Source organism: Dendropsophus ebraccatus, chromosome 8 (genome assembly GCF_027789765.1).
Source record: "Dendropsophus ebraccatus isolate aDenEbr1 chromosome 8, aDenEbr1.pat, whole genome shotgun sequence".
NCBI classification, from domain to species: Eukaryota; Metazoa; Chordata; class Amphibia; order Anura; family Hylidae; genus Dendropsophus; species Dendropsophus ebraccatus.
Window position 1 is genome coordinate 112,973,225 of NC_091461.1, and position 72,089 is coordinate 113,045,313.

The 72,089-nt window shown below is 44.3% G+C and overlaps 1 protein-coding gene and 1 long non-coding RNA gene across 3 annotated transcripts; both read right to left on the minus strand.

Annotated features, from left to right (window-relative positions):
* Positions 1-17,493: 17,493 nt before the first annotated feature.
* On the minus strand, positions 17,494-22,629 carry LOC138798839 (uncharacterized). Its single transcript, XR_011364183.1, has 3 exons — positions 22,292-22,629; positions 17,956-18,081; positions 17,494-17,797 (listed from the first exon to the last, which is right to left on the minus strand). It is a non-coding gene; the product is annotated as an uncharacterized lncRNA (long non-coding RNA).
* Positions 22,630-28,071: 5,442 nt separating this feature from the next.
* On the minus strand, positions 28,072-53,413 carry LOC138799819 (CD48 antigen-like). 2 transcript variants are annotated; one of them, XM_069981470.1, is made up of 7 exons: positions 53,139-53,413; positions 52,449-52,614; positions 40,312-40,620; positions 34,422-34,727; positions 33,921-34,028; positions 31,050-31,126; positions 28,072-29,415 (listed from the first exon to the last, which is right to left on the minus strand). In XM_069981470.1, the coding sequence occupies exons 2-7, from the start codon at positions 52,489-52,491 to the stop codon at positions 29,338-29,340; spliced, it is 921 nt and encodes a 306-aa protein (XP_069837571.1). In that variant the 5' UTR covers positions 52,492-52,614; positions 53,139-53,413; the 3' UTR covers positions 28,072-29,337. The 2 variants fall into 2 exon arrangements, with proteins under 2 accessions (XP_069837571.1, XP_069837570.1); XM_069981469.1 differs by lacking the exon at positions 52,449-52,614.
* Between the last annotated feature and the right edge of the window lie 18,676 nt (positions 53,414-72,089).

Below are 72,089 nucleotides of genomic sequence, written 5' to 3' on the forward strand. Positions count from 1 at the left end.
ACCTGGTTCGGCATTAGATGGATATATTCTGGCCTGGATGGGAAATCAAAGGCAAGTAGACGGCACTCCAATCAAGTGAATAGGTGCAAGTTTATTCACCCGTGTACATACAGCGACGTTTCGACTCAAGCATGAGTCTTTTCAAGGTGAATAAACTTGCACCTATTCACTTGATTGGAGTGCCTTCTACTTGCCTTTGATTTTCTATACTGTGGAGTCAGGAATCAACTACCAAGGTCTTGCACCCACCAGCTGGAAGCCAATCAACTCTAAGTCAGCACACTGCGGTTCAGCTATCACCTTTTTCTGGACTGGATGGGTATAGTTTGGGCTAGGCTTTGTTACACCCTGTGGCGGTCTTTGGCACCAAGCACCCCAAGCGATCGCTTGGGGCCCCTGACATCCAGGGGGGCCCCCATGCCCTGCTCTTGTGCTCAAGACCGCTGGACAGGGCCGCTGCCCCACTCGCTGCTGCCATCTGAACTGTAACTATGAGCACTCATAATAAGCGCTTATAGTTACATACAGCAGCACTGACAGGGCGGGAGACATTGGCTCCCTTCCTGTCAGTCACTCCTGTGGCCGCAGGAAGGGTTTTCCCTGCGGTCACAAGTGGCAGCTTTGTCCTTGTGGTGCCGGCGCTCCAGTGACATCACTGGAGCATCGGCTCCAGTGACATCACTGGAGCATCGGCACCAGGACAAGGGGAGTGCAGCCTCTTGTGATCACAGGGAAAACCCTTCCTGCGGCCACAAGAGTTAAGAGAAGAGGAGACGCCTGGACCCAGGTGAGTATAAGTGTTTGTTTTATTGTGTTATATACTATATGGGAGGGGGAGCACACAGGGGTCTGTTTTTACTGGGGGAGCGCACATCGGGGGTCTATATAAATGGGGGGAGCACACAGGGGGGCTATATAACATGGGGAGCACACAGGGGGGCTATAGACTACTGGGGCTTCACAGAGGGGTCTATATACTACTGGGGGCAGCACACAGGGGGTCTATATACTACTTGTGGCAGCAGAATGGGGTCTATATACAACTTGGAGAGCACACAGGAGGTCTATATATAACTGGGGGAGCACACAGGGGTCTGTATACTACTGGAACAGCACACAAGGGGTCTATATAATACTGGTGGGGCACACAGGGGGTCTATATACTACTGCTGGAACCACACAGGGGGTTTATATTCTACTGGAGGAGCACACAGGGGTCTATATCCAAGTGGGGGAGCACACGGGTCTATATCGAAGTGGGGGAGCACACAGGGGGGCTAAATACCCCTTAGGAAGCACACAGGGGGCCTATATACTAGTGGGGGAGGGAGCACACAGGGGGTATATACAACTGGGGGCAGCACACAGGGGGTCTATATACAACTGGGGCAGCTCACAGGAAGTCTATATACTTCTGGGGGAGCACACAGGGGGCTATATATAACTGGGGGAACACACAGGGGTCTATATACTACTGGGGGAAGCAAACAAGGGGAATATATTACTGGGGGCAGGACACAAGGGGTATATATTATTAGGGGCAGCACACAAGGAGTATATAATACTGGCGGTAGCGCACAAGGGGTATATACTACTGGGTCCAACACACAGCGGTCTATTGTTTTGGAACGCGTGTCGAGGGGGGGGCCCCCAGACATAACTTCGCTTGGGGCCCCAGAAATGCCAAGACCGCCCCTGGTTACACCCCAGGGTATAGTTTGGCTTAGGCTATTTTACACACCAGGAATAGTTTGGCCTAGGCTATGTTTTACCCCGGGGTATAGTTTGGCTTAGGCTATGATACACATAGGCTTAGGCTATGTTACACCCCAGGGTATAGTTTGGCCTAGGCTATGTTTTACCCCGGGGTATAGTTTGGCTTAGGCTATGATACACATCGGGAATAGTTTGGCTTAGGCTATGTTACACCCCGGGGTATAGTTTGGCCTAAACTATTTTACACCCCGGGGAATAGTTTGGTGTAGACTATTTTACACCTTGGGTTTGGTACGTTCTAGGCTATTTTACACCCCGGGGAATAGTTTGGTGTAGGCTATTTTACACCCCTGGGTTTGGTTCGTTCTAGGCTATTTTACAACCAGGGGTATACTCTGGCCTAGGCCAAACTATAGCTGGATAATCTGGATGTGGGTTACTCTGGCCTGCCACACCGGGCTAAAGAAGTTATATATATAAACACTAAACTGTTGACAAAATGGAAGAAGGGTGAGAACAGAGGTTAAAAGATGGGAAACTAGTAGACACGGAGGTAACATATCAACAACAATATCCTCAGGAATGTAAATGGATGCAGAAAACAGTGAGAATTGACAATGGGACATGTAGTGTTATACATCCAGTGACCACTAGGTGGCAGCAAAGACCAAGAAGACAAACTGTTTAAAAACTATCCAATAAATCAGAAAGATTCACGGAAAGAGAGGAAATCCATCACTTAGATCAGACTACAGAGGCAAGGATAGAGCAAGCTGCCACTGGTATAGAGTATAACAAGGCAACTAAGGGGATGAGGTATATGTTAGGGGGGAACTGGTTCCAGACATCACAGATGTTATAAAGTTTTTGAGAGCACCCACAATGCTGATAGACCACTCTCCTGCTCTGGACAGTTCCTGTCACGGACAGAGGTGGCAGCAGAGAGCACTGTGTCAGACTGGAAAGAATACACAACTTTCTGCAGGACATACAGCAGCTGATAAGTACTGGAAGACTTGATTATTATTTTTTTTAAATAGAATTTATTTAAAAATATATAATTTTCAATCTGGGTCTAGATTCGTCCCATAGAAAGGGGGAATTATAATGCCAGTCTCATTGTGTGGTTCCTATGTCAGCAGGATGACACTGATGATGAGAGACGGACAGATGTGTTTTCCTCTAACCTGACACAATCACATAAGGACATCTCAGTAGGATACAATATACCTGTATGGGTAAAGAGGCCCCGGGGGGTACAGATACCCAATATAATACATAGAACAAACCCATTAGTTTCAGAATTATTGATAAATTGTAGAGACATTTCACATAAAATTACCTTTCCTTTTTTCTTATTTTCTTTATTTCTCAAATTACAGTTTTTAAAGTAAAAACCAAACAGGAATCATTATCATGACCACCAAAGCCAGGAGGAACAGTATATAATTGTGACGTTCTTTACCTGTAATGGATAAGTAAAGGTATTATAACGTATAATAACCAGAAAAAGTGATGGCCGGACAGGTGAGATGGGACTTATTGTGTACATTGAACTGAATGATAAATCTGTATGCAGTAAGCTCTACAGCTCCCCCTAGTGGTGATTTCTAGCAGCCAGAATTATAATATTTACTGTCTATGCCGGATATTCGGAGCTCTGGCAAAAAAAGAGCTCTAAGCATTTTAAACATATATGGTGAAGCGTTCCTTTCATTTCCCAGACCCCAGGATCCCCGTACACACCAGGTATATACATCATCTCTTTCTTACCACCTTCTCTTTGGTTTGAAGTGACAAGATGGAGGCAGATGTGTTGTACTGTATAGGAGACGTTCTTCTGGTCGGCCGTGTTCTGGACTATACACAGGTATTCTGTATTCCTGGAGTCTTTCCTCAGTGATATCTGGATGGTGCTCCCATTATACAGATGATACTCAGAGCCCCCCTGTCTGTATTTCCAGGTATAGGATAAGTCTGATGTAATTGATGGGACAGAACAATGGAGAGTAACATTACACCGCTCTGTGGTGTCCTCCATCACCTCAATCTGTATAACCGGAGGGGGAACAGGATCTGTAACCAGAATATGGGAAATCTCTGCTTATATTTATTACACCATAAAAGAATAAATAGTGTTAATCACATTTTCTTTACTGAAATATTTCCCAGTTTTACAGGAAAACATTTTAAGGGACATTTATGAAGCCTGCGTCCTGGGCGTACGTCAGGGAGATGGTGCAGATTTGCCCCTTCTCCCTGGCGTACGTCTGCCGTATCCCCCATCTGATGCCTGATTTATCATTGCTCGCAAGGTGTAAATCATGATACAAATGTACACCTGCTGGAAGCGTCTGTCTCTGTTTCAATTTCCCGCTGTTTGCAGGTCCCTAAAGCTCCAGTTGGTGGCTTCATTTTTTCTTTACTTCCTGGTTTGGGGTTTCCCATGATGCACTTTGTTTCCTGTGATGTCTAACTGACTCTGTAAAACTGTTAGATGGCTTACATCTTATTTAGCCAATCAGAGCTGAGCAACCTGAGTCATCTGACAAACGGAGGCTGGACTAACAGGGCTTAGACCCGCCTCCCTCTTGATGATGTCATTTTCACAAAATGGCTTCCACAGAGCAGCCTGGGGTCAACAGTCACTAAGTAAGAATGAGTTTACTCACCTCCTTGTGGGGGATTGAGGGGGTAAAAGATAGGGAAGGGGGGCAGATAGGTAATTGAAGAATATTACAAAGTTATATAACGTTGTAATGTGTTTCAATTACTAAGAAAAATCTTTCCGCTGGAGTACCCCTTTAATGCTAGGCCCCTAAGTTGTACATCATTCTCCTCTGACTGCCTGTGACTGCACATCTCCAAGCTTCTCTAGAGAAGGTTCTGTCTCTTTAAGAACTACTAACCAATAAGCTGAAAAATCAACAGTGAAGTAACACAATATAACTAATCCCCTTCCTGACATAACATAATAAATAATCATATTCGGGATCGTAGCGTGCAAAGTTGTCTGATCTATTAAGATAGAACTATATTGATCTCGCATGGTGAACATCATAAACACAAAAGAGGAGAAAACGCCAGGATTGCTGATTTTTGTTGTCACATTATATATCAGAAAAAGATTTATAAGAAGCGATTGAAAATTCTCATTCACACCAATGAAAACTAGAGATCGCGGTGCTAAAAAATGACCCCCAAACAGATCTGTTAGTGGGAAAATAAAACGGTTCTAGGAGTCACACTAGGGCCACCTTAATCATGAAATCGTAGATCCCACAGAGGATTAGAAGAGTTGTCTAAGAAAAGTTCTCTGAAAAAATAAAAGGAGAGCTCTGATTGGCTGCAGCGAGTAACAAAGAAAGTTCTAGCGCTAGACAGTTTCCATACACGTCCCCCCTAATTTTATTGCTATTAATAACCATGTGACGTAACTAAAACAATATGGGGGAGATTTATCAAACATGGTGTAAAGTGAAACTGGCTCCGTTGCCCCTAGCAACCAATCAGATTCCACCTCTCATTTTCCTTTCAAAAAATCTGTAAGTGTAGTAGTGACTGATGTACTGTACCCCAGGACTGCCGTCTATCTCTACCTCACCCCATTGTTGATATCTGTGCTATCTGTGACCTATATAACCTACCATATACTGTCAGGTTATAGGATATCTCATACACCTTCCTATCTGTATTATATATATTTGCAGTGTATATGCCGCCATCTTCCTTCCTCAGGTTATTAATCCTCAGTGTTGCTCCATTGTCCGGTGTCTCCAGTCTCTTCATAAACTTATCATTTCTTATCTTCAGCCGATTATTTGTGTATACAGCCAAAATGAAGGTCTGGTAAGTCCAGTAGATCTCTAGTCCTGACCCTTCTGGAGTCACAGGAAGAGACAGATCCACAGACTGGGTTATTATTCCATGTACCGGGAGAGGGATATCAGGATTACCTGTGAACATAAGACAATCAGGTTGGTCAGTGCTTATCCCCTTCAGGACATGGTCTATTTATACCTCCAAGGTCTCTATACACTTTATACTGATGTCAGCCAAACCCACCAACATTATAAAGTGTATGGAGTCCCCACCGACAGAGATAAATCACTCCACTCCATAATGAAGGATGCTGACCCCTGACCCCCCCCCCAAAAAAAAAAAAAAAATTAAATTCTAGTTCCACAATACAATATATGGTAAAATGAAGGTGTTGTTAGAAATTACAACTTGTCCTGTAGTGAAAAGACTGAGCTTTCTCCTCCTTTCAAATCCATTCCTGGCTTTGGCTTCAATAATCTGTCAGATAAATCTCTCTGTGTAAACGCACCATAAGTAATGTTGAGAACCAGTCAGTATATCCCCAACCTGGAATGGCTGATAACAAGGAGAAATAGACTGAATTCATCTCCTGAGCCCATAACAATAAGACATAAGAGATAGAGTACAGGCACTCACCTTCTGAGATGATGGATGTTACTGCCAGCAGGATAGTCACAGTCTCTATACGTCCCAGCATAGTGACTGTGTACAGTCTGTGTAAGTCTGTGACAGTCAGCGACCAGAATGAGCAGTGATCCCTCTGTATAGTGAGGGGAGCAGACACACCGCCACATGGTGCTCGGCCACTAGACTATTGTGGTGGGGACTTCCTCTTCACACCTTACACCTCTCAGAATATATTATCTGTCATAGACAATGACGGCCTGCAGGATAACCAGTTCACACTGTAATTGTCCACCAGCCCACCAGGACAAGGGATTTCCCTCTTTAGCTCCCGAAATGGTCCCAACCTCAGCCTCCCCTGAGTATGAGCAGAGCGCTCTAATCTTCCCGCTTGTCGGGCATATAATGTTTTCAATAATTTCTCAGACCCTTTGACTTTTTCACATTGTGTTAGAATGTTAGAAAACTTTACTTATTATAAAAAAAAATTTAAAAATAAAATCTTGACAGCATAATGCTACATCTATGTATCAGTCCCAAAAAGTAATGTGCCGTGTATAATAAGATAACACATGGACAGCCTTCCACCACCACAAAAAAAAGATCAGCAAATGTGGACATAGACAGCATCACCCTAGAAATCCCAGTGTTTTGGAGCTAGAATTTGCCCTCAAAAGAGAATAAAATTGTGTTTAAAGAACGAACATGAGGCTGGATTGTTGGAAAGGAAACAGCTTTATTTTACAGCATAAGAATTCTCAGTATATGTGGGATCTGTGGTGACATCCGGCATACAGTCATCTCACAGGTCACCAATCAGATAGATAATGTCCCAGCTCTACAGGGAGACGACTTCTGGTTGTGGGCGAGGTTCTTCCTCTTGGCCATCTGTGACTTCTATGAGAATCATGAGAATATATACACTGTTAGGACTCACTTAGATGGTCATAGTTGGAGTTTTAAGAATATATATACAGTGGTACCTTGGTTTAAGAGTAACTTGGTTTAAGAGCGTTTTGGTTTAAGAGCTCACAGTTTTTCAAAATTGTGACTTGGTTTAAGAGCATTGCTTTGGTTTAAGAGCTCCCTGTACTGGGTGGGAGCGCGAGTGGAGGAGGGGCATGGTCTGCATAGCGGGGTCTACAGCACTGTACTCTGACCCAGGAAGTCTCCCTCACCTTCCAAATCATAGCAGATCCACTTCAGGCTGGGGCTTACGTCAGGGGACAGGACTGTGTGGGTAATCTCTCCATAGCTGTAACCCCTCTCTCCCCGGACAGAGAGTGCTGCCTGTATGTGCCCACATCTGCCCTGCTCATTCCTTCATGCTCCCTGCAGTCTCTCTCAGCTCTTGTGTTTCCCATCCGCTCCATTACTGTACAGTAGTTTATGATATCACATATTCTGCTGTTTCTTAATCTTTGTTTCATCTGTTTTACATGTAATTCAGAAAAATAAATCATTATTTTTGGGGTGTGGAACCAATTGTCTGCACTTCTATGATTTCTTATGGGAAAATTTGCTTTGGTTTAAGAGCAGATTTGGATTACAAGCACGGTCCCGGAACGAATTATGGTCGTAATCCAAGGCACCACTGTATATTCTTAAAAATTCAGTCTACATTTTCAAAGTTTTTTTATTTTATTATTTTTTTTTACTAATTACTAATTATTTTATTCTATTTTTATTTACTATGTGATATTTCTTACATATGTGATATACAGTATTGCAGTGTACTGTCATTCTATCTCCTATTATAACATGCCTATGACAGGCTGTGGGAGGAGTACCTTCATGGCAGCCATGGTGGCCTTCGGAGGATGCCTGGCTGCCATTACAATGAATCAACAACCCTATCATTGTGAAGAGGAAGGGAAATCATAGACGTGACCAAAGTGGTACCTGTTATTTCACCACCTAGATGCCTCAGCAGCCAATGACTGCGGCAATCAGGCCCGCTTCTGCCATGAGGCAGAGTGAGGCTTCCACCTCAGGCGGCAGCTCCTGTCATCCTGCAGGGGGCGGCAGAATCTTCTCTGCCACTGTCATTTTAGTGAAGTTTAACTAAAGTTTTACTGGATGGATGACCTCTGACCTCCCTCTCCTGCCGGGATCTCTGTGACTGCACCACCTCTGTAAGTATACAGCACACTATCACTGATATGAGGTGTAGTGTGATGTTCTGCAGCAGCTGAGGTGTAGTGTGATGTTCTGCAGCGGCTGAGGTGTATGATGAGGTTCTGCAGCAGCTGAGGTGTAGTGTGATGTTCTGCAGCAGCTGAGGTGTAGTGTGATGTTCTGCAGCAGCTGAGGTGTATGATGAGGTTCTGCAGCAGCTGAGGTGTATGATGAGGTTCTGCAGCAGCTGAGGTGTATGATGAGGTTCTGCAGCAGCTGAGGTTTATGATGAGATTCTGCAGAACATCATAATACATAATGAGAAAATAATTAGTTTACTAATAGCTGAGGTATCGACGTGAGAATACGTGAGAAAAGTTCCTACACAAATTATACTAGTATCGGGGGAGGGGGGGCGCCATTTTAATTTTCGCCTCAGGCAGCAAAAAAGCTAGAATCGGCCCTGGCGGCAATGACACAGGCACTGAAGGTAACTTCAATGACGGTCACTGATGGTGTTAGTGAGTGACCAGGTAAATGTTTGATGATGTGAACTGATAGGATTATAGATTACTATGATGTATTCAGTTCAAGGCTATGTTCACACTACGTAAGTCTCTGGACGTAGCGCGTTCCGTGAATAAGCGGCCGGAGACTTCCGTAGTTTGCGTACAATGGAAAGTATACGATGTACGACTGCACAGTTCACACTATGTACGAACTTACGCCGGATCGTAGGCGGCGCCGTAAAAAATGAATTAGACCATTGTTTGCGGACGAAAATGCTGTAACTTACGCCCGTAGCGTAACATGCGGTCCCATACGTAGTGGTGATTTCTTCATTTTGCAGCTTTTTGTGCCGATCCAAAAGGCTTTGTGGGGTGTCCGGGGCTAGGCGAAGATTTCCAAGTAAAATACCGCTGTCAGATCGCTACGTAGGGCGCTCGGGAAGCGTAAGTAGACTTCAGGCGTAAGTTCGCGGTCCGTACGTAGCCGGCCGCAAGTAGCGTAAATCTCCGTCCGGAGTTTACCGTGTATATGTCCGGCCGCGAAAATGTGGCCGGACATATACGTAGTGTGAACCTAGCCCCCATCTGTAGATCCGTGGCAGACTGACTCGCATCCTTAACCCCTTAAGGACAGAGCCTGAAATGGCCTTAATGACAGAGACAAATTTTATGAATATGACCTGTGTCACTTTAGTCATTAATACCTTCGGGATGCTTTTACCTATCCGGCTGATTCTGAGATTGTTTTCTCGTGACATATTGTTCTTTACATTTCTGAAAAATTGGAGTCGATACTCATAACAAATCTTTATGAAAAACCCCCAAATAACGTGAAAAAAAATGAAAAAATGCATTATTCCAACTTTGAAACTTTTTTGCTTATACAGAAAGTGGTTATACCACATAAATTATATATTAAATAGCATTAGCAACATGTCTACTTTATGTTGGCGGCATTTATTAAACTGTCTTTCATTTTTTTTAGACAATAGAAAGCTTAAAACATTAGCAGCAAATTTCCAAATTTTCAGTAAAATTTCAAAATCAGATATTTTTAGGGACCTGTTCAGGTTTCTAAGGCTGGGTTCACACTATGTATATTTGAGGCTGTATTTGGTCCTCATGTCAGGTCCTCATAGCAACCAAAACCAGGAGTGGATTGAAAACACAGAAAGGCTCTGTTCACACACTGGTGAAATTGAGTGGATGGCCGTCATATAACGGTAAATAACTTCCATTATTTCAATATAACGGCCGTTGTTTTAAAATAACAGCAAATATTTGCCATTAAATGACGTCCATCCACTCAATTACAACATTATGTGAACAGAGCCTTTCTGTGTTTTCAATCCACTCCTGGTTTTGGTTGCTATACAGCTTCAAGTGTATTTGAGGGGCCTGTATGTTAGAAAGCCCCACAAAGCACCCCCCACACTCTGCAAAAGCATATCCAGAAAGTTTTTTAACCCTTTAGGGGAGTCAAAGAAATAAAAGCTAAGTGTGTAAGAAATTTGAAAATTTTAATTTTCTTTGCAGAGATTTTATTGTAATCCAAATTTTTTCATAATTATAAACCTATTACCAGAGAAATGCACCCCAATATTGATTGCTCTGTTTCTGCAGTTTATAGAAATACCCCATATGTGGCCCTATTGCGCTATTTGACGCAACCACAAGCCTCAGATATAAGGGAGCGCCTAGTGAATTTCAACGCCTCCGTTATATTTGGTCATTTTTGACTGTACCACTTCAGGTTGGCAGAGGCTCTGGGGTGCCAAAACCTAAACAACACCCCTAAAGGGACACCATTTAGAAAACTACACCCCTCAAGGAATGTAACAAGGGGTGCGGTGAGCATCTGGACCCCACAGGTGCTTCACAGATTTTCCGAACAATATGGCGTGAAAAAAGAAAAATGTATTTTTTACACTAAAATGTTGTTCTAGCCTTCAATTTTTCATTTTCTTAAAGGGATAAGAGGAAAAAAAAGACATAAAATGTGTAGCGCAGTTTCTCCCAAGTACGGAAATACCCAACATGTGGCGATAAAGCGCCAAGGGGGCGCAGGACGAGCCTCCAAAGGGAAGAAGCGCCAAATGGCTTTTGGAAGCTGAATTTCACTGGAATGGATTTCAAGGGCCATGTCGCATTTACAGAGCCCTCGTGCTGCCAAGACACTGGAAACCCTCCACAAGTTACCCCATTCTGGAAACTACACCCCTCAAGGAATCTAACAAGGGGTGCAGTGAGCATATGGACCCCACTGGTGACGGGCACAAATGTGGAACAATGTGACGTGAAAGGGAATATTTTTATTTTTTCACTTTCATGGCACAAATGTGCCCGTCATCAATGGGTCCATATCCTCACTGCACCCCTTGTTAGATTCCTTGAGGGGTGTAGTTTCCAGAATGGGGTCTTGTGGGGGGTTTCCAGTGTTTTGGCAGCACGAGGGCTCTGTAAATGCGACATGGCGTTCATCATCCATTCTAGCCAAATCCAACCTCCAAAATCCAAATGGCGCTCCTTCCCTTCGGAGGCTTGCCCTGCACCCACATGGCGCTTTATGTCCACATGTGGGGTATTTACGGACTCGGGGGAAATTGCTCTACACATATTGTGTGTTTTTTTTTTTCTCTTTTAACCCCTTGTGAAAATGATAAATTCAAGGCTAAACCAACATTATAGTGTAAAAAATGTAATATTTCATTTTCACGCCACATTGTTCCACATTTGTGCCCGTCACCAGTGGGGTCCATATGCTCACTACACCCCTTGTTACATTCCTTGAGGGGTGTAGTTTCCATAATGGGGTCACTTGTGGGGGGTTTCAACTGTCTTGGCAACACAGGGGCCTTTTGAATGCAACATGGCCCCTCAAAATCCATTCCATCCAAATCCAGCCTTCAAAAACCAAATGGCGCTCCTTCCCTTCGGAGGCTTACCCTGCACCCGCATGGCGCTTTATGTCCACATGTGGGGTATTTCCGTACTCAGGGGAAATTGCGCTACACATTTAGTGTTTTTTTTATCTTTTAGCCCCTTGTGAAAATGAAAAAATCATGACAAGATTAATGATTTAGAGTAAAAATTTTACAAAAATTACACTAAATGTTGGTCTAGCCTTGATTTTTTCCATTTCCACAAGGGGTTCAAAAAGAAACGTGTAGGGTAGTTTCCCCTGAGTACGAAAATACCCCACATGTGGGCATAATGTGCCATATGGGCACAGGGCAAGCCACCAAAGGGTCAGAGCGCCATTTAGAGGCTGGAATGGAGGATGGAGGCCATGTCGCAATTACAAAGCTCCTGTGCTGCCAGGACAGTAGAAACCCCCCACAAGTGACCCCATTCTGGAAACTACACCCCATAAGGAATCTAACAAGGGGTGCAGTGAGCATATGGACCCCACTGGTGACGGGCACTTACGTAGAACATGTGCAGAGAAAATAAAGAATACCATTTTTTTCATTTTCACGTCCCAAATGTAGCCGTCACCAGGGGGCCATATACCCGCTGCCCCCCTTGTTAGATTCCTTATGGGGTGTTGTTTCCAGAATGGGGTCACTTGTGGGGGGTTTCTACTGTCCTGGCAGCACAGAGGCTTTGTAATTGCATCATGGCAAGTCTCTAATGGGAATGGCGGCCATACCTATTTAGCTGGGGAAAAGGGACAATTCTAATTTATTTGGGGGTATTAGGCCAATTATTGGTTTATAAGGTTGAAAATGACAGGTGTCCATCAAACTCAACCTGTGTTGATCCAGAGGAAGGCAAAAAACCCTCGTGAGGCAGACGACAGTAGCCTCATCACAGGGGAAAAATTCCTTCCCGACTCCATATTGGCGATCAGAATAATCCCTGGATCAACGTGACCCCTGAAATAGCAATATGGGACAGAATTTAGATAATGTAGAACCCCAATGACGTGTGGTACGCCTTGAAGCGATCCAGTATGCAGAGGCCGGAGTGATCAGGACAGGTGTCACACTGGAAAATGGCGTCCTTCCTGATCCCCCTGTTACACCACACTCTGCACTTCTTCTGGGGTCTCCTGTTTTCCAGTGTGGGGGACGTCACCTGGAAAATGTTGTCCTGGTGCGATACGGGGTCCTTTATATCCAGAAGCGCTGGGTCCGCTCCATGGCTGCTAAATATTAGGGTGCTATTACTACTTCTGATATGTTCGGATCGTGCCGCAAGCTACAGTAGCTCTGGCAGCGAGGGACCAGAAGAGGGGGTGCTGGTATAAAAGTTATGCCCGTACAGGTGGTAACCTTTATCCAGCAGTGGGAAGATCAGTTCCCGGACGATCTTCCCACTTGTTCCGAGGATGGGGGGGAGGGGGCATCTGAGGCTGGATTCGGGTGTCCCTTCCTACATACACTCTAAGGGTACGTGCACACTGCGGAATCGCGACAGATAACCCTTCGTGCATTCCACAGCTGGTACCCACCGGCGGACTGATGCAGGCGCACGTCTCCATCCGTGTCATAGACTCCATTCTATGCACGGGCGGATACCGCTCTCTGTCCAACGTGTTCATTCTTTGGATGGACGATGGAATCCGCCCATGCATAGATTGGAGTCTATGACACGGGTGGAGACACGCGCCCGCATTAATCCGCTGGCGGGTGCCAGCTGCGGAATGCACAAAGGGTTATCCTTCGCCATTCCGCAGTGGGCACGTACCCTATATCTGTAAGTGTACCCTGAGGTACTCTCACAGAGATTGTAGAATTTTATACCGTCATCTCTTATTGGGACAGTACTGGCGGAAAAGACGTGTCTGAGGGGCAGCGCGTACGCTACGCTACCCCCGGACACGTCACTGGATGATGAGGATGAATGGAGGAAAGAAGGATCCCCCCATTCATCCTCACTAGCTGTTTCGGTGTCGGAGGCAATAATAACGTATCCCTCTGACGCAGAAAACACCCTGGGGCCATCTTTATACGGGGATTGGTATATGGGGTATGTAGTGGTGTAGTGTCAAACTTTATTCAATGTAGTGTGGTGTAATGTAGTGTTTTTTACGTGTTTTTTTACAGTAAGTATAAAAAAAAAACCTACGCCAACAAAGGAGTTGCTGATCAACACTCAGCGGCTATAGGGTGCGGAAAATAGAAAAAAAGAATTGGGGAAAAAAAAAAAACTTTTTCTACATTCTGAACATCCCTGTAGCTGCTGATAAGTGTATTACACATATCAGCAGCTAGAGGGCAGCAGAGCGCAAAATCCGGAAAAAGACGAGGCTGGAGCCGAATATAGCCGACGGGGACCGCCGGAAATAGCCGAAGACCCGACGGAAAGACGGAGGACGCCGCGAACCCGGAAGACGCCGATCAGGACCCGGGACAGGTGAGTAATGTACAAATACCTGCTCTGGACCCCTCAGCTACCTAGCTGAGGGGTCCAGAGCAGGTATTTACTATTTTTGTGGACTCTGATCGCCGTGCCACCGGCCCGATCGCCGTGAACGGCCGGCCGGTACCGGCTGGCCGTTCACGGCGATCGGGCCGGTGGCACCGTGACCACCATTACTTTTTACAGTAATGGCGGTCGGTGCCGTCCTCGGACAGCACCGACCGCCATTTTTTCCGGGTCATCAGGTCATTGATCAGCCAATAGCGGCGATCGTAAACACGGGGAGTGTTAACCACCCCCCGTGCCGAGAAGCTAAGATGGCCTGCTATGATTTATAGCAGGCCATCTTCCTCGATCGCTGTGTGCGAACACACAGCGATCGGGGAAACATCGGGGGTAAATTTACTCCCTGATGCGTTAAGTGCCAGGGCGCGAGGGCGTAAATTTACGCCCGATGTCGTTAAGGGGTTAAGGTGTTAGGGCCTCTCTTTAGCGGCTCAGGAGTCAGGTGGAAGTTGCAGGCCAGTTATGGTGGACTTTTTAACTAATAGAGGATGTTAAAGAGGTTATCCAGTGCTACAAAAATATGGCAATTTTTGCACCACTCTTGTCTCCAGTTTGGGTTCTGGGTTTAAAACTCAGTTCCATCACTTCACCTGACTCCTGAGATTTAAATAAAGCTGTGGCCATCTTAACTCCAAAAAGTGTGTTTTGTGCCTTCATTTCATAGTCTGTGTTTATTAATGGTGGAGTGGTTTCAAGGGAAAGCGAGGGTCCATCCCATATCCGAAAGTCATGTAAATTGCAGATGACATATTCCCTTTTAACTCTGCTACCCGACTAATCCACCTCTCCCCTCACTCCACCTCTCCCCTCACTCCTCCTCTGCCCCTCCCATCTGCCAATCCCTTCACTGGCTTTCTATTGACCAACAAATCCACCTTAAATTGTTAAAGGGGTACTCTGGCGGCGGGGGAAATTTTTTTCTGAGACCGGGCTGAGGGAAACGGCGTCCGCTCACCTCCTCGGTTCCATCGGTGGGTCCCGCATCGCGGTGCTCCGGTCCCAGGACGTCTCAGGTCCGCTCAGCCAGTCAGTGACGGAGGCGGGATCGGTTTCAAGTCCGCTCAGATCCCGCCTCTGTCACTGACTAGCTGAGCGGACCTAAGACGTCAAGTCTCGGGCCCGCGTCAGACACCAAGAAGTGGCCGGGAACCAGGGACTGGAGCGCTGCTATGCGGGACCTGCCGATGGAACCGGGGAGGTGAGTGGACGTCGTTTCCCTCAGCCACCTCATCGCCGTTCCCAGGAAAAAAATGCCCCCCCGCCGGAGTACCCCTTTAAACATGCTGTATAATGCAATTGAAGATCTGTCCCCTCCATACATCTCTGACTCGATATGCTGATACTGTCCCTTATGCAAACTCCTATCCTCATAAGACCCCCATCTGTGCTCTGCCTTGTCCGCACTTCAGTTTAGGCTACAACCTACAATAACTTTGAACCACGCTGTGACTGCCCTTTACCTTCTGTCTCCTTCCTCTTACCTTGTAGGCTGTAAGTTCTTTTGGACAGTTCTCACTCCCTATGTTCTTAATTTTATGCTATATTCTGTATGTTATCCCCTTATCATGCTTATTTATGCTATATTCTGTATGTTATCCCCTTATCATGCTTATTTATGCTATATTCTGTGTGTTATCCCTTTATCATGTGTACAGCGCTCTGGAATCACCTTTAAACATACAGTAAATAAAAATAAATTTAAAAAAAACAGATCGGTGTAATGCTACTCTCCATTGTTCTGTCCCATCAGTTACATTAGATTTCTCCTATACTAGGAAATGTAGACGGGCAGTCTCTGAGTATCACCTGTATGATAATGTAAGCACCACCCGGATATTACAAGCAACAGGAAATGGAATCCTTGCATACAGTCCAGAGTCCAGAAGACCAGGGGAACAGCTGCAAGATGTTTGTACAGCTGCAGGTGAGAGTTACAGAGGAGTGGAGGATACGTGTACTTGTCTGCTCTACCAGACTGTGCAGGGGTGCCGCAAAGTATGGCAGATCTCCCAGCAGAACAGCATCTACCCCCAGCTTCTCAGTGCATTGCTGGCAGCCACCACTAGAGGGAGCTTTCTGTCTATAAACCAGTGGGATCAAACCTGATACCCTCTAGCTGTTGCAAAACAACAATACCCATCATGCCTGGACAGCTAAAGCTTTGGGTCGCAGGTCGGCACCTGTGTTGTAAACTAACATTGCTCCCATTGACTGTAATGCAGGTAACCAGAAATTATAACATAAAGCATCACCGTTATATAGGGTTCTCAACTAATCTACAGTCATAAGCATTCTAGTGGCACCACTGATTGGAGGACGGTCCTGACTGACACGCTGCTCTTTCCATTGCTGTAACTACTTGTTCCTATCTAATAGATGGAACAATAATATTAGATATTAGCATCCTGAATGCTTATAATGATCATGAGTTACTTCCTGTATTATACTCCAGAGCTGCACTCACTATTCTGCTGGTGAGGTCCCTGTGTACATACATTACATTACTGATCCTGTACTGATCCTGATTTACATCCTGTATTATACTCCAGAGCTGCACTCACTATTGCCAACTACTGTCTTGTATAGTATCCCAGTTACTTGCGCGTTGCATTCAGAGGTAGAAGAAGAAGACAGCCCTGTGTGGATAGGGTTTAGTCGGAGTTCTACAGCCCCTCTCTCACAGTGCTGTAGCTGGACATGGCTAGAGTATCAGGATATTAAAGACAGATAATAGTCCTGCACATAGCCCTGGCCGCCTGGCCAGGCCCAGGAGGAATACTCTCAGGCTCTGTATTGTTGCTTCTCATACACACTCCACACTAAACTAAACTGACAACTAACTGACTTAGTCTCATCCCCACTATATAACTTTCGCCTTTTGGGGGGATCTGATTAGGCAAGAGGCATAATAACCCTCTGTAATAGGGCACTAGCCCCTGAGGTAGCTGGCTAAGCAATTGGTTAAGTGGCAGGAAATACACATTATCAATAGAGAATACAGTTAACCCTTACATACTTTTGACCTTCAGCTGTACAGATAGTACAGTGACATCTGGTGGCGTAAGTCGCATACTACAGACTTCAGTCTGGTAACATACACATACACCAACCTATACATGCCGAAACAAAACAGTGCACCCCACTCTGGGACACTGCACAAATACTTACCTAGTGAATTATTGTGTCGGCAGGCAGGTAGCCAATTATTTTCTATCATGCAGCTCTGTTGGCTCCACACTTGTTCTTGATGGAAAAAAATGCCAATGCTTTAATTAGGTTGATTTGGTGTATAACATACATTACATTACATATCCTGTACTGATCCTGAGTTACATCTGCATGCACATATCACAGTTTGCAGTTATTATGCCGAGGGCCATCAGGGATTTGTAATTTTAAACATTAGAAAGCCTGGGTCACAGTAGCTGGAGCGGGATCACTGGTTACGGGGGCACTTTCCTGGCACATGTGGCACTGATAATAGGGGGCTGCACGGATGTTTGGGTGATCGTACTTCCTTGTAGTCCGAATCCAGCCCCCAGATGATGGTACCTTGCGGTGCCCTTGGTGTTACACTGGTGGAGGACAAGGAGAGACATAACAGATAACTTTACTTTGTTCCCTATAAATCATTCACATACATGGATGTACAGCTCTGAAATATATTACAGTTCCATTTCAGTCAAGATGGCAGCAGATGGTGCAGGTTGTAGAGAGTGTCTGGAGCTAGTACCTGAGATCTTCACATCACTGAGGAGACTAAGAGAAATCACACCGATTGGCTCCAACAGGTAGAAGTGGCCGGAACCTGAGCGAAGGTCCAATAAGGTCACAAACTGTGGAGAGCTCCTCCAAATTTCTACAAGAACAGTACAAGAAAGTAATATGACTATAATCAGTAAGAACACTTCAGCATAATCAGGATAACTTAAAATGTCACTGTCGTTAATATATATATATATATATATATTTTTTTTTTTTTTATTTATTTATTTTTTTTTGCAGAAATCAATAGTTCAGGCGATTTTAAGAAACTTTGTAATTGGGTTTATTAGCCGAAAAATGCATTTTTATCATGAAAAAGCAGTTTGAAGCTCTCCCCCCTGTCTTCATTGTTCTCTATGAAGAGGGGAGGGATGGAGGCAGATGAGGCACCAAAACAGGACAACAAAGAGTTAATTTACAGCTACATCACCAGGTTCTCTTCTCTGATGTCTCTGACCTCTGAATAGAGGCTTTCAGCGGCTCCCTGCTGTGTAATCCTTTGTTCTCTGCTCTCTGCTGCCGACTAAGCTCCCTCCTCCCTCTCCCCTCTCCATAGAAGAGACAGGATCCAATAGTCGAGATTTCCTCATCTTCCTCTACACAGAAGAATTTGCCCTTTCTGCCTTTGACTCCTTATTTCCTGCTCTTTCACCCTGTGGAGATGCCCTTTAAGTAGAACAGTTATTTCCTGTTCCATAACAATTTTCTCACAAAGGCCACCAGTCAGCAGATCTCTTTTATCTCTCATCATAGAGCCAGTGCTTGCTGTACTGTAATATATCTCCCTATAATAGTTTACGGACGGAAAAGTAGGAACATGGTTTTATTTTCAAAAATAAAGATATATACCCACTGTACCATCTTACCCCATGATTCTGATGGCCAGGGGGCATGGCTGATACTGATATGTAAAAAGAGCCATTTTCTGGGAATTCCCATGTATACAGACGGTGGGGGCTTAACATGACCCCAGTCTGGCATTCATTAGTATTGCAAACCTGGAATCCAACTATACTGTACACTTAAAGTGACACTGTCACCCCCTATTTGCATTTTGACTGCTCTCCATAGGTGTAGAGGGTAAATGTTACAGCTTTCATTACTTATTTTATATCACACCTCATGGTGCTTGTTCTGGTAAAAGTCGTTTTTATCACCTGTGGATTGGTATATGTGGGCGGGGCTTTACAGCTTTTGTGCCACATCGCTCCGCTCCTAGTGCCACTTAGCCCGGCCCATCTGTGACATCATCGCTGCATATGCCCTGCCCCCTCCGCAGCCATTGGAAGGGCCAGCCTAGGGGAGGGACGATGTGGCACAAGGGCCACGAGGCCCCACCCACATATACCAATCCACAGGTTATAAAAACGACTTTTTACCATGAGGTATAATATAAAATAAGTAATAAAAGCTGTAACATTTACCCTTTACACCTGTGAAGAGCAGTCAAAGTGCAAATAGGGGGTGACAGTGTCAATTTAAATATTTTACTGTTGGGGCATCTAGCAAATTCTTTTCACCCAATTGTGGGACTTTTAACACTTTTGTGATGCTCTCTCTATACCGGGAGGAATAACTTGGTCCCTCTTGTGAAACTGTCTTGCTCTAATCAAATAAAAGTTACATTTCTCTGTCCACCTAAAGTGTCCAGTGCCGGTGGTCGCACATGCTCAGTAGCTCATTCAGCAAAGTGATTCCTGGGGATGGCCTGAGGATGTTTTTTGTATAAACAAAGCAAAGTGAAAGCACAGGGATTATTATACAGAGTTGTGTTTCCTATACTGTTGTTTATTGGACACAAGGTGGACTATCTGAGCCGGATTCAGAAGAACACCAGAAGCGCCATAACAAGCATGAAACAATAATTTACATATAGGAGCCATATTTTTGATCAGTCCAATAGAAAATATAGATGAATATAGAATCTCCTTAAAGTAAACCAATGACTAGGAATTGCTTTCTAAAGCTACTAGCAACGGCTGACAGATGGGAGAAGACGCTTCCTTAGGCTATGTTCCCACAACGTACTGATAAGTGCTAACAACTTAACAATTTATTGTTTATAATCATTAATTCCGGCCAATGTTTGTACGTCCTGAGAACATAGCCCTACCCTGTGTTCTATTTGGTCCTTTGGTCTTTTATTTGGGCGCGCAAGGCAGGAGGAGAGCCAGAAACTAGTCATCTGGGCTGTGACTAGTCACGGTTCTCTGTCTGTCAGCGCGGTAATTGACAGGAGGCCATACTGGCCACTTTTCCAGTCAATCGCCGCCTCAGAGCAAACTGACAGACAGAGAACTGTGACTAGTTACAGCCGAGATGACTAGTTCCTGGCTCTCCTCCTGCCTCGAATGCATGAATATAAGAACGAATTCCTGCAGCTAAAGTTACCACAGACCACATAGAACACAGGGTACGGCAGCGGTTTACCTCATCTATCAGCAGCTGCTAGTAGCTTTAGAAGGCAATTCCTAGTGATCGGTTCCCAATGTATCGATGTGGGTCTACTTTCCATCCAAAAAATTGACATGTTAATTCTATGGGTGGATTCCACTTGAGGAAACCAATAGAAGTAATCAGGGCTTTGAATTGCTGATCAGATTCCGCACAAATGTGTCAACATACCCTTAGGAAGTTGCTTAGTTTGTGTGCAGGTATGCTTAGCTTTGTTGCAAGTGTGACTGTGTTAGGTTCTGATCAGTCTCTGGGTCCTAGAGACTGGTTATTGTTTCTGCTGGAGATAGTGTATAGTCTAGGGTTGTCACAGGGATATATCAGGGACAGTGACATCTAGTGGTGTCTAATTAGAGTTTGGTTTAGATTAATTAGGTTTGAGTTTAGCGGACAATCTAGGGAAAGATTGGGGACAATGCTTGAATTTGTTCCCATTTTGTCATCTTCTGCTTTGCTTGTGCCATCATCCAGTCCACATCATCTCCAGCTTTGCTCATCTAATGGTGAACTGCTAGTCTTTGTTACCTTCCACATGTTCTTGTGACTGCCCTTTTTTGTTCTTTTATTTGCCTCTATTATAATTCCTGGGGGTGTCTGAGTACTGAGAGGACCCCAGAAACATGATTGCTATAGATCAGGGGTGGGGAACCTCCGGCCCGCAGGCCGCATCCGGCCCCTGACACCTCCGGATGTGGCCCGCGGCTCCCCTGTGACATGCGCCGCTCTGGAGGAGAAGGAGCCGACACACACGGCATCCTCCTGTGTCTGTGACAGCTGCCAGGAGGATGCTGTGAGTGCCGGCTCCTTCCCCTCAGAGCGGTGCACATCTTCTGACTCCTGCCCTCCTGTGACGTGCGCCGCGCTGGTGAGGCAGGAGCTGGCACAGACACAGGAAGATGTGTTGTATGCCGGCTCCTCCCTCACCAGCGCGGCGCAGAGCGGCGCACGTCTTCTGACTCCTGCGGGCGGCGCACGATGACGTCATTTCATCGCGCGCCGCCTGCAGGAGAAGACCGGCACAGAAGAGAGGAGGGAGAAGAGGACCTGGACAGCGTGGGAGCGGAGGAAAGGTGAGTGGGATGTTTATTTTTTTCATTTGGGGCAGACACTGGGGGTTAACTAGGCCACCAGGGACATGACTGGGGGGGGGGGGGGGGGTTAACTAGGCTACCAGGGACATGACTGGAGGGTTAACTAGGCCACCAGGGACATGACTGGGGGGGTTAACTAGGCCACCAGGGACATGACTGAGGGGTTAACTAGGCCACCAGGGACATGACTGAGGAGTTAACTAGGCCACCAGGGACATGACTGAGGAGTTAACTAGGCCACCAGGGACATGACTGAGGAGTTAACTAGGCTACCAGGGACATGACTGGGGGGGTTAACTAGGCCACCAGGGACATGGCTGGGGGGTTAACTAGGCTATCAGGGGCATCACTAAGGATTCAAATCAGGTACAAGGGGCATCACAGAGGGTTAACTACAATAGCAGGGGCATTAGGGGAACAATACTTTGCCTTGTTCGGGTGCTGCAAACCCCCGCTACTAACTGCCGCGCACGGTATAACATTGAGTGCGGCCCTCGAATGATTTTATTAAGGCCCGACCGCCCCTCGACATGGAAAAGGTTCCCCACCCCTGCTATAGATGAAGCTCAGTTCTGCCACCTAGTTGGTACATTAGGATCAGGGCAGTTTCTAAGTAATTTGGGCAACAGGGTGAACCCCTTTTTGTCAACATTCGGGGTACTAGGAAGAAGCAGTGTGTGTATTACGGCATAGAGCAGTGTTGCACCCCTGACAAATGATGTTCTTCTGCATACAAAAACATGTAATTCAGTAACTCACAGGTGACGTCTTCTTGGATCTTTTCCTCTCCATCCGGCCTGTCCACCATGATGATTTCTTGCAGTTACAATTCATCTCTCTTTAGAACCTGCCAGACAAACATCTCAGGCTCCGTACTTCCAGCATCTTCCTTCCCCTTTTCCCACCTATAGGCTCCCAAACTGTGGTAATTCTGCTGTTTGGTGACCTCCATTACACTGACATACAGGATGCTGAGAGAGCTGGGTGACCTCCATTACACTGACATACAGGATGCTGGAAAGGCTGGGTCACCTCCATTATACACTGACATACAGGATGCTGGGAGAGCTGTGTGACCTCCATTACACACTGACATACAGGATACTGGGAAAGCTGGGTGACCTCCATTACACTGACATAGAGGATGCTGGAAAAGCTGGGTGACCTCCATTACACTGACATACAGGATGCTGGGAAAGCTGGGTGACCTCCATTACACTGACATACAGGATGCTGGGAGACCTCCACTACACTGACATACAGGATGCTGGATGCTGGGAGAACTCCATTGCACTGACATACAGGATACTGGGAAAGCTATGTGACCTCCACTACACTGACATACAGGATGCTGGGAAAGCTGTGTGATCCCGCTGTGTCAAAGGATCCTGGTATGTGTACTACTGAGCACAACAGAACGGGAGAGAGGCAGGACGAGAGAGCACTGAGCAGAGACCGAATGCCTTGCACGCAGTGCTCTCTCGTCCTGCCTCTCTCCTGTTCTGATGTGCTCAGTAGTACACATACCAGGATCCTTTGACACAGCGGGACAGGAGAGCACTGCGCATGCGCCAAATGCCTGACTCGAAGTGGATGCCGGGAAGGAGCAGTGGACGCACTGCTGATCACATGCCTCTCCTGGGCCGAACTTCCGGGGGATGGAGGAGGAGCGCAGCGGGGACGCTCAGACCGTAATGAATGGCCGGAGGACCTTGCCTAAAGGGGAATAGAATCCCTGAAGGCACCATAGGTCTAAGTATTGGCCCTTTCGGTAATAATGTATTAGAAGTGGCCAACCCCTTTAAGGTTTGGCACTGCGTGTCTGTTATGTTTGTGTTTTATAAGTTCACAAATAGAAGCTGAGGCCAATTCACCACTCAGTAAATTAAAGAGGACCTGTCACCCCGCGCCGGGGTGACAGGCTCCAGACCCCCAGATAGATCCCCTTATAGTTACCTCATGTCGCTGAGTCCCGCTGCCGGAGCCGGTCCCGAGACGGCTCCATTCATTCTCTATGGACGCCGGACCCATCTCCACAGCGCGCCGGCTTCGGTCCGGGATATCTCTGTCCCGGGACCGGCTACGGCAGCAGGACTCAGCGACATGAGGTAACTATAAGGGGATCTATCTGGGGGTCGGGAGCCTGTCACCCCGGCGCGGGGGGTGACAGGTCTCCTTTAAGGTTCTGTGTGTCTCTGTGTTTCTTTTTAGTAGGAGGGTGTTGCTGACAAGTTTCCTCCTGTACCAACGCTGGACCTGCCTCGACCTGTAACTGTGTATTATTTAAACTACAAACATGGAGGAGGAATGTGCACGCAAGCTGCTGTATACAGTATAACAACCTGAAGCTATCAGACCCAGATGATATGACATCAGAGGACAAGACACAAAAGAAGTATTCATATGGAACCATAAACCTAGGGCGATAACATCAACGGCGCTTACTAGGGTACACACCTGCCTCAAAAGCCCTTATATGTTCTATCAGACTATGGTAGATAAGAAGGCCAGCTGCTTGTATGGCTCATAAAATAATTATAACAGGAACACAGCTTACAATATAACCATAAAGAACAGTACAGAAAGCCAAACACAAAATATACATAACATCGATATTCATAAGAACAGGGAGTTATAAAGAATAACTAAGGTTCGGTTCACACCTGCGTTTGTCTCATTCGTTACTTCTTAGGAGTCCTTCCGTGGTCCATAGAACTACATGTCTATAAACATATTGGCACTTTTTCTGGTGTTTTTTCCCCAATCACATTGCGCAGGGAATAAAATGGACAGAATACACTAGCAAAAAAATGGACTAGTAAAATGGACAGAATACACTAGCAAAAAAATCGGCTACAGTAATTTGCGCTAACATAAGAAACACCTGAAAAGGCTGTGAGAAAAAAACACCAAAAAGCAGAAAAAAAAAAACTGATAGTGATTATTATTCCTTCAGTGCTAGTGGCATAGACAGCTTCCCCTGGGGTATTGTCAGTGAATTTACACTGCCTGAACTCTTTGTTCTCTTCGTACAGTATGGCTGTAGCTTAAAGGCCTATTACACGCGCTCGTTTGCTCCTCGTTCCCCGCTCGCTGCCAGGGGGGGGCTGGGGGGGGGGGGGGGGGGGGGCTGCGGGGGGGGGGGGGGGGGCTGCCCGGGTGATCGCTGATCGTCCGGGCAGCCCATAGGATATAGCAGCGTCTGCTGCCGACGCTCCTATTCAACGGAACGACGGCAGCAGATCGTTGCTATATCAGTTGCTTGTTTTTCAACATGTTGAAAAACAAGCGACTGCAAAAATCAGCTGACATGAACGATGTCGGCTGATCGTTGCACTCTATTCCAGGGGACGATTATTGTCCGTAGCGACAGATATCGGGCGAATACGGACGATAATCGTTCCGTGGAATAGGGCCTTTACACAGTGGAGTATAAAATGTAACCTGCCCCCACCCCTGACGCAGGACCCAAGAGTGATGAGTTTGCTTGCATCAGTATGCCCTCTGTGCATTCCCTATATAGCCCCCTTTAATAGATAGCCCCCTGTGTAGTGGCTCCCCTCATCCTCCAGCATAACTCCCCTCAACCTCCAGCATCACCCCCTCATCCTCCAGCATAACTTCCCTCATCCTCCATCATCACCCCCCACTCCAGAATGATTCCTCCTCATCCTCCAGCATAACTTCCCTCATCCTCCAGCATCACCCCCACTCCAGAATCATTCTTCCTCATGCTCCAGCATAACTCCCCTCATCCTCCAGCATCACCCCTCATCCTCCAGAATCACTCCCCTCATCCTCCAGCATAACTCCCCTCATCCTCCAGCATCACCCCCTCATCCTCCAGTATAACTCCCCTCATCCTCCAGCATCACCCCCTTATCCTCCAGCACCACCCCCTCATCCTCCAGCACCACCCCCTCATCCTCCATCATCACCCCCTTATCCTCCAGCACCACCCCCTCATCTTCCAGCACCACCCCCTCATCCTCCAGCATAACTCCCCTCATCCTCCAGCACCACCCCCTATTCCTCCATCATCACCCCCCACTCCAGAATGATTCCTCCTCATCCTCCAGCATCACCCCCTCATCCTCCAGAATCACTCCCCTCATCCTCCAGCATAACTCCCCTCATCCTCCAGAATCACTCCACTCATCCTCCAGCATAACTCCCCTCATCCTCCAGAATCACTCCCCTCATCCTCCAGCATAACTCCCCTCATCCTCCAGAATCACTCCCCTCATCCTCCAGCATAACTCCCCTCATCCTCCAGAATCACTCCCCTAATCCTCCAGCATAACTCCCCTCATCCTCCAGCATAACTCCCCTCATCCTCCAGCATAACTCCCCTCATCCTCCAGCATAACTCCCCTCATCCTCCAGCATAACTCCCCTCATCCTCCAGAATCACTCCCCTCTTCAAGTGTCAGACTTGTGTAAAATGATTCTTCAGTCTGACTTCTGACTATGTCCTAATATGGACACTGTACGCCTGAGAGTTATTAAAGATATGCAGACTTCTTTACACTGCCCTACAGGCTGACAATGGTCTAGTTATGTCATTGTTATGTGTCAACATAGAACATGACTATAATAGGAGAGACTGTGTTTTGTATACATTCATGTCTGCTTACTAATAATACACAGAACCTGACTTCACATATAAACCTGAACCATCTCATCATATACAAGAACATGAGGTGAGAATGGAGCTCCACTGAACAGGAATTGCTAAATCTCTGCATAGGTGGTTCTGCTTTTAGAAGGAGGAGTATTTGCCTAGTGTATTGCTATGAGTAGGGGGTGGGGTTTAGGAATAGATATAACTTCCTGTCTTGTCTCTCCCTTCCTCAAGAAGATCTGGAGAAAAATATTTCCCTCCCGTCCTTCCTTTTTTATTCTTTACTTTACAACCGATTTCCTTTTTGGTAGTGTAATAATGCATGTATTATTGTAAATATGATCTGTTTGTGCATGGTACCATATGCAAAGACAATATTGATTTTATTTTCATTTAATTAGTTATAGTTCAGCATTAACCCTCCAAGCCCAAGGGAAGGACAATCCTTTAGCCACGGTTCCCTTGAGGTTTCCTCCACAGTGGTGTTTTTCCTCTCCTGAGTGATGGAGGATGACTATAAGTCAAGGTTTAGCTTTGCTTTCCACAATTTTCATAGTTTTGCCTGGACCTGTAGTTTATGGCATTGGATAAAGTGTGCAAAAATGTGTAAAATATTAAAAAATTAATTAAAAAAATTAATAAATCCAAATGACCTAGCACTTCACCTGACTCCTGTGATTGTTATAGTCCTGTGATTTAAATAATTATTTCATAGTCTGTGTTTATTGTTGTTGGAGTTGTTTCAAGGGGAAACGAGGGTCCATCCTATATCCAAAAGTCATGTATAGTCATAGTCTAGGCTAGCTTATCAATAGCAGTGCCAGATACATAGTGTATCCTCCCCTGCACTATGATATCACAGGAGCGCTGCTTTGCTGGAAAAGGGACCTGAGATCCTTTGTTGTCAGAATCATAGGGGGGCCCAGACGTCAGATCCTTAAGGGTCATTGATGGCATTGGGTACCTTACATTATGTCACATTATAATATGAGACTGTCCCTTTAAGTTTAGAACTAATGTACAGCAGGTGATACGTAAAGTTCTAGATGAGAGTCCATTAAGATTCATGAATACTGCAAGATCCCATCAGTCTGACATACTGTATATAGAGAAGATACCGGGAGCCATTATTAAATCATTAACCTTCTAGGGGCAATCCTCAAGATGATTATGCTTCCACCTCAGGAGGGGATACCAGAAATAGTTATTCCTTCAAAATAGGAGCTTGACCTTATATTGTGCTTCTACCCAGATGCCATAACTAAGATGGCTGACCTCCTTCGCCAAGGGATTATATTTAAAGCATTCCTGTGATTAAAAAAAACAAACTTTTAGCATGTCATAAAGATGTCAAAAGTTTTCATTGGTTGGGGTCTGTGGGGTCTGGGAGAAGTGTGAAGCTGAGCGCTTCTCTCCATGGCTCATTGCTCTCCCTATCTCACTGCAGGGACGGGCTCCATAGACTTACTATAGAATATGTTTCCAGCAGTGAGACAGGGAGAGCAATTTCCAAATATTAGCAATGCTTTTAGATGGTCATAGCTGAGATGGATACCTCTTCACATTAGAGGGTTTTTAACTTAGATGGCATCCTCCACATGGATGGGGGTCACAGCGGAAGTGGTTAGCCTTTAATACTGGGGGCCTTACCTGATACCCCCACAAAGAGGACCATTAGGGTACCCCTCCATGCCAGGGGCTATACATTATATTGTTTACCTTCCACCTAATATGCCATAATAGAGATGGTTGATTTCCTTTATCAGAGGCCATACTTACCCCTCCACACACCAGGGGCATTATCTAATAGAGTGACCCCAAAACCTAACCTGAAATTGTTACCCCTTCAAATCAGGGACATATGTGAAAAAAAGGTAACAAAATGTCATAAAAGAATAGAAAAACAAAACACAGATTTTAAAAATTAATATTTATTTAAAATAACAACAAAAAAATAACAGAAAATAACAATGTAACATAAAACTTATGTTATATCTGTCAAAGTATACCACATCACTTAGGATGGCCGGTGTGCGCAGTATATAAATATATTCATATAAATAATGGCAGTGGAATTGGCTTAATACATTTTGCACACATTAAGGCTACATTCACACAACGTAACTTTTCTATTAATCATGGCCGTTGTTGCTGATTTGCAACACGGCCGTGATTAATAGAAAAGTTATGTTGCACTGCAGTCAGAGGGAATCCCAGCTGAAGTGTATGTCCCTTCTCCCTGGCGTAGACCTGCCATACAACCCGCTCGCCCGATGGGTGGGCTGAGAGAGCTTGGGAGGGGGGGGGGGCGTGACAAGGTGAGGAGGAATGGTGGCCTCCTCCCGGAGCTCATTTATCATGACTTACACCTGCTCGCAGATGTAAATCATGATCCAAATCTACAACTGCTGGAAGCAGGTGCAGATTTAGTACACCGGGTGCTTGACCTGCCAGATTCACTAAGAGGCGTGCGCCTCTTAGTGAATCCTGCAAGGGAAAAGGGTGTGGGGCCTAATATAAGACCGGCGTACTTGTACGCCGGTCTTCATAAATCCCCCCCATAGTATGCACTCTGGCCGGGGTCCCTAGTGGCCGCGGTAAAAACTAACATGTCAGTTTTGTGCGGCCGCTATTCAGACCTGTCAGTTTTGTGCGGCCACCATTCAGACCTGTCAGTTCACACAATGGAGAGCCGGTGTCTCATGTAGTGTGAACCCGGGCTAAAAATGTATATAAATTATATGGTCATCTTTATGTAACAAAACATGGTGCCTACATAAAGTATAATCTATCCAGAAATGTTTGACCACCACAATGTAAAATAATTACCTCAAAATTTGCCTGGTTCTCAAGGTATTAAGGGAGCACTCCAAAAATAATGTATGCTGTGTCATACCCCACCCCCTCGGGTCTTGCACTCAGCATAACACAGTGTATTAGTTCTACCTGGAGTGTTCCTTTAAGAAGCACATTTTTCTGATGCAATTTTCAAGCCTGAACCCCCGTTCTTGTCCCTTCAGGATTATGCTACACTGAGAGGGAGGCAGCTTTCTTTCTTTTGGCGCTGACAATGTTATAGTCACTCCAGGTGATACCGCACCCAAAGGCAGGAGTAGGGTTTTCATAGGACCACCTACTACTCCAATGGAGACAGTTCCTAGAGGACATAATGTCAGCATAATTACACGGCATGGTGCACCAGTGTGCTGTATACAATTGCTCCATTTTGTTCTATTTCCTTATCCTCAGGTTCAGCTCTCTGATAAAAGGAATACAAAGGAGTTATAGGGGTTGCCTATGGGGGTTTATATTTATAGATTTAGCCAAGTATATGTCACAGTGCTGTTAGCTCCCTCTAGAGGTAACTGCAGGCAGCCAGAATGTTATCATTTAACTAAGAAATGGGGTCCAATCTTCACCTGCTGCAAAACTACAATTCCCATCATGCTGGGCAGTCAAAGCTGTTGAGGTATCACGGCAGCTTCATAGATGGAGGGTGTCGAATGACACTCAATGTTAATGATTGATATATTTTTTGCAGAAATCAATAGTCCAGGCGATTTTAAGAAACTTTGTAATTAGGTTTATTAGGCAAATATGCCATTATCTGCATGTAAAAAGCCTTTCCCCGGGTCCCCCCTCCTTCCTCTCTCTCATCCACTGCTTATCATGAGGAAATCTCGACTCTTTTACATTAGTCAAGCTCTCTCTGTTCTATGAAGAGGGGAGGGGGGAGGAGGGAGATTAGTCGGCAGCAGAGAGCAGAGAACAAAGGATTACACAGAAGGAACTGTGTGAAAGCTGCTATTCAGAGAGGTCAGTGCTGACTTCAGAGGAGATAGCTCGGTGATGTAGCTGTAAATTAGCTCTTTGTTCTCCTGTTTTAGTGCCTCATCTCCCTCCACCCCTCCCCATAGAGAACAATGAAGACAGGGCGGAGAGCGTCAAACTGCTTTTTCATAATAAAAATGCATTTTCGCCTAATAAACCCAATTACAAAATCACCTGTACTGTTGATTTCTGCAGAAAAAAATTAAACGACATTGACACTTTAAGTGCTGTGATAAATAGCAAATGTGGCACTTGAGGTAACTGAATAATCTGTATAACTTTGAGACCAGTTTATTTTCCCCTCCTGAATCCCTATTTAGAAAGTAACAGGTACACCTCAAATGGCTTTTCCGGGTAACATATACTGATGTCCTATCAGTGCTGGAAGCAGTTGTCTCCGATCACCCTGTAGTGGTGGTGAAACATAACTGCAGCTCAGTTCCTCGTCAAGTAAATAGCAGCCAAGCTGCAGTAACCAGGTTCGGCCACTACACAATGAACAGAGACAATTGCTTTGGACCTTGAACTCAGTGTGGTGTGGGTGCTGATCAGCTGATCAGCGGGGGTGGTAGGTGGCAGCATCCCACTGATCAGTGACTGATGAACGATCCTTCAGGAGCTCATCAGTATAATTTATCTAGAAAACTTCTTTAAGGGTGCCTTCACACATTGCGTATTCGCAGCGGTTTTCTCACTGCGAATTCGGAGCGAAATACTTGCCCATGCATTTAAATGGGCTGACATACTCGCAGCGGGATGACAATCACCATTAACCCCCGCGGCCCGGAGCATACATAACCTACTTCATGCTCCTGCTTGCTTCGGTGCCTCTAGGGGTCAGCCGGCACGTCTCCCGGCAGTCAGCCAATCAGTGCGCTGCCCCACCACAACGCATTGATTAGCTGACCGCCAGGAGGTTCTGAATCAAGCAGGAGCCTGGAGTATGTCAATCCCGCTGCGAGTATGTCAGCCCATTTAAATGCATGGGCAAGTATCCGCTGCGGATACGCTATGTGTGAAGGCACCCTAAGAGAAATTTGGTAACTCTGTCCTTAGTCTTACCTGTCCTTCAGATCTTTGGAATTGAGGAGTTGCGTACTGGAGTTCTTTTGGCTCTTCTTTCGGCTCTTGTAACTGTTCTGAAAAAAATATGCGTCAAATGAACCAATTAAAATCACTGATATCATACGGATACTTCTCATATAACAGTGTGCATGCCACCAGTATGTTATGTGTCGTCCAGATTCCCTTTAAGGATATTTCAGTGGTATACTAGGTTACTGGTGATCCATGGGGGTCAGGCATAATATTGGGAAAACCCCTTTAAGCAGTGTAATGGGGAACTCCTGGGCTCCAAGTACAAATTCTGTTAAAGGGTCCCACATATATAAGGTGTCATATGGAACCTTTGTTGCGACTGTAACCTCTTCACCCCTTTATCTATACTCCTGCCCTTAAAGGGGCATTCCTGTCTCAACTGCAAGTTTAAATATATTAGACAAGAATAGCCCAATAAGGGCTTTATGTATCTTATGGAAAAATTGTATGGTAAAAAATGTTGTTATTTTCTTTCTACTAGAAAAATACTGAAGCTGTCTAACATGTTACAGTAAAGTCACAATTTACATTTCAAATCATTTTGGGTTTTGGCTTTAGAAACTCGTAGCAATCAGATGTTATTGGTAGGGGAAACTGTGAGCAACCAGATATTTCCACTCCATCTGTCATATTATTAATGCAGGAGCTGAGCGTCATTATTATTATGGCCTAGATCATGTAAGAACCCGTCCTGCTAACGTTATACATCATTATAATTTTATTATTATGTATCTACATAGATATTATACTTAGAGCAAAATAATACTGGTAACAGAATAAGCGTCTATTGGTTTATTATAGGGCAGGGAAGGCGGCATATACACCATCTGTGCTGAGCACTGTATACATATGCTTAGCTGTGATAATATGGGTGTAGATGGGTGCGATCATTTATACTTCCTCCCTTAGGGTGTCCATAAAAAGTGTCGTACAGCTAAAAACTGCATTATTATTACAGCAAGTGTTTTACCATAACTTGCAGCAGTTTTACAATGTGGCTTCTGACCATGATACAAATGCAGGTAATGCAATTAAACAATGGCCCACATTTATTCAACTGTCTAAATGCAAACTTAGACTAGACAATCTTTAACTGTGCCAGGATGTATCGAGCTGTTTGATAAATCTGTCACACTTATAGGCTATGTTAAAACAACGTTTAACAGTGTCCGTTGCATAGCAACGGACGCTGTTAAACAGCTGGCCGCTGGGCTGCACTCAGCCCGTTCCTGCAGCCGATACGTTCTTTTTTCACAATTGATTTGCGGGCACCGGCGGCTGTGCCCGCAAATCAATTAGCCATTCACTTCAATGCAATGTGCGGCCGCGCTGCACATTGCGTTGTGTGAACAGCTGATGTTTCCGGACGCTGTTCAGTGAACCGCGTCCGGAAATAATGGACAGGCACATTATTCTAACGCCCGTTCTAAAGATGGGGCGTTAGAATAACGATGTGAGAACACAGCGGGCGGCATTGCATTGACTTGCAATGCAATCAGCGTCTGTTCTTTACTTCAACGTTGTGTGAACATAGCCAAAAACTGTCTAGTTTCTTGGTGCAAAGTTTACACCATCTATTACTTGGCTTGAAGTCCACCAAAATTTTCAGCCAGACTGAGGTGCATTTTTTGGTGCAAAATACATTACGCGCTCCTGCTCTGTCCGCGCTGAAGAATGAACATGTTATTTCTTCAGCACGGACAGGGCAGGAGCGGACCTCCCATAGACTCCCATTATGAGAGGGAGGCTAATGGCATTCTGCGGGGGACAATTCCGCCGCGGAATTCCGCTGGTTTTGCTCAGTGGGAACGGGGCCTAATGGGGATTAAGCTGCTCACACACAGTAAATCATTATAGGAAGATTTGGCCAGTTGATGGAGATGGACTTTAACCTAACAAAACCTTGGCTGGCATTAGGAATGTGCAGTATCAGTAGTGCATGGCAGCTACTATAGACAAAACACATGGGGGAGATTTATCAAACATGGTGTAAAGTGAAACTGGTTCAGTCGCCCCCGGCAACCAATCAGATTCCACCTTTCATTCCTCACAGACTCTTTGGAAAATGAAAGGTGGAATCTGATTGGTTGCTAGGGGCGACAGAGCCAGTTTCACTTTACACCATGTTTGATAAATCTCCCCCATGGATTCTCAGGGAGTCAGAGCCATAGGCGTGTGACCTGGGTAATTGTCCATGATGCATCAGTCATTCTTACTGACAGGGCGTCACATGGAATACTAATACTATTTGTTTAGTAATGTTTGTACTACACTGTAGGGCATTGTTATATTGCATAGATATATATTTATACACTGAGCTGTATGAGGATATTTACCTTTGGTTATTTAGTGACTGTACAGAACAGCATTATTATTATAGATTATATTAGTATCAGCACTGTATAGCATTGCTGTAATGTAAGGCGCTGGTATTAGGTAACATATTGTATAATGCACTGTATGGTACATGGTATAGGCACATTGTATGACAATATACTATATGTGTGATAACCTGCAGTACCACACAGGGCACCATGTATTGTAAGCCCAGCCCTGTATGGGGTCTCCTAGAGAATTGTTTTGTTAAGAACTATCTTATGTGTATCACCATGCAGGACTATTTAGGTGTTTGGGCAATTCATGGGGGTCCACATCCCCTAGCACTCCTCATATATATTCTATTAACCCAGATAACATGTATCATGGCTGGAGTGGTTGGTAAGGGCCCCTGGTGGGTACAAATACCCCTGTGATTAAGATATAAGTAGAGTGGATCCATCAGTTTCTTTTCTGATCACAATCAGGCTTTTTTTTTTTTTTTTAATATAAAATTACCTTCTTTCCTTTTCTCTGATTTTCTTTTTTTCATAATTAGAAACAATAAAGCGATCAATGGGACTAGTAAAACCAATATGGCCAACAAATCGTAGTGATGTCTTTTACCTATAAAGAGTAAGAAAAGATGTCCAGCATTATGTTAACAGCACCAAATACTGGACCTAAATACAAGTCAATAAAATGTGGACATTCCCTTACAGAATATGGGTCTTATAAACAGTAGGTATGCTCATAGATGTATGCCAATAAAGGCATGTCCTACAGTAGAGTGTAATACAGTGATGGCAGCCATGGGGGTCTTTATTTGGCCTGTGGCTGCCATAGTGACCCATAGGTAGACCAAAAGAAGCTGCCGTGGTTACTGTTTGGGCCCATACCATTCCCGTAATGTACATGTATGATGAGGTGTGGGAAGAGGTTAAAGATCTCTTTAATTTCTCAGACCCATATATACTGTAGACCCCTATACACCAGGTATATACATCATCTCTTTCTTACCACCTTTGCTTTGGCTTGAAGTGACAAGATGGGGGCAGATGTGTTGTACAGTATAGGAGACGTTCTTCTGGTCGGCCGGGTTGTGGACTATACACAGGTATTCTGTATCCCTGGAGTCATTCCTCAGTGATATCTGGATGGTGCTCCCATTATTATACAGATGATACTCAGAGCCCCCCTGTCTGTATTTCCAGGTATAGGATAAGTCTGATGTAATTGATGGGACAGAACAATGGAGAGTAACATTACACCGGTCTGTGGTGTCCTCCATCACCTCAGTCTGTATAACTGGAGAGGGGACAGGATCTGCAATCAGAATATAGGAAATTTACTGTTAACAAATGAACAATATTTCATTGTTCCTATATTGCCCAGTTCCATATTATACCTGGATTGATGTTGCTAGGACTTGCCAGATGGGAAAACATTATCCACCCAATACATAAAATACCAAAGGTACGCCCCTTTAATAAAAATATTGGTGGACAGCTTTTTGCTCTTCTGTTCCAAATGAGAAGCAGATCAGACAGAGGGCACTTTAGAAACAGACTAATTGTAGTTACCAGTAGACTATATTTGGCCTATTTATAACCAGCAGCAGGCACACCATGGTATACACTGGAATAACTTTTTGACATATAGCTGCAATGCAATTAAAAGGCGGAATACTATTTCTATGGTCTCACAATGCTTTTTTTTCTCTCTGTTTAAGATTACGTCTGTCATTTCACTGTTTGGCCGCCCATCAGTGCAATGATGGCTGCTGGTACATTATTCTAGGTCAGATGGACTGATCGGCCTTTGGATGTGTCTTTAATTGAAAAGTCCAAAGAGATTAATTGTAAAAAACGGTGAAAGGTCGTTGAAAAAAGAAAAACTGTGTGAACAACAAAAAATAACGTCCGCTGTTTGCAAAATACATCCGAAAATAATTATCATGTTCATTCCGCGCAGATAACGTCTATCATTTTAAACACTGTGTGCGTCATCCCATCGACATCAATAAAGTCGCAGCAATAGCGGACACCTTTTCTTTTTTTTTCATGTTGTGTGAACATAGCCTAAAAGAGGAAGTCCCACAAATGGTAAAAAAATGGCAGCTGAGGTGGGTGAGAAAATAATAATAAAGTGATCTTACCCGTGCCCGTGCCTCCATTGTGCTGCTCTGTGGTCCCATTCATTGCCGCCGGCTGTCATCTTGTGCAGGAAACCGGCCTGTAGCAGCAACCTCATGGCCTGGCTGTCCCACCCCACTCACTGACTGGCTGAGCAGGCAATCACTCAGCCGGGGTCATATTGTTGCAGCTAATCGAGCTGCAGAACCTCGGCTGTTATGAAAGGGACCCGGGAGCGGCGCTACAGAGGCTCGAGGATGGATGAGTTCACTTGTTTGTTGTTTTCTTACCCACCCCCTCCTGCTGTTTTTACAGTTTGTGGGAATTCTTCTTTAGGCTAGCCATGCATAGTCTAAGGTTAGAGCTACACAGCCACTTGGCTCTGACTTGGGTTGTTCAGCCTAAAATTCACATGTTGTTCTTCCTATATTTTATAGCATCTGAATTAAAAACCGATCACCTGAAAACAAACCAGGAGGGACAGTGAGAGCCATATGCGTGTTATTCCCCTTCGTTGGGCATAGCGTAGATATAGGGGGACATTTATGAAATCCGGTGTTTTTTACGCCAGGCTTACAAATGTCCCCGCAGCTCCGGAGCTCAGGGGATTTACGTAGAGGCACATTGCCTCAACATAAATCCCGTACACACGGAGCCCGTCCATGCGAATAATCTGAAACCTACACCAGCTCTGCACCCCCTGTAGCGCCCTCTCTCTGCCCCACTGGCGAAGGTGGCACAGATCGGCCCAATGGGAATAAAATATTCCCAAAAAGACTTTTGGGATGATCTGCGCAGAAAAAAGGCATTTTCGCCTTTTAATACATGTCCCGGCATCATGGAAAATATTTAGCATTTAAGTAAATAGTGACACACCTTTAGGAGTGCAGTTAGTGCCTCTGCTAATGTAGCATGTATTGTGTCTCACAGACAATGTACAGGAGCCACAGCTGGCGGCTATGTACACCCACTGGGACGGAGAGTAAATAAAAGTTTCATTCTCTTTTTGTGTGTACTTTGGATAGCCATTCTCATAAATTAAGGCGTGTTTATCAGATGTGTTATGTGTTTCATGTGGCAAATTTGAGCCAAAAAATAAGGAAAAAGAGGAAATTGGATGTAAAATTACAAGTCAGATATGAACCCCAGCAATGGCTGAAGATAAATGTTGAAAGCCTGTAAATGGTGGTAAGTGCTTAAAGGGAAACTAACAGCAGGTTAGAAGGATCTTATGTTATTATAATGCAGGGACCCTGATTTCTAAATTACCTTTATTAACTTCACCCACTACACCATTTTTGTTAAATTTCACTTATTATGTTATATATCATATCATATATCATATGTTAATTAGTGTATTTGTGCATGGGGCAGGGGTTTACCTCTCAATGTACCTCTCTACCTGCCTGCCCACTGCCTTCTCATAGATGTGTAGTGTCCCGTAACTAATGTACCACTACTGTTTCTGATTCTCTCCCGGTCGGCACTGACGGTATAGCTAAAAAAGGTTCCTTCTACCCCTCAGTACTATCGTACTCGTGGTTTCCTGTAGAAAATCACCGCAAATATTCATGTGGAGCTCTGCAGGGATGAGCCGCACAGAGTTGCCTCACTACACAAGTAAAGATCTTACCCAGCCTTATTTTATATAAAAAAAAAAAAATCATTTAAAAAAGAAATAAAATGACAATTAAAATAAAATTTGTGCATAGTTGGTTAACTACACTTTACATGAGCAAAAAAACATTTCATGCTATGCAAATAATAAAGAAAAAACTCAATAGTGTAAAAAAGCTAGTATTTACATTCTTAAGTTCTGCAATGCTTATTAGAGATAAGCGAGTAGTGAAATATTTGACTTTCGAGAATTCAAATTAAATAGGCACCGAGATTCGACTATTCAAACGAATATTCAATCCCATTATAGTCTATGGGACTTTGAAATCAAAATTCGACCATTTGGAGGTCACCAAGTCCCCCATGAAACCTCCCTAAACGATGCCAACACCTCTGGAATGACACTGGGACATTAGGGGGAGCATGCCTGGGTGCACCCAACACCCAAAAATCGCAGTAGAATGCCACTCTCCGCAGTTGCAAAGGAAAAATATTTGCGAACACTTTACTGGAACAGTATATATCAGGTGCCCTTAGTGGGCTACTGCAACAGCATATATAACGTTAACGTGCCCTTAGTGGGCTAAACCAGGGACACTATAAGTCACTTGTACACACAGAGTACTGGAATGAATACACCTGCTGCTGCTGCTGATGCTGTTATATAATTTATTTCTTAGCACTGAGAAGCTTTGGATGCTGACTCCAGAGATGACTTTTTCGCTTGATCTTAGCCCTGAAAAGGACTTTTGAGTTCTGTAGTAATCCTACCTAACCAAACGCTACTAAAACCTATCTCTCTATTTTTCCCTGGCTAGGTTGAAAGCTCATATGCAGTCGAGAGGCGGGAGCCAAGTATTTAAGATTCAAGGTCATGTGGTTCAGCCATACAATGAGGGTAAACGCCATTTTGGCGCTGCGTGCGTACTCCCAGGGTCCCTCACGGCCTCCCTGCCTGGTCATTGGATTAAAAAAATGCGCCAACTGCGATGGGGGTGCTTTTGAATGTTTCCTACGTATTCGTCACACTACTCGATTGAATTTGAATCTTTCGAATACCGCAATATTCGATCGAATACCATCTTGATCGAATCGTATTCGCTCATCTTTTTATGCTTCTTAGAATGTAAGCGGCAAGTATATGTTTTATATGTAATAAGTTATAATAATAAGTATAAGTCATAACCTGTTCCACTTATGCACCAAAGTTGACTACACTTTCAAAAATGTTTTGGAGAAGCTATTTACTAAGCGACTGTAAGTCTTTACAATATCAGGTGAGCTGTTGGTGCATCAGCCATAATTTTATGATTATTTGACAATTCATTCTTTCCATACTTGAATGTACTTTTCCTTCTGGAGCTATTGAATAAATATCACTTTAGAGCAGTCTAAACGTGGTTACCTTCTTAGCTTCTTTCTTCCAAAAACTGTTCAGGCAATCACTTAGGCCCCATGCACACATCCATGTTTGTTTTTACGGTCAACAGACACTGATCAGGAAATCTTTTAGGAGGCTTTAGGAAATAATCAGTAAAAAAAAACAACAAAAAATAGTAATAAGAAGACATACTCACCTGCAGTGCAGCTGTGAAGCTTGTCTTGTCCACTTATGTGTCATAGCGCAGGGAAGAGAGCGGCCTCTTGTGGCTAGAAACATAATGCTGCCTATGGCCAGAATGGCTCCTCGCCCTGTCAAACCCTGCATTTAACAGTATGTGCTTCTGTAGAAGCGCATACAGATAAAGGGCCACACACCCTTATCCATGTGCTGGCACTGGCCTGGGCTGTTGAGCAGCACATCTGGAATTCCAGACAGTTTTTCCGGTTGCAAATAGGACTGCATCTATAATTTCCTGAACTATTTTCCAGAATAGACACCCTTCAAGAAAGATAGTGAAGGGTGTCTGTCACTAATAGAAGCTTATATGTACAGAAATGTATCTAGATTTCCTAATAAGAAATCCAGATATACAGTATTTACAAATGTGTGCATGAGGCCTTAGAGGGGGATTTAGATGTCTGTATGAAGGAAGATTTTCCTAAGGGTGAAAACCTACAGGCTCTTAACTGCATGCGGCTGGATTGTGGCAACCGATCATAGCATAAGTTTGCTAGCAAACAGTTGCACCGAATGGCTTCCAGATTCTAGCTGGATGCAGTTGAGAGTCTGTGGGTTTTCATTCAGAGAACAAGTGATATTTTTAGCTACAGCCTATTGATTACCACACTAAGCTCCCTTAAAGGGGTTATCCAGCGCTACAAAAACATGGCCACTTTCTTCCAGAGACAGACCCACTCTTGCCTCCAGCTTGGGCGGGGTTTTGCTGCTCAGTTTCATTGAAACTGTAAACTGCACCTGAACTGGAGACAAGAGTCGTGTTGTCTCTAAAAGAAAGTGGCCATGTTTTTGTAGCACTGGATAACCCCTTCTATATACATGGGTGAGTAAAATCTATGTCAACATTTAATTGGCTCAGACATAAAATAATATTACAAATCTAAAGTTTTAGATCCACATTAACCCTAATCAGATACACATTAACCCCTTAAAGTGTCACTGTCGTAAAATTTTTTTTGCAGAAATCAATAGTCCAGGCGATTGTAAGAAACTTTGGAATTGGGTTTATTAGCCAAATCTGCCATTATCTACATGTAAAAAGCCTTTTCCCAAGTCCCCCCCTCCTCTCCTTTCTGTCATCCACTGCTCAGGATCAGGAAATCTCGACTGTTTTTTCATCAGTCGGATCTGTCTGGTCTATGAAGGGGGAGGGGGAATGAGCAAGATTAGCACAGTTGAGAGCAGAGAACAAAGGATTACTCAGCTGGGGAGCTATTTAGAGCCCTAATTAGAGCTCAAAGAGGTCCAAGGTGAGTGTCAGAGGAAAGAGCCTGTCATGTAAATGTAAATTAACTCTTTGTTGTCCTGTTTTGCTGCTTTTACTTTCTCTCTCCATAGGAAAACCATGAAGACAGGGGGAGAGCTTCAAACTGCTTTTTCATGATAAAAATTATTTTTTCGGCTAATAAACCCAATTACAAAGTTTCTTAAAATCGCCCGGACTATTGATTTCTGCAATCAAAATTTTAACGACAGTGACACTTTTAAAGATATTTACATTTTGACTTTCCTTTAGGAGTGACCCATGATAACTTACCATATACTGTCAGGTTATAGGATGTCTCATACACCTTCCCATCTGTATCAGATATAGTTACAGTGTATATGCCGCCATCTTCCTTCCTCAGGTTATTAATCCTCAGTGTTGCTCCATTGTCCGGTGTCTCCAGTCTCTTCATAAACTTATCATTTATTATCTTCAGCCGATTATTTGTGTAAACAGCCAAAATGGAGGTCTGGTAAGTCCAGTAGATCTCTAGTCCTGACCCTTCTGGAGTCACAGGAAGAGACAGATCCACAGACTGGGTTATTATTCCATGTACCGGGAGAGGGATATCAGGTTTTCCTGTGAACATATGATAATTAACATGGTCAGTATTAATGTACAGAACATCTCACAGTCACTATGGATCTATACATTACTAGTCTATTCCCATGTCCATTTTCTTTATAATCAACCCCTTTGTTTCTCTCTACCAGTCATTTTAACAACTACACACAAGACAGCCCACCTCCTCCCCACATGTGATCTCTGATCCTAGCAGGACCCCCTGACACACACCAGTCAGCCGTAACATTAAAGCTCTCTGCCTAATGCAGTGTCCCAGAGAGGTCCACTGTCTTTTTCTAAACAGGTATAGGTCGGTACCATGTCTCTGTATTACACAACACCCGCCACTAGGTGTCACTGTTGTATTACACGGCTCATAGTCAAAACTACAAAAGGGTTAACTGATGTCTCTATTATTGATTATGTATTTCCTGCCACTGTCTTCAGATATTTTGCTAACCAATCCCTGAGCTAGTTACCTCAGGTGCTCTACCCTATCACTGAGGGTTATTACTTATGTGTTCAGTTGCAGTTGTGGCCTAGTACAGCCAAGTGTATGAGAGAGAGAGCCATGTTCCAGAGCCTTCTGACCGTGTACCCACGGGCCCTGGCCTGCTGCCAGGAGTCTTGTGCACGACTCCTGTGTTTTTTTCCTATCTACTAGATGCTAGCCATGTCCGACTAGAGCACCGCATGGAGCTGTGGTAAGGACGGGACTAACCTATTATGCTGTGGGACTGTCTTCTCTATTCCTGCTACCTCAGAGGGAGTCTACAAGAGTAACTGAGGTACCAAACTCTGGGTAAGTACAGTAGTTTGGCTAATTACAAAGGCCGAGTCTTAGCAACTTGCTAACATGTGCCTTGAGGGGTCTTCTGGACAAAAAGCTCTTCCACTAAGTGGACCTGTAATCCTTGTCACTCTGTGCCCACATAGTAGTATCAGCGGATGTTCTTTCCCATGGATTCAAGAATTGTCTCCAACAGCCCCAGCTGAGCCCCCGTGCCAATAGGCCCCGTGTCCAATATCCTAAATAAACATTGCAGCACAACCAAAAGTATATCTCAACTAGTTACCAGCGTGTTCTGAAGTATATTCAACTTGTCTACTATATCATCTAATTCAACGCAGCTCCAGTAGTATCTCACGTCTATTATCTCAAGTCTTATTATCTGCAGTGTGTTCAAGTATTACAAAGCCCTACTGTATTATCAAAAATTGTCAAGTCTTATCAGAGCTGCGTATATATCTCTGCAAAAGTATGTATCTTTTCAAACAAAAGATTATTGTATTTAAAGTTGTGAACTTCTACACTTGTCCTTCAACATGCTACCAGTAAAAGCTATTCTTGGTTTATTCTGTCTGGGCCTCAGTTGCCCTTTGCCCTCCTACATGTCTGCACCTGTGAGCTGTTCTCTTCTCTACACGGCACTACAGAAGCTACAACTCTCAACTGCGTGTGGTGCTGCCAAGTCAGGGATGGCCAGCTGGTCCCAATCCTGGCTCACTATGATAGGTATCCATGGGGTGATTCCAACCTACCCAACATCTGAACCCTGTGTCTCTGCCGCTCATCTGCAGCCCGAAACTGCACTAATACTTTGAAAACCTGTCTTTTAGCATGGGTTTCATAAAAAGCTGGTTGTCAAAAAATGATTATTTTTAAATATTTTCTTTAGCCACATAATTTGTAACCAATTTCTGATGGCCTACTATATCCATATATTAACCAGCTATCAGTCATAGATTCCTGACCATTGATTTTGTGTCTATACATCACAGAAGGTTCAGTATACAATTACACATCCTACAATACATGGAAATCATCTATTTGACATTTACTGGATTTTTTCTTTTGGACTTATTACATTTTTCAGTTTCTCTGTTTATTGAATATATTGTCTAATAAGCTGTAGATTATTATAAGTTGATTAACCATGTATCTTGGCCAATATACAATATGATGGCTGTCCAAATATGGGACTGAAAGCAAACGTTGTGTGAAAATAGCCTTCAAGTGGATATTACACAATAGTACTGGCGATTTTAAGAAACTTTGTAACTGGGTTTATTAGCCAAAAAATGCATTTTTGTCATGAAAAAGCAGTTTGAAGCTCTCCCCCCTGTCTTCATTGTTCTCCTATGGAGAGAGCTAAATAAAATACCAAAACAGGACAACAAAGAGTTAATCTACAAATCCATCACCCTCTATCTCCTCTGACAGTCAGTACTGACCCCTCTGAGCTCTGAATACAGCGTTTGCCTGTAATCCCTTTGTTCTCAGCTTTCTGCTGCCGTCTAATGGTGCGTTTACACAGAGAGATTTATCTGACAGATTTTGGAAGCCAAACTCAGGAATGGATTTGGAAAGAGGAAATATCTCAGTCTTTCCTTCATGACCTGTTCCCTGTTCATAGTCCATTCCTGGTTTTGGTTTCAAAAATCTGTCTGATAAATCTCTCTGTGTAAACGCACCATAACTCCCTCCTCCCTCCTCTCTATAGAACAGACTGGGTACGTCTGATGCAACAATTCACAATTTCCTGATTTTTTGAAGTGGATGGAAAAGAGGAGTGGGGGGGGGGGCCTGGGAAAATACTTTTTGAATGCAGATAATGGCATATTTGGCTAATAAACCCAATTACAAAGTTTCTTAAAAACGCCTGGACTATTGATTTCTGCAAAAAAAAACTACAAAAAAACGACAGTGACTCTTTAAGGCCTCGGCGCACGTGGACGGCTAAAGATTGTTTAGTGAACCCTTAGAGGCCTCCCATTAGAGATGGTCCGAACCTTCGTACGAACCCGAACCCTCCGCAATGATTACCGCTGTCTGCCCGCTCCGTGGAGTGGGCGGATCCAGCGGGAGGAACGCCTGGAAAACTAGGATACAGCCATAGCCATAGGCTGTATCCCAGTTTTCCAGGCGGTCCTCCCGCTGGATCCGCCCGCTGCATGGAGCGGGCAGACAGCGGGAATCCGATGCCGAGTGTTCGGGTTCAGCCCTACCTCCCATGACAATAAGGCAAAATTTTATTTTTCTATAACATGTGGCTCTAGATTGCTACTTAGGTCAACCACTTCAGCCTCAGAAATGTAGGGGCACCGTGTGGATTTTGGGCCTCCTTTTTCTTAGGTTTGCAGAGGTTTTGCGTTACTAAAACATAAGAAACCCTCCTGGGATCTACACCCCTCAAGGAATTTATTGAGATGTTTGGTGTACATTTTGATCCCACAACTATTTTGTAGAGTTTATTATTAAAAATGAACTTTTTTACTGTAGCCCCAAATTATTTATTTTATAAATGGGTAAAAGAAGAAAAAGCTTAAAGGTATAAACCCACACACCGTATACGCAGCAAATTAGATCTAAATAACTGAACACAGCATCAAATCTGCACCATCAAATCTGCTGCATATCTGCTGTGTATTTGCTGCGTATCTGCTGCGTATACGGTGTGTGTTTGTACCCTAAAAATACCCCATATGTGGACTAACATGCTTTGCAGGTGTGCGGCAGGATTCAAAAGGAAAGGAGCGCCATTTGATGTCCGTATTTTTATGAAATGATTTTTAAACTAATCTCTTAACATATTCATTTAGGGATACAATGAGTATTTATAGTTTTATTTGGGGTTTCTTTATATAATGTAGGGACATATGTAAATTGTGGTAGTACATCTGGATATAAGATAATAATGCGACAGCAGGGTAAATAAAAGAGAAAATGTGAGGTACATTTTACATTATATATTAGAATTACTGAAAAAGCTCTTACTAATTAACTGTTTAAAAACATGGCTGAGTATAGTAGATTTGGAGGCTATGGTCCCACAACATATTCATAAAGACGGATGTGTTTTTTATGTAAAAAAGATGTTGCAGGAACATAGGCTAAAGCTGTAATTAAAAACAACACAAGCCTGGTTATTATGGGCAACCCAAACAATAATATCGAGTGTCACGGCCCATTTCTTTCTTGCTACATACACTATATTCTCTAGGGGGACTTTTTGACTCTGTAATGAAGAAACTGAAAAAAATTACTGGCAAAAAATCTTCCACCTCCACAATTATACCAGGGATGACTGGGGAATGAATGGAGTTAGGGCAAATTTGTTTGTAGATTTGTGCCGCTACACCACAACTAGGCATGTCGCTTGTACTGGGCATCATTGCCTGATTTGCAGATTTCTTCAGTAGCCATTTCTGCTTCTTCTTTGCCCTTGTCATTTCTGAAGATGGACCAACATGACTGCTTGTGTCTGAGCACGGAAAAGTGTCATCACCTTCTAACAAGACATTTTCTTCTTTGTCAGAAGGGCATAAGCTTTGGTAGTTTAAAAGTTTTATTACTATATATATTTTGTGCTAGCACAAATATTGGGCTTTTAACAGTATTGTTTTAATATACTGTATGTTCTATTAGTGTTCTTATTCTGAGTTATACAGCAATTTCTATACTGTACACTATGTATGTCTATGTTCACACAAGGGTTAACATCCTTTTGATATTTGCAGAACATTTTTATTGCAAGTTTATGGAGAGGAAACAAAAATAGCTTTTTGAAGTGAAAGTGACCACTCTTAAGGAAAAGTCCGTCCATTTTTAAAATCTGGCAGCCAGCAGTGATAACAAGTATGAACTAGAAAGAATCGCTGTCGGTAGAGATGGCGGGGACAGGCATCGTAAATTATTGCAAAGAGAAGCCTATCTCATTTCTTACTTTGAAGCGTTAGGTCCCCTTGGCCTAAATGATAAAAATGAGCTACACATTTTCCTTTAATGGTTTTAATACTGTATGTTGTATGTTGTATTCACTGTGTGTTTTTACGTCACATGATGGTAGGGCATTTACCACAGGGAGTGCAGCTTGATGCTGTCAATCATCAGCTAGAGGAAGTGTTTGTGTAACACGAAACGTGCGTCGCTGAGACCTGTTTGCCATGCACGTTGATATCTACACGTTGATTGGTGAGTGCCTGGTCTTTTTCTTACTCTACTTATCAAGTATGAACTTACCTCTCTCCGTGCCCACAATGAGCAGCAGGACAGGCCTTGAGACCCCTGTCAGGCTCCAGGATCCTCAGTGCTGCACCTGTCACTACCTAGTTGATGGACTGGTCGATCAACCAATCGGTGATTGAGGTGGGACGCTGCTCCAGTCACTGATTGGCTTATAGGCCATTCCATCGGCCAGGACAGACATTTTTCCCCAAGTCTTGACATCATCACATCCTGGGGGAAGATGACTTCCAGCGGGGGTCCCTAGGTCGGTCCCGCTGCTCAAAATGGGCACGGGGAGAGGTGTGTACTTGTTACCAAATTCCCCCCCCCCCCTGCCGGATTTTAAAGATGGCCAGACTCCTCCTTTAACTTTTATGACCATGTCCATGGGCAGCCTTTGAGATGTTCAATCACACAGGGCTCATCATCTTAGCAGATGGGAGGGGGCACTGCATTGCCCCCCCCCCCTCCCCATGGTTTTGTGTCCCTAAGAATGTAAAATGAGTGGACTTGTGGGAGGAGACCTGTACGGCTCCAGGAGACTGCACCCAGCGCGGGGGAGTGAGAAGAGGGCCTAGCTCATTTTAATATCTTCACTTTCCTAGAGGATTAGGGTTGGGTGCATCTACTTAATTGGGGGTTAACTAATGAGGGGGAATGCCTACATAATAAGGAGATTATCTATTTATCTATAAGGGCATCTACCTAATGGCAGGATTCCACCTACTGATGGCAACTGACTAATTTAGGGAAGGGGCTACTTCATGGTGGGGGGAGATTACTTATTGGGGCTTCTACCTAATGGGGGGGGGGTACCTGTCCACCCCATTCCTTTCCTCCCAACCCTCTTATCTACCCATTTATACTATGTAGGGCACCAAGGGGAGCATTATTAGGGGAACTTAGGGCAGGGGAAAGGTGAGAAATGTGCTAGAAAAATGGCCTATGATTGTTTGTCCGGCAGACAAGTCCTGATTGGAAAAAGTCTTCAGAGATCTAAGCCAAAAAGGGAAAGGAAATGATTTTTTTTTTTTTTTTTTTTAAAACCCTGTGAGTCACTGGATGTAACTGCAATATTGCCTCTTATACAGTCTGCAAAGCTTTTGTACAGCTAGGATCACCACTACATGGGTACTGTATGGAGGATACCAGCATTTTTACTGTGTTTTTTTTTTATTCTGTATCATTATGGTGGTATTATACACTCACCATGTGGTGGTGATGATAGTGGTCATGGTGTAGCACAGTTATTTGTCCCTTGTGTAGTGGCAGTATTCTCTGCTTAGTTTGCCTTGCTGTGGTTAAGATAAGAACAATCGTATTCACAGAAGAACTCTGCAGATCTGTCACACGATACCTGGAGTGTATCAAACACAGATGTGCCGATAACCACTGTTTCCAACTAGAGGCCTAATGGAGGACGACAATGCAAGGGGGTCCTAAAACAGATTCTTCAACCCTGGACTAGACGAAGTTTGGTGAAGAACATAGAGATTTTTCTCACAGCGTGGACGGGTAGTAAATTGCTTGTAGGCTTGACCATTGCAGATGATCTGTTAGAAACCAAAGGCTACTTCAGGAGCTGGAACTTGTTGCGAGATACCTCTTGTCTCTTTCTGTACACACTGCTACACAGGATACTGAGAAAACTTACAGCTTTTTAAGCAATAATGTGCACTGTCTCAGACTGGTTTAGACTTGTTTAGGTCTACCCATTTCTATCTTACCAGGGACTGGGCTAGGAACTGCTCTAATTAGATGGCATCATGTGACCGTGAAACAGTGTATCTATTTTTCCAGATTGATGACAGTTTTCAAAGGTCCTGTCTCCAATTTGTAGTGGTTGCGCATTGACTCACTTATTATATTCTTGCTGTCTTGCTTTTCCCATACGGATGTTTACAGTTTATTTGACTTCCTGTATCCTTGTTCGATTTTTTTTAAACTCAGACAGAAGTTATTGAATCAGGAACTTGGATACCCAATGCACGGTCTTTAGGAACTTGCCCTTCTCTCCAAACATAAGGTAGAACGAAGAATAACCTGTGGGTGGCTTTGTTGTAGATCTCCACTAGTTCATCCAATAGTTCAGGCCTTTCCACTTGTACTAACCCATTGGGCTTGTGAGTACGGCAGAATGTAGAGGTGTTTTCGCATCTTCTTACCAGATTAGGTCAGGTTAAATGCTTAGCCAGGGATCGCTGCCATTGGTCCGTCATTACAGTCCCAGTTAGAATGACAGGAGGAGTTGGCTTTTGACAGCTCTTCCTGCCCTGATCTCCTCCATTGCATGTGGGAAGAGTTCAGAACTGTGACATAAGAACAGCCTTGTAGCAAAGTACAGTAACACACACAAAACACACAAAATAACCCCTTCCTTCCCCAATCATCACCCCTGTTGCTGTATCTAATCGTCTGCCCTTGTTCCCTTTTGTTCTACCTAATAATCGCTCCAGTCCTTTGTTGCTGTATCTAATAGTTATCCCTGTCCCCTGTTGCTGTACCAGAGTCTCCTTAACAGTCATTATTGTATCTATAGTCAACCCATTACTGTACCTCATAGTTATCCCTGTTTCCTGTTGCAAAATACTTGTTGCTCTTCCCAATAGTCTCCCCTTTCCCCATTTCTGCACCTAAAACTCTGTACCTGATAGTCTCCCAATCCCCCATTATTGTACCTATAGTCACCCCATTACTGTACCTCATAGTCATCCCTGTTGCTGCACCTGATTGCAGCACCTGTTAGTGTAACTAATCATCGCTCCTGTTACTGTACGTGAAATTTGAAAGATTTGCTTCTTAACTTCTAAGCCCTATAACATCCAAAAAAGTAAAAGGTCCTTTACCAAATAATGTAAATGTGAATTATTTTCTAATTTGTGTTACTTGAGAGTCCTAGCTACAAATATCAAATTTCAACCTAGAAAAATGACATTTTAGAGGTTTTTTTTAGGGTTAATGTATCAACCAAAATTTATTATTAACATGAAGTACATTTTTTCATGAGAAAACAATCTCAGAATCTCATGGATAAGCTATTAGCACAACAAACAAGACCGGCCAGATCTGAAAAATAGGGCCCACCCTTAATGCTGAAAGTGGGTGTTAAAGAGTCACTGTCATATATTTTTTTTTTTCAGAAATCAATAGTCCAGGCGATTTTAAGAAACTTTGTAATTGGGTTTATTAGCCAAATATGCCATTAACTGCATTTAAAAAGCCTTTTCCTAGGTCCCCCCCCTCCCTCCTCTTTTCCATCCACTGCAAAAAATCAGGAAATTGTGACTTGTTGCATCAGACGTACCGAGTCTGTTCTAGGGAGGGGGAGGGGGGAGCAGAAAGCAGATAACAGAGGATTGGAGCTGGGTGACAGCTGTAATCAGAGCTCAGAGAGGTCAGTGGTGGCTGTCAGAGGAGATAAAGGGTGAGGTATTTGTAAAGTAACTCTTTGTTGTCCTGTTTTGGTCTTTTATTTAGCTCTCTCCATAGGAGAACAATGAAGACAGGGGGGGGAGCTTCAAACTGCTTTTTTCATGATAAAAATGCATTTTTCGACTAATAAACCTAATTACAAAGTTTCTTAAAATTGCCTGGACTATTGATTTCTGCAAAAAAAAATAATTCATGATAGTGACACTTTAAGTAAATGGGTTAAAAGTGTCCTCCCTAGGTGGAGTCCTGACCTGACTAAAAGCACGTCCCTGTCCTGTTCCATTCGGCACTGTGGGGATTAAGTCTGCTCCAGAAAGGACAATCATCTTAGGGCCCTATTACACGGTGCGATTATCATGCAGAAAATCGTTATATCGTTCGAATTTAAATGATAATCTTTCTGTGTGTATGCAGGTAACAATTCGAAAACCCATTTGTGTGTTAGTGATCACATTTTTTTACACTGACCCTAAAATCATTGTTAATCGTCGCTAAATATTCGCTAATCTTCCGTGTATGTACACATCATTCCTTCTTTTGCTTGGATCAGAAGGAGTAAATGATCTTAGTAACGATCGTAACTAACGACTATCGTTCTGTGTGTTATGGTGAACGATTTCAGCTTGTTTCCAAAAACGCCAGTTTGCAATTGTTTATTGTCAATTAGCGAAAACAAAAAATCGTTTTGTCTAATAGGACCCTTAAAGTCCTATTACACGAAACGATTATCGGCCGATATCCGCTGTTACGGACAATAATCGCCTCGTGTAATAGAAGACAACGATCAACCGACATCATTCATGTCGGCTGATCGCTGTCTGTCGGTTGTCTTTCAACATGTTGAAAGACAAACGACTAACATAGCAGCGATCTGCTGGCATCGCTCTATCGCTGCTATCTTCTATGGGCTGCCCAAACGATCTAGCCATCACCCAGGCAGCCCCCCGTAGCCCTCCCCAGCAGCACTCGTTTGCTCCTCTCCATCGCCCCATGTAATCAGGGCTTTACTGTGAGACGGTGAACAAGGATCTATTCTCAATCCACTAATCCCTTCTGAGCCCTGCAGATGGAGACAGTGCTGGTTGGCTGCCACGTTGTCAAAGCTGCATATGTTGCTATGAGTATTGTGTAACAGACCAGAGTTTGTATATATCAAGTACCACATCACAGACAGTAACACTAATCTCTGTAGATCCTCATCAATACTACACAGTACAACATCTACATCTGTAATAGTAACTAAATATATATATGAAATTATATATATATATATATATATATATATATAGAAACCTTCCTCCACAGTAAATCTGCTGCAAAAGCAGTAACCAAGTATTCCTTCATCTATTCAAGACACAAAGGGAAAGAAAGGAATGGGAATATTAACAAATGCTCAGATTTTTAATTTTGCAACATAGTCTCAATATGCATGCCAGCTTCATGGCGGCCTATGTGTGATGATACACCAGCTTCATGTCTGCCTCTGTGTGACCTGTTCTGGCTATTAGGCCATTAATCTGACAACAATCAGATAGCAGCCAGAGCTTACCATCCTCTTGTCACGCCTCACCAGCTTTAGTTTATTGACCCTGTGTATATTGCAGACCCTGTGTATATTGCAGACCCTGTGTATATTGCAGACCCTGTGTATATTGCATTTTGTTATTTTTAAAGTTTCTAAAATCCTTTGATGAGCTCTGTCTAGTGTGTATATAAGGGTCCTATTCCACAGGCCGAGGAGGGCCCGATCAACAATGTAAACGAGTGGCGATCTGCTAGATCGGTGCTCGTTTACTGGGCCTATTCCACGGCCCGATGATCGTTGAGCGAGGGCTGCAGGGACATCGTTACCGATGTCCTTGCAGCCCTTGCAGCATTATACATTACTTGTCCAGGCTGCTTCTCCGCGCTGTCTTCGTCCCCGGGTCCCGCGCGCTCTATCTTCAGAATGGCCGGTCAGCTGACAGGTCACACTCAGCCAATTACAGGCCGCGGCGGTCCCGGACTGTGATTAGCTGAGCTCTCCGTCAGCTGACCGGCCATTCAGAAGATAGAGCGCACGGGACCCGGGGATGAAGACAGAGTGGAGAAGAAGCCTGGACAGGTAATGTATGATGATGCTGCGCTTCTCAAATTGTCGGTCGCCAGCCACGCACCGCTATTCAACCGCAGCGATGCACTGTGGGGGAACGATGATTTTAGGTCTGGCCCTAAATGAACGATCATCCGATGTCACGATCATCGGCTGATCGTTCTCTCTATTTCACCGAACGATAATCGTCCGAATCGGGCCAAATGGGGCCGATCCGGCCGATTATCGTTACTGTGGAATAGGGCCCTAAGACTGTGAATTTTTCAGTTTTGTATAACATCATGTCTGATGAAGGGAGCTAGACTCTTAAAAGCTTACACTCAAATATACTCAGCCTCTAAAAGGTATCGCCTAATTTCTTCTCTATTCTAAGAAGTTTTATTTCTGTACATTCCGTCACTGTAAACATTTAAAGTTTCTCAATATAGAATTAGGCTATGTTCACACTACGTATCTTTCTGGTCATAGTGCAAACCGCGAATATACGCATGTAGTTTTGAGGTTGATGCGTTCGCTTGAAAGCATACGATATACGGCCGCACAATGCACACTACGTATGTCGATTTTTCCAACGCCCGTAGTTTCAGCCGCACATGTACGGCGGCATACGAAATGCGTCCGGACTCATACGTAGTGTGAACATAGCCTAAAAGTAGATATTTTTATTCCATTAAATGTCCAAATATTGATTTTTTTTTGAGTGAGGAAACTAACAAACACCGGGAAAACGTACAAACTCCTGGTACATGTTGTTCTTGGTGGGATCCACCATGCTCCCCGTTTGGAAAATATTTGGGTAAATGTATGTAAGTGGTTAAGAAATTTTAGTAGGGAATATATACAAAATTTTTTAAAAATCAGCTTTTTTTCTTGCCCTCCTCTAATAGCAAGTTAACTTACTGCTGTGCACATAGCTAATGGCTGATAACAGGGAGAAATAGATTGTTAGTCTGCTCAGCCTGTTTTTGTTACGACATTCTTAAGTTATGAGTCCCTCTGGCTGTATGGTCAGCAATGTAACATGGGTAAGAGAGATTGTGATCCCCCTGTATAAATTTCTAGTGACATCACATCTACAAAAATGGTGGAGGGTGTGAGGTACGAAACATATCAGGAAAGACTATGGGGGGAAAGGTGTTTATTTATCCTTTTCAACTTTTTTACTCTTTTCCCTAGCCTGCGCTTTCCCACTTTGATTTCAAATGCATAATCTTTACCAGATTGTTGATGTGCAATGAGTTTTGTGATTATATATATATATATATATATATATATATATATATCCCAGGCAGGAGGTTTACCTTCACTTACGTAGAATTACCAACCACATCTGCTGGAAGTTTGTTCCAACCATTTATTTCTTGAGTTCAGTTTTCTATTAAAATCACTTTCCTGCTGAACCTTATTATAAAGGTTTTCATCAGGTCATCTATTATACTTCTTTCCTCCAGAAATCCTTAATGGGAACTATAAACAGCTGGGGAAAAAAAAGAAAAAAAAAAAAAAAGTAATAAGAGGCTGAAAAATTATATGTGACATAGTTATAATTTTTAACTTTAAACAAATTTCCTATATTTATTTTTTGCAAATTTTGTGTATTCAGCGGGTGGCATAAAATTCACAAAGCAAAAAAATGAAGATAAAAAAACCCACAAACCCAAAAGTGGAAAAGCGCAAGCTAGAGAAAGGAGTGATTTCTAATAGAGAGCTGAACACTAGAGTAGTAGATGCTTGGAAAAAATTCCAGCAGATGTGGTTGGTAAATCTACTGTAAATATAATCTTGCCTAAGCTAATAAGAAAAGAAATAATATAAGGCCGGACTAGATGGATCATATAACACCTCCTATGTTTCTTTAGTATTAGTCTTAGTTACCTATATTGTTGCGTCTTTTTATGTGTAAGTATGTAATTGTGCAGTTATTATTTATCGTTAGTTTCATTGGCAGCTGAGGAATACAAAGACCCATCAGACACTGTAGATATAGTACAAGGTACTCACCCTCTGAGATGATGGATGTTACTGCCAGCAGAATAGTCACAGTCTCTATGATATGTTCCGTCATAGTGACTGTGTATAAGAATCAGTCTGCAGTCCAGAGTCAGAGCAGAATTTCCAGATTGATGTGACATGAATCATCTCCAATGAATTCCCCCAGCATTGTGGTTAGTAGCCATGGTTGGTATGAAGCAAACGAGACGACAATAAAACAGTTCCAGCGATTACTGCGACATTATCGTGATTATCGAGAAGAGAAGAAAAAACAATCCTCACAAAGAACTGCAACTGAGAACTACAGGGGAAAGAGGAGAGGGTATACACCAGCAGGGTGGGGCAGGGGGAGGGGACACAGTATATAGACTGACTGCCTCAGCTAGCTACATGTGTAGGGTCTGCAGAGACTGGATTGCTGTTTTTTTCTTTTCTCACCCAGGGTGTGTCTGGCCTGGGGGGCCCATGGACACGCAAACAGACTTATACTTTCAGTGGTGTAATGTCTCCTGTATACAGTTCTGCCATGATTTGGAAAAATTGCTGCTTTTTTACCTCAATTTTGCACAAATCAAGGCATCATGACATTATCTATCCTGTACTATAAACACCACGCTAGTGCTGCCAAAGTTACAGTGGGCTGGGGGCAGGGCTGTATTAACAGCTGCTGCTGCCCTAGGCACTAAACCTGAAGACGCCCCATCTACACGCACCTATTGGCGATACCAGACCTGACCAATACCACCATACCCCCCACCCCCCTGGAAAAGACACCAGATTTACTGGCAAGTCTGAACGGGAGGAGGGAAACTAAAAAAATAAAAACAAAAAAATTAGTTTTTTCTGTCCCCCTGCTCCCTGGTGCTGCCCCCCTGCAAGGTGCTGCCCTAGGCACCGGACCACGGGTGCCTAGTGGTAAATACGGCCCTGGCTGGGGGGGCCCAAGCTTGTCAACAGCCCGGGGCCTATGCATACCTCCCAACTTTTGCTCGGAGGAAAGAGGGACAGTCACGGCAATGTGCCACGCCCCTATGGCCACGCCCCCATTGCCTATTACCATTATATAGGAAACAAATTTTACCACCAGATCTTCACCGCATAGTGACTTATCCCCCCCATACTATTACTACATAACATCCACTATACACAGAGCAGTACTCTCCCTCAGCAGTGACTAAATAGCAGTAGATGAGGCTGTACACCTGCAGACCTTATAGGTGATTATAGTGCAGTTATTCAGTGACTCACAGGGGACGTCTTCTCTTGTTGATCACTTTTGTGTTTCTTCGCCATCATGCACGCCCATCTTGAAAACCTCTCCAGCCATCTGCGAGACAAACATTTTAGGCTCCTGTCTCCAGTATCATCCTCATCTGCTTTACAGTAACTCTCTGTGCCCCATATGGTACAGACCCCTCTGTGCCTCCATATCCCATTGTAGCAACCCCCCCCCCTCCCCCTAGGATACACTGTAGTAACCCCCCCTCCCCCTAGGATACACTGTAGTAACCCCCCTACCCCTAGGACACACTGTAGTAACTCCCACCCCTCCCCCTAGGACACACTGTAGTAACTCCCCCCTCCCCCTAGGACATACTGTAGTAACTCCCACCCTTCCCCCTAGGACATACTGTAGTAATCCCCTTCCCCAGTTAATCCCACTGTAGTAATCCCCCTTTCCCAGTTAATCCCACTGTAGTAATCCCCCCTTCCCCAGTTAATCCCACTGTAGCAATCCCCCCTTCCCCAGTTAATCCCACTGTAGTAATCCCCCCTTCCCCAGTTAATCCCACTGTAGTAATCCCCTTCCTCAGTTAATCCCACTGTAGTAATCCCCCTTTCCCAGTTAATCCCACTGTAGTAATCCCCCTCCTCCAGTTAATCCCGCTGCAGACCCTTCCCTGACAGAAAATAATAAAAACTACATATACTCACCTAGTCAGGAGCAGTCAGATCCCAGCTGGCTGCTGGTCTTCTCCAAGCTGGTCACAGGTCAGGGAACTGCAGGAGAGGAGCAGGCAGCCTGACACACAGCTCCTGCCCCCGCAGCTCCAGCCCCGCGGTATCTGATTTCCTCTCCAACCTGTCCCTGACCTGTGACGTCACCAGACAGGAGATAAGAGGAGAGAAAAGGAAAGCAGATACCGCGGGGCTGGAGCAGAGAGCTTCCGGGGCAGCAGCTGAGTTGTGTATCCGGCCGGCTGCTCCAGAAGCTCCCTGTTTATGCAAACCGCGTCCCTGAAGCCACCTGACACTGTCAGCAGCCGCAGGAGCCGCTCACACTGTCAGATGGCTTCAGTGACGCCTGCGAGACACAGGGGGGCCGTTCTGGGACAGCGGGACATCACCCCCAAATCGGGACTGTCCCGCTTGATCCGGGACGATTCGGAGGTATGCCTATGGTAAAGTTAATCCGCCCCTGTATGGTGTGTTTCTGCTTTAAGATGAGCAAACATTCCACCTTTTCTATATTACAGGTCACACTATTGCAGATACAGATGCATTATATACTAACTTACCAGAGAAATATGGAAAATATATTTTTTTTAATAGGGTTCATGAAATTATTCAACTTTGTTTTATATCCTATTACCTTATTTTCCAATGGTTGTGGTCCATAGATGACTGCCCCATTTCAAGTTCCTGCTACTGCTGCAAGTGCTGTTGGTAGCCAGAATCCATAGACAATCTGTATGAGAGCTGTTGAAGATAGATAGTAAAGGAATGGAGGGGAGGGGCTTAAAGGGGTTGTCCGGCGATAAAAAATTATTCACAGAATAACACACATTACAAGGTTATTCAACTTTGTAATGTATGTTATGTCTGTGAATGGCCCCCTTCCCCGTGTTTCCCCCCACCCACGCTAGACCCGGAAGTGTGGTGCATTATACTCACCGCATCTCGTGTCGTCCACGGTCTCCGATCGTCAGCAGTGACGTCTTCTTCGGGAGGCCGGCGGATCTTCCCGAGTGCCGGCCACCCTCTGCAGCGTCATCCGAAGCTCAGCCGCGATTGGCTGAGCATAACTGTGCTCAGCCAATCGCGGCTGAGCGGCTGATGACGCGGCCACGTCATCAGCTGCTCAGCCGCGATTGGCTGAGCACAGTTATGCTCAGCCAATCGCGGCTGAGCTTCGGATGACGCTGCAGAGGGCGGCCGGCACTCGGGAAGATCCGCCGGCCTCCCGAAGAAGACGTCACTGCTGAGGATCGGAGACCGTGGTCGGCACGTGACAGGTAATGTATAGCGCACCACACTTCCGGGTACACGGGTGGGGGTGGTGGGACACGGGGAAGGGGGTCATTCACAGACATAACATACATTACAAAGTTGTATAACTTTGTAATGTGTGTTATTCTGTGAATAATTTTTTATCGCCGGACAACCCCTTTAATAAGGAGAGGGTGCTGTATTGTGTACTGCATTGTACTGTGTGAGGGTAAATGCCGCCCTCTACTGGTGAAATGCTATAATCAAACTTGTAATATTTTGCTCCATAGAAATGGGCCGTAATAAAACCACCGTATATAATTTACCTACTCTCTGTGGGCAGCATCAAACCAAAATTCCCACTATTCATCTACAGCCCCTCTTATGTTATTACTACATTTGATTCTGTTTTGTGCTTTTGCTTTAAAGGGGTTGTCCAGTGAAAATCTTTTTCTTTCAAATTAACTGTTGTCAAAAAATCTCAAGTCTTCCAGTACTTATCAGCTGCTGGAAAAGTGTTTTTTTTTTTTTCTTTTCAGTGCTCTTTGCTGACATCTCTGGCCGAGACAGGAACTATCCAGAGCAGTAGAGGTTTTCTATGGGAATTCATAGAAAACCAGGACAGAGTTCCTGTCTGAGACAGAGGTGGCAGCAGAGAGCACTGTGTCAGACTGAAAATAAAACCACATTTCCTGCAGGACATGCAGCAACTGATAAGTATGGGAAGATTTTTAATAGACGTAAATTACAAATCTATATAATTTTCTGATATCAGTTGATTTGAAAGAAAAAGATTTTTGCTGGCCAAAACCCTTTAATAAAGATACATATCCATTCCACATTCTTTATATCACATACTGGTGCAGATACTGCAACGATGTATCAGTATTTTGCATCCATTATAAGTATATAGGTATATCGATGATTTACTTCTTCTAATCAATGCAAAGCATCATTTTATAAAGTGTAGGCATAAAGCCAGATGGTGGCACAGATCAACTGGGTGGATGACGTGCTTATAGGATCTGTGGAGCCAGTAATGCTCTGTGGAGGAGGATAGGGACCAGTGAGGGGAGGGGAAAATGTACTCAGGGGCAGAGCTTAATGGGGAGGCGGGAGCTAGTGGTGGCAGGAATCTCCTCGTCATGCTCACATTACCTTATACAGCAGCTTATAATGGGTTTAAATTTTTAGGTTTGTACAGTATGAGTGTGATGTTTATGCTGGGGGAACAGTTACACTACCTAAGCAGCCCTCATACATGGAAAGGAGGAAGACCCCCCCCCCCCATTCTCATGATCAATGGGTCCCCATACATTGCTGACCTATCTGGTAACGCCATAAATGTCCATAGTAAGAAATCTCTTTAATGGTGCGTTCACACCTACAGGATCTGCAGCTGATTTTCTGCAGCAGATTTCATTTAAATAACTGAACACAGCATCAAATCAGCTGCAGATCTGCTGCAGATCCTGTAGGTGTGAACGCACCCTAAAGGTACAAACATGACTGGGTATTATTGAGTCCTCACTTACCACCCTCACCTCAAATAAAGACACGACACCGCATGGATTTTAATCGGCCACAGCAGCCGAGTTTATTACAAACAAACATTTAAATTAAATATATAAAACGGCGGAGGTGGTCCTCGAAGCCCAAAATAACCAAGGCGGTCACCCACAATTAATCCCACCCACAGGTTGGCCTTCCAGCCGGTCTGCACAGGCTGAGAGGCATACAGTTAACACCTGTGGGCACCCAACTTCCTTTTACCCCCTAAAGGGTTAACTTCCACGAGCCACCAGGTAATTTTCCGTGACCGCCAACTCCATAAAGTTTGTTAAGGGAGACCGGAACCCACCTATGGTTCCCTCCCCTATTTTCCACCATTCCCAATAATCACCACCAACTCCGAGGACCCCCCCCACGCCACAGCTGCTGCGACAAGACAACCGCCCCCCAGCTGCGCCAATCAAAATACCACCTGCCCCCCAACCCCATACACACCGATCCTAAACAACAGGAAAACCAGGGTGGGTGGGTGGGGTTGTCAGCTCGACTTTTCAACCGCAAGTGGCTAACACTCCCCCCTCCCCTCACAATTTATAACATACCCCCCCCTTATCAAAAACACCCCTCCATATATGGTACCCCACATGACCTCCGGCCAATGCCCGAGGCTTAACCCCCCAGTAACCCCCCACCCCTTTCCTCTAACCAAAACACCCCCACCTAAACCACCTTACATGTAAACTCTCCTCACCATGCTTAATATTTGTCCCCCTCCCCCAGTCCCAATAAACCCCAGTCATGCTGGCCTCCCCTCATGCATTCTGCTACTGTCCGGCCATTACTCACACGGCTTATACGCAGCGTATAAATAACTGAACACTGAACACAGTATCAAATCTGCTGCGTATCTGCTGTGTGTGTTTGTACCCTAAACATTTAGAAAAAGAAAACTTAATCACTATTTCCTCTTTAGCTTCCTTTAGAAACAATGGTGTCCATTATCATCTCTTCCTAATCTAATGATACGGCCTTCATGTGACCGACCCTCAGATCAGATGACATCATGACTTCATCACAAGATGTTGTAGATAAACCTGCACTTCCCATTTCTCATGTAAACAACTGGTTTGGTATGGCAGCTTAAAGAAACACTCCGGTGCAATATATTGCAATATAGTGCAATATAGTGCAGCATAGGTTATTAGAGATATGCACATATTATTATGCACATAACTCCAACAACCATCACTTGCACTGTACTATAGCTTTGTTGCACTGTGTATTCTCTGCAAATGTGTATGCTAAAACACATGCATATTGTATTTAACATATAGTAGTTATCTAGTAGTTAATTTCCATTATGACTAAGTATCCAAGGGTATTACATTGTACCACAGTATACACCGGGCACCCATATATAGCTGTGTTGCAATCCAGGGCCTACGGGCCTGGGATCTGTACAACAGTGGAGAAACTACAAGTAACAGGAGTGTTCTACCAGAAACCATTTGGAAAAGAACTGACTGTTAGGATTGTGGATAACCCCTATCATATAGCTAAGAAAATAGATTGAAAAGTTTAAAGGGATTGAGCTGATATGGCTCCCAACTGAATCATACGGATGTAGGATGTGGCTCCCCTACCATATGAGCAGCGTCTGCAATGGTATCTTTATATAGTGGAAAAAGTGTTTTACTGTGGGGCATGAGGCTGGGAGAGGGGCAGCGAGCCACCTGTGACTAGTCACAGCTCTCTGCCTGTCAGCGCACTGCGGGAATGACTGACAGGCAGAAAGGCTACTAACTATTCACCCTATGCATGGGAGTCCCCATACTTTATACCTTTCTTCCCCTCTGTAGTTTTTCCTCCATACTGTATACCTCCCCCCTTGATAGATGTTCTCCCATAATGTATATACACCCCTTTGCAATTAGTCCTCATACTATATACATCCCCCCTCTGCAGTAAGGCCCAGCCATACTGTATACGTCACAGATCTGTAGTTGTTCCACCATACTGTATTACTGTATACATTCCCCTTCTGCAGGTAATCTCCAAACGTTATACTTCCTCGCCCCTCTGTAGTTGGCCCTCTTACCCCCCCCCCCCCCCCTCCATTCAGTGTCCTCTATTGTGCCTCTACTTACCCCTCCTGCCTCCCCTGCAGCTTGTGTTGAGCAGGTGGGGGCGGAGCATAACAAGTCTGGCCCTGATTGGCCGTTGCTCAGGGATCTGGTCAGCTGACTTTACTAGGGCTTATATTTGAAGCCTACACCAAAAAGCCTGCAAAATGAAGCTAGGTATAGTTTTTGAACAAACACGAATGGGGAGATTTATTAAACATGGTGTAAAGTGAAACTGGCTCAGTTGCCCCTAGCAACCAATCAGATTCCACCTTTCATTTTCCAAAGAGTCTGTGAGGAATGAAAGGTGAAATCTGATTGGTTGCTAGGGGCAACTGAGCCAGTTTTACTTTACACCATGTTTGATAAATCTCGGGTGCCTTCACCCATACCGTATCGCTGCGTATTTATCGCCCAAAACTCGCATGAAACTCGCACGACAGTAGCTGCGTTTTTTGTGGTGTTAAACTCTCCTGTGAAAATCAAAACTCGCATGTAAAAATCGCACCAAACACGCATCAAGATCGCAGCGAGAATACACATACATTGACTTTATAGCAATCAGTATCACTGTTGATTTATGTGTGAGAAACTCGCAACGATACGGTACGTGTGAAGGCACCCTTAATATCCATGTTTTTATAGATTTGGGCTTTTTAAAACCCTCTTACACTCCATATTTCCTGATTATACTCCTCATCACCAGTCTGAGACTCTTGTGTCTGACATCTGTGTGGAAATACAAGGCCCGGCTGTCAGGTACCAGGTGATTTGCCATCTGTAAGATATCATATTGCACAGATTTTTAGTTACCATAGAGCCGAATCGTTCATTCTCCTGATAAACCCAACACCACAGGAAGAGGGGGAGGGGGGGAGTCCAGCGCAGCACATGCAAGAAAAGACGGAAATTGCCACATCCTTCCTTTGTGGATGCAGAGGAGCAGGCTATATATAAGGGGGCACATACTACACTTAGCGAGGTCCTTGCGGTCAGCAAATGTTTTTTGCAGAGAGGATGTAACAACGCGGGACCATCATGTGTGAAATCAGGCCGAGCTGCTTGTTCCTTTCTATCTGATAAACATGGCTGGAGTTACTGAACATGATGTGTAATGGGCCTGGATGCCGCATGACATAAAACTAAGGCCGGGGATATAGGCCAACAAAATATTCCACTATAAGGCTATGTTCACACTACATATTGGACCGGACGGTCTCTGCCAAGATCATCCCGGCCGCTACTGCAGTACCGGCCGGATGATCTTTATGGTCGCATTATTCTGATGCGGGCGCATCAGCACGCGCCCACATCAGAACTTCCCATAGCGCACAATGAAGCAAGCGGCCGAAGCAGCTTGCTTCATAGTGTGAACTGACAGGGTTTCTTACGGCCGCAATTCACTGTATTGCGGCTGCAGAAAACTGGCTGTCAGTTCTTTGCGGAGCCGCACGGGATCCCGGCCGGAGCGTATACGATGTGTAAACACTCTGGCTGGGATACCATAGCAGAATAGGCTATGCTCCACTCAGTACAAAGTACGGCCATTGTTGCCGATGACAACAACGGCCTTACTTTTACATAGTGTGAACGTAGCCTAACAGTGATACTATGGCCGCCATTATGACATAGGGAATTATTGTGTAGCATTCAATATATGAGATTAGGGAGACATAGCTGCTTTCTACCAGTAACTGCTGCATTGGTGCATTATTACAGCTCTATTAAAGGAGAAGTCTAGTGAGAATTTTTATTGAAGTATTGTATTGCCCCCCAAAAGTTATACAAATCCCCAATATACACTTATTACGGGAAATGCTTTTTTTCCTGCACTTACTACTGCATCAAAGCTTCACTTCCTGGATAGCATGGTCATGTCACTTCCTGAATAACATTGTGATGTCACTTCCTGGATAACATGGTGATGTCACGACCCGACTCCCAGAGCTGTGCGGGCTGTGGCTGCTGGAGGGGATGATGGCAGGGGGATGCTCAGTGTCCCTCCAGTGCCCTGTGTCCCTCAGTGTCCCCCTGCCATCATCCTCTCCAGCAGCCACAGCCCACACAGCTCTGGGAGTCGGGTCGTGACATCACCATTTTATCCAGGAATTGAAGCTTTGATGCAGTAGTAAGTACAGGGAAAAAAGCACTTTATAAGCATTTTCCATAATAAGTGTATATTGGTGATTTGTATAACTTTTGGGGGGCAACATAATACTTTAATAAAAATTTTCGCTGGACTTTCCCTTTAAAGTGAATGAAGCCGAACTGCACCACCAAACACCAAACATCAATTTTCATTTTCAGGATAGTAACATTTTGCGGGTGCATATTTAAATGCTGTAGAGAGTGTAATAGCATGTGGGGAAGGCCCAGGGTGGTAGAAAAGGCCACAGAGTGACTTACAAGTGACTGGCTACCTACAGCAGAGATGGCTCTGGGGCTACAACTTCAAAATGGAAGCTAAGTGCCAGCCTAGGTTGGTAGTAGTGTGAGGGTTGTGCCCACTAGAGTGGGTGGTGAGTGAGTGCTGCTTATGTGGGCGCCATAGAGATAGTGAAAGAGAGAGAGCAATGATGCAGACTCTATAAGTTCAAGGCAAACAAATGGCACCAAAGTGCTGCGCTCCAAAGCCACAGGGAAGAGGAAGATGATTCTTTAGTCTAAATAACAGGAAAACGCATTTCGCGAGTGTCCCACTATTTTCATCAGACTTGTTTTTAAAGTTCTGCTGCTTTTTACTGCTGTTTTTCTCCTCCCAGATCCTGTCCGCAAAGATTAACCTAAAAGCAATGGTCTGCTGTGTACACAAGTCACTTCCTTTGCTGGCTCCATCTGTCTGTAATGGATACACAATGATGGAGAAAATCTATTAAGTGGAAACATAATGCATAATTGAGGAGCAGTGACGCAGCACCGGTTTCCAGGCACCCGAGACACCAGACCTGCTTATCTTTCCATGGCAGGAACATTAACTATTAACACAATATTCAGCGGAAGGTTCTGGGAAGCATCAGGCTGAATGATCACGTTCAAGGTTATTACCATTGTGAATGCTGTGGCATATTAAGGGGGTACTCATATTGCTGGTGTTGCACAGTGTGGTGTCCCACCACGGGTGTTGTTAGATATGCACCCCAGTAAGTCGTGCACTCATGTAAAAGTGGTGGATGAAGTATGTAGTTTCCCCACTAGGTGTCACTGTTATTTATTTGTATTACTTATGCACAGCTGAAGAAGCTAATTGGTTACTGTGTTATGTCATGTGTTTTTATGCTGACCACTCACAGGTGCTTTTTGTATCTATCCTATCTTCTTCTCCCTCTCTCCTACCCACACTCAGCTCCACCAGTCACAGGAAGGTACACAAAAGCCCTTGTAGGAGGAGCTACACTGGTGAAGGAAGTTAGTTTAGTCTAGCCCTAGTTTCTAGTGAGAGAGGACACACAGAGATACTGTTCCTGCAGAAGTTAAGCCAGGGCCTGGCTTTGGCCAGGACCAATGACAGGGACCAAAGACAGATGCTAAGAGATATTTTTTCTAATCAAGCAACTACTAATTTCACTATGCAGTGCTAACCCTAGGGGAGAGCAGCCACTTAGGAATACCCTAGCCCATGCAAGAAACCTCTCAAAAACGTGCAGAGGAATCAACCCTAGTAGGACAAAGCTACCAGAGTGAAAAGGTCTACATATCCTACTGCGCAGTGCAGGGCAGGAACCCTCAGGAAGTCTCGGGAACCTGCTACACCCAGATAACAGATGGCTGGGGCTTGTGCTACCCACCTGGGATGGGTTCTGCAATATCAGGGGGCAAAAGGCAGTCAGACATAGGTCTAAACGTGAGTATCACTTACTGATAACTAGACTACAGTTCCGGCAGAGTACAGGATCCACACTGGGCAAGGGCTCCACTGGCAACTCCTCTCCTCTCTACCTCTACAAAGCACTAATACTGTACTTCTATCAAAACTCTCACTCTTTCCAAGCACCTACTTCTAAAGCACTAAGTTAGCACTTGAGTCTGTGTCTGCACTACTGTGAGTCTGTGATCTGCACTACTACTACTACAGAGCGTGTACTGTCTATTTGCAACGTTATCCAGAAGACTCTGCCTTCCTCTGTCTGCACCTGCACCCATACACACACCACTGTACACCTTGGGTTATTTTTCCCTTCTGTGGGTGGCGGTACCGACATCCCAGGTGGGTCAGTTACCACTCCAGGTTGCTGTGACAAGAGCCCAAGGGATCCGCAACAAGCCCGGAGGTTACCAACCATTTGAGACAATAAACCGGCCATACAAAGCAGGTATCAACACACACCTGCGCACTACTACAGTGCTGGCATCACGGCAACTAACATCAACACTACTGGCTGAGTACCACAATAGAAAATAATAAACATCCTATTCTCACCTAACCTCACTCCCTGCTGTGGCGTCTTCTGGTCCATTTCTGATCGCTCCGGCTGTGACTTTCAAGGCGGTCTTGTCCTGGCAGTGACAGCCTGCTCAGCCTATCACTGGCTGCTGACCGCCTCAGTCAGTGCTCTGACATCACTGTGTGCATTAACCCTTTTGCCGTAACATCACTATTTGCATTAAGGGCCCATTCACACTACCGAATCGGTGCAGAGATTCCGCACGGAACCCCCACCCTCCGACTCCGTGCTAAATCCCGCCTGCTATGTCTTTCAATAGGCGGTCTTGTGCGCCTCCGCTCTCTGCGCCTTTCCGCTCAAAGAATTGACATGTCACTCTATGTATTATCTGTGGGTACATTGTGAATAATTTGCTGTGATCGCCTATGTAGCCTTTAGTTACTTGATTAGCGCCAATTGTATACCGCACAAGGAAAAGACATAGAGCGGAATGAAAAATAGAGTGCTGGATTGACCGGCGATCACAGCACCCCCGCAGTTGACATTATTGAAAAACAAGGCTACAACTCTTGCTACACTGCCACGTCCTAGCTGTGACACAGATGTGGGTGGGATTTGTTCAGTAGCTTAACAGAAGTTAATTAACCCTCAGCTACCAAGCAGGACTGGACAGGGTGCAACCACCTCCAGTCCACCCCCACCCCCTAGGAGTGTGAACAGCGCTCTTGTACACTACACATGAATCGTGATAAAAAGATCAACCCGAAGCGTGACTATTTTTAAACACATAGCACTGTATATACACTATTACCTTTTTCTATTTGTTACCATTTAAGTATGCCAAATAAAAGCTTAGTTTTATCCCTTTGGGAAAACCGGTAATTGTTGCCTCGGCAGCACTATTTAAGCGCTCTAATATTACCTCCCGATAGGAGCAGGATCAACTATCCTCATCATTGCAAAAGACATGGCACAAAAATTAAAAAAAAATAAGCTCTTTGGGTGAGATTTTACAAAAAATATATAAAAAATACACCGTAGTAAACTATGTACTGCAACCAATCACAGCTCAGCTTTCAGCTCCGGTAGAACGATAGCTGATATTGGTTGCTGTGGGCAGTTTACACCTGTGGAAATTTTATACCCTTTGATAAATCTGCCCTTTTATGATTTCAGCTCAGGAGAGCCCATTCAAATTTTACCATGGGGTCCTATGGTTACTAGTTACACAAATGATTTTAACTATACCATGAGTTTCAGTTTCAGTATTTCAAAATAGTGATCTCATTTTTTCCAAACCGGGTTGATCTTTTTTTTTTTTTGTGCAGAATATATGTAGAGAAAGAGAGAAGAAATGGGGAAACGGTCTACACGTATAGTAGGCTCAGGTAACTGTTGGCTGTTCCCATAGGGGTTAATGGAAATGCTGGCTTCAGCATAAAGACGTCATTAGAAGTAATCAGTGCCAGTGGTATAATTATAGGGGTTGTAGTAGTTCACCTGGACATTGGCCTCATAGGACTGGCTGGTTTGCATTGATTAGAGTGAAATTTCAGTAGAGCAGGAATTAAAGGGATAAGTAGAACTCTCGGCTGTGGAATCCCTCCAAACTCAGTGAAATACAGTCTCTTCATCTGGGAAGAATTCTCTGCTTTGACCATTGGCTGTGTCAGGAACTGCAGTGCTACAAGTGCAATAGGGTTATATATACTGTATATATAACGCTGTATGAGCCCTTGCAGTATTAAACGCCAGTTGTCATAAATCGCACCCAAAGTCCATTGTAAACAGTAAATTTAAGGAACTTCCTATCACCATGGGTAGTAAATGAGTGTGTAAATGTGTAAAATATGGCAACAGCACTTTAAGGATTCTGTTCGTACTTCTCTATTTCTCGTGTCCTGCATGCCCCATTGATATTAACCAGTGATGTTAACCATGTAATCCCCTACACACTGTATTGTCTTTTATTTGTGTGGCATTAAAGGGCTGTTTAGATTGTTATAATTTTTTTTATACATTTCTTTAATAAATTTATATAACTGTGTACATTAAGAAAATAAAAAAAAAATTGGTTTTTACAGGCTATGTTCACACGCTGTGAGAGACCGGCCGTTCTCTGACCGTCTCTGCCCGAATCATCCTGGCCGGTACTTAAGTACCGGCCGGGTGATCTCTCCGGCCGTAGTGTTCTGATGCGGGCGCATCAGTGCGCGCCCACTTCAGAACCTCCCACAGTACACAGTGAAGCAAGCGGCCGGAGCTGCTTGATTCATAGTGTGCACTGACAGGGTTTTCTATGGGCGCAATTCATTGAATTGCGGGTGCAGAAAACTGACATGTCAGTTATTTGCGGAGCCGCACGGGATCCTGGCCGGAGCGTATACGATGGCAACAACGGCCGTACTTTTACGTAGCGTGAACATAGCCTTACATTGAGTTGCAGCAGTATGACACAGCCCCTCGGTGGCTGCCACCAATGGCTGTGTAAGGAACTGCAGGGCTGCTCAACCCCATCGCTAATGCTGCTGCATGCAGATACTGGACTTCCCTAAATGTCTTTACTAGTGCATCTTAAAGCGATTCTGCACCCACAATCTGACCCCCCCCCCCCCCCCCCCCCAAACCGCTTGTACCTTCGGATAGCTGCTTTTAATTCAAGATCTGTCCTAGGGTAATGCAGTGATGCAATCAAAAAACAACTTTTAAACTTGTAGCCCCGTTTCAAATTGGCGTGGCCTAGATTGCCACGCCTCTCCTGATCACTGTGAACGCCCCGGGCACAATTTTTCCTATTCATCACATGTTTGAACACTGGACAGGTGCCTTAAAGATACAGGTCATGTGCAGTGTTCACACAGGTGATGAATAGGAGAAATTGTTCTTGGGGCATTCCTAATGATGAAGAGGGTGGGGAGGAAGGACGGAGAGGTGTTGCAAGCCTAGGGCATAGACATTCTTGCCCGCACCACTTTGACACAGCAATGCAAGATAAAAAGTTGTTTTTTATGACAATAACTGCATCACCTGCTGAATGGACCCCAGGACAGATCTTGGATTAAAAGCAGCTATCCAAAGATAAAAGCAGTTGGGGGGGGGGGGGGGCAGATTGTGTTGTGGGTACAGATTTGCCTTAACATGGCCATGGCACAGTGTAGCTGGGATAACTGTAAACTGCTGCTGGTTCTGCTACAGGGTACCCCGGCTACATCACTAGTGACACAGACAGCTTCCCCAGTGTAATGTCTATTCTGATGGTAACAAGTAATACATAGAAATAAGGGGAGGCTGCAGCACTAGTGACACAGACAGCTCCCCCAGCGTAATGTCTATTCTAATGGTAACATGTATTATATAGGCATCAGGGGAGGCTGCAGCACTAGTGACACAGACAGCTTCCCCAGTGTAATGTCTATTCTGATGGTAACAAGTAATACATAGAAATAAGGGGAGGCTGCAGCACTAGTGACACAGACAGCTTTTCCAGTGTAATGTCTATTCTAATGGTAATATGTACATGTATTTTTCTTTTTGTAATAGGAGGAATATCTCTTTAATGTGAGAGAAGTAAAACTATAAATAAAGTGCACAGGGGATTACATGGTTAACATCATACAGTATATCAATAAGGCATGCACGACAGAGAAAATGGAGACATCGGCAATGAATACTAAGAATGATTCATTAACCATGGGAGACTGGAACTTCCCTAAAATTCACTGTTTGTAATGGACCCAGGGGGAGATTTATGATGACCGGTGTTCAATACTCCCACAGCTTTCTGTTTCATGGAGTAAGAGGCGCCAAAGTTATTGGGAGGAATGAAATTCATAATGAAAAGTTACAAATACAGTATATGAACCATGGGTTATCCTAGCAAAGCCTATGGAAGTAACATACAGCCATTGGGGCATATTATATACTGGGCGGCTCCAGTCTGGACACTGCACATATTGCAAGGAGATGTGGCCAGTCTGTGCATGGCGGTGGGTAATGCTATGTATTCATTTTCCACACTCTTGTGCATCATACCACATATATTTTGGTTGTGGATGTTGCAGCATTTCATACATGGAGAGGGAGGCTGAGCTGTGAGCTTCATCTATTAAATTCTCTACTGGTGTCACCTTTCGCTGTAATGTTGTGGAGATCACTTTATAGCATTCTCTATACAGACAAAACAGGAAGTCTCAGCTTTTTATTAAGCCTAGTGGTTAGAATGCATACTGCAAGATTACAGGATTATTTTTAAGATCGTAAAATGGTAAATTAGAAAAAAAAAATCTTAAATATGTTTAACATAAAACCTAATATAAACAATCAGTAATTTTCTGATGACATATTGCTGTCCCTGTCAGTGTAATCAATGCTTCCAATCACTGACACTAATGAAGGATCTAGAAAATATTGAAGTTTACAAAAACAAAGTATGTAAGAAAACTGCAGAATTCAAGTAAATTCCAAAGTTGAGTAATTCAGCAGATGTTATGGGGAAGGAATCAGGAATGTTGGATTGAAGACAAGCAGCTGAAGTGGGAATGAAGCTAACCACTGTTCTTATTGTTCCCACCATCACACCCACCATCTGGGGATCTGCTAGATCGGTGCTCGCTTACAGAGGATGTTACACAGCTCGTCGATCGTGTGGCCAGGGCTGCACAATTACTAGTTTGTTTATGCTGCCCATTGCTTTAAGGTCGCCATACACCTTAGACCTTATACTGTTATATCTGCCACTTGGGTTGGGTACGGCTATCACTATAAAGGCCATATTACATGATTTTCCAGAGAAAGTGACCTGTCAGCTCCGCGCTTACTTCCTCCTCGCTTCCCCCTCGCTACCTATGCTGTTACACTAAGTGAATATCGTCTTGAATGGTCGATAATCGTTTAGTCTACTGTCAACCAAATGATGATGTTGGTGGAGATAGGGGTCGGGTGTGAGGAATCCCCCCCCCCCCCGACTCCTTTGTTCTAGGAGAGATAAAAGAAATGAAGTGTTCTTACCTCCCCCACTCCAACTCTAGTCGCTGCTCGAGTCCCCGTCCCCTCCTGGTCTGAGCGGGGACCTGGGTCGTGATGTGTGCGGTTCACTTAACTAGTTAGCGGCCATAGCGAACAGCACGCATCACGACCTGGTTTCCTCCTCAGATTAGGAAGCGGTGGAGACCAGAGCTGGAGCAGGGGAGGTAAGAACAAATTATTACTTTTACAACCCCTCCCCAATACTTGTTAAAAAAATGTATCCAGATTTCTCCTTTATCTCTTCCCTCCCCATAGAGAACACAGGATTGCTCGGCCATGCTGAACGTTCCTGTATATGGGGAGATAACTGATTGCTGAAGGATCGTTCAGCCATCAGTTACTGAATGTGTATGGCCACCTTTCATCAGCCATACATGAAGGGATGTGCGGTCGACAGCAGATTTAAAGTGAGCGATCAGCCGATGAGGAAGCATTTGCCACTATTAGGCCATGTTCACATGGCGTAGGAGACCGGCCGTTCTGTGACCCGGATGGGTCACGGAGCAGCCTGTCTCTGAAAAGATCATCTCGGCCGGTACTGCAGTACCAGCTGGATGATCTTTCATGCCGCAGAGTTCTGATGCGGGCGCATCCGTGCACACCCGCATCAGAACTCCCCACTGCACACTATGAAGCTTGCAGCCGCAGCTGCTCGCTCCATAGCGTGCACTGACAGGGTTTTCTACAACCGCTATTCAATGAATAGCGGCTGCAGAAAACTGACATGTCAGTTCTTTGTGGCGCCGTGAGGAATCCCGACCGGAGCGCATACTATGTGTATACGCTCCAGCCAGGATCCCATAGAAACCCGGCCAACGTATTTTCTTGTATTAACTACGGCCGTTGTTGCGAAAAAATACGTTGTGTGAACATAGCCTTACACTGGAAGCCCTGTGTTGCTTAGGGGCCCACAGCTCATTCTGTCCCTAGTGGAATGTTTGGTATGAGGTTACTCAGAATTTCATGTTCGTTCCTTACAAGGAGCAAGCAGAGGCCTGTATTTTGGGAAATAGTGAAATGCAGATGTAACATAGTCCAGCTATGTAGATGTGATGTAATGTTATAGCCATGCTGCACTGTTTTCACTAAGAGCAATAGTCTTCGCTGTAGAGAAGAGCTATCAGTTGTTAGGGTGATCTATGGAAGTCGAGTCTTTTGTTCTTCTTGTATAATAACTAAAGCTTTTCTAGTTTCCAGGGACGTTATACAGTAGCTCCACATCAAAGACAGAGTTCTATAGGCCCGCGCCACACAGCGTCTCATTTACAAGAATCAAGGACCGCAAAACTTTTTAAAGAAAAGTATTTGATGTTTTTTAGTGGTTTCTAATTCTAAGAGATTTTTCTCAAGTTCTTAATAGTGTGTTTTACCACTGGTAGTGAAAAGAGTAGTAGCTATATGGGGTGCCCTGAGGTGCAGGGAGCCCAAGGCCCATCTGCTATATGCAGCATGTGGTAGGTGAGGGCTATTTGCATTAATGGGAATGTGTCATTAGAAAATAACCTAATGTTTAAATCAATTTTGTATGTGAAACAAGTTTTCTAAGACTTCTTGGTGACTTTTTTTTTTAATTTTTCATTTTACCATATGTATTTTGAAACAATTCAGAAATATAGCATTTTTCAAATCTCATCACTAGGCCGAAAACTACATAGATTCTTCTTGTGTCCTAAATGAAGCTCACATCTGAGGATCTCCCTCGTTCAGAATTACCACTTCAAAGGTCACAGAGCATGCCCAGTATCATTTTCCATTAATTTTATATGGCCATGGCATATGTCCTGTTTATGGACTATGTTCATGGGTCTTACCACAAGGGCCTTTTTACCTGGCCTGATATTCACTGGAAACAAGCACCAATCCGTGGGACTGACGCTAGTTTGCAGTTACATCAGATACTGGAGTAATTGTAGTAAAAGATGTTTTGCTGTACAGTGTATATACCAGACAGACTTTCAAGGGGGGGAGGGTGGGTTTGACTGTAGGTAGACTATGTGGCCCCAAGAAGTTGCTGGGTTCACGCATGCTGTATTGGTCAGTATTTTTTTAGCCTAAACCAGGTCCGAATTATAGGAAAAAAAATCTTTCCATTGTAGTTTTTCTGTGTTGGCTCCACTCCTGGTTTTAGATTTCACTGACTTTGTAATGAATACACTGTAGGAAACTTAACACTAGAATTCGTAAACTAACCATTTGTCTGTGCCAACGTCATCCTAGTGCAAACAGCAGATCACCAGCACCGTGTATTTTTGGGCCCCATTACACAGAACTAAATGAGGCAGAATAAAGGGAAGGGCTGCACGGTCAATGAGCCATGTCATGGGCTTTGTAACTGAGCGCCTACCTAGCTGCTTGGGCCCTGTAATATGGCATTTAGTCTATGCAGTCAACATTGACATTAACTATGGATTGACTCCCACGACAAGAATTGACAATAGCATGTAAAGAGTTAACATGGCCAGCGGCAGAGACTGTTCTGTGACGCATATTAGTGAGGGCTTAAGTGGTTAATTGGATTATCTGTGGCAGATTTGATCTTTGACATTGTACACTGGGTGTTGTCCTGTGTCTTATCCTCCCAGAGGGGGCAGCTGAACTATGGTAGTTTATTATTGTGCATATTCTTTTGTTATTAAAGTGTTCAGCTGGATTTTTTTTTCCATGTACACTTCTTTATTAAAGTTATATAATTCTGCGATAAAACATTA

Bases quoted from the DNA above. Each gene is read 5' to 3' on its own strand.
- LOC138799819 (XM_069981469.1), bottom strand. From the start codon at position 53,202: ATGACGGAACATATCATAGAGACTGTGACTATTCTGCTGGCAGTAACA. The intron at 34,029-34,421 runs GTAAGAAAGAGA...TACTCTTTATAG, and splicing joins TTCAAGCCAAAGCAAAGGTG to GTAAAAGACATCACTACGAT. The intron at 31,127-33,920 runs GTAATTTTATAT...TATTTTTTTCAG, and splicing joins ATCAGAGAAAAGGAAAGAAG to AACAGTTACAAGAGCCGAAA.